Source organism: Cinclus cinclus, chromosome 11 (genome assembly GCF_963662255.1).
Source record: "Cinclus cinclus chromosome 11, bCinCin1.1, whole genome shotgun sequence".
Classification (NCBI taxonomy): domain Eukaryota; kingdom Metazoa; phylum Chordata; class Aves; order Passeriformes; family Cinclidae; genus Cinclus; species Cinclus cinclus.
This window is the reverse complement of record NC_085056.1, coordinates 6,972,135-7,035,003: the sequence shown is the minus strand read 5'-3', so window position 1 is coordinate 7,035,003 and position 62,869 is coordinate 6,972,135. Positions and strand designations below refer to the sequence as shown.

At 53.5% G+C, this 62,869-nt stretch overlaps 7 protein-coding genes and 2 non-coding genes across 12 annotated transcripts in view; 5 read left to right on the top strand and 4 right to left on the bottom strand.

Annotated features, from left to right (window-relative positions):
* Positions 1-1,689, top strand: part of LOC134048360 (C-signal-like) — a 2,207-nt gene extending 518 nt beyond the window's left edge. The window contains exons 2-6 of one of the 2 annotated variants that reach the window (XM_062500089.1): positions 1-36; positions 242-429; positions 744-902; positions 1,259-1,367; positions 1,574-1,689. The exon at positions 1-36 is cut by the window's left edge and continues 16 nt beyond it. In XM_062500089.1, the coding sequence (XP_062356073.1) occupies positions 1-36; positions 242-429; positions 744-902; positions 1,259-1,367; positions 1,574-1,689 (608 nt within the window). Of the gene's footprint in view, positions 37-241; positions 430-743; positions 903-1,258; positions 1,379-1,573 lie in introns of both variants that reach the window. The other variant, XM_062500088.1, reaches the window with a different exon arrangement.
* A 1,601-nt stretch (positions 1,690-3,290) lies between these two features.
* Positions 3,291-3,362, top strand: TRNAH-GUG (transfer RNA histidin (anticodon GUG)). Its single transcript has one exon. It is a non-coding gene; the product is annotated as a tRNA-His (tRNA).
* A 1,955-nt stretch (positions 3,363-5,317) lies between these two features.
* TRNAK-UUU (transfer RNA lysine (anticodon UUU)) lies at positions 5,318-5,390 on the bottom strand. Its single transcript has one exon. It is a non-coding gene; the product is annotated as a tRNA-Lys (tRNA).
* A 1,501-nt stretch (positions 5,391-6,891) lies between these two features.
* Positions 6,892-12,942, top strand: LCAT (lecithin-cholesterol acyltransferase). The gene is made up of 6 exons (XM_062500173.1): positions 6,892-7,039; positions 9,470-9,626; positions 10,094-10,209; positions 10,557-10,652; positions 10,740-10,964; positions 12,320-12,942. Exons 1-6 carry the CDS (start codon positions 6,892-6,894, stop codon positions 12,940-12,942), a joined length of 1,365 nt encoding a protein of 454 aa, XP_062356157.1.
* A 554-nt stretch (positions 12,943-13,496) lies between these two features.
* LOC134048495 (uncharacterized) lies at positions 13,497-13,907 on the bottom strand. The gene has a single exon (XM_062500272.1). It carries the CDS (start codon positions 13,905-13,907, stop codon positions 13,497-13,499), a length of 411 nt encoding a protein of 136 aa, XP_062356256.1.
* A 536-nt stretch (positions 13,908-14,443) lies between these two features.
* On the top strand, positions 14,444-24,889 carry MATCAP1 (microtubule associated tyrosine carboxypeptidase 1). The gene is made up of 6 exons (XM_062499812.1): positions 14,444-14,842; positions 18,764-18,907; positions 22,829-22,961; positions 23,036-23,341; positions 24,116-24,213; positions 24,704-24,889. The coding sequence occupies exons 1-6, from the start codon at positions 14,450-14,452 to the stop codon at positions 24,866-24,868; spliced, it is 1,239 nt and encodes a 412-aa protein (XP_062355796.1). The 5' UTR covers positions 14,444-14,449; the 3' UTR covers positions 24,869-24,889.
* A 1,539-nt stretch (positions 24,890-26,428) lies between these two features.
* On the bottom strand, positions 26,429-40,121 carry ELMO3 (engulfment and cell motility 3). Of its 2 annotated transcripts, XM_062499810.1 has the most exons (24): positions 40,016-40,121; positions 39,897-39,937; positions 39,696-39,768; positions 39,571-39,621; positions 38,943-39,112; positions 38,033-38,132; positions 37,776-37,927; positions 37,617-37,695; positions 37,187-37,237; positions 36,727-36,849; positions 36,441-36,572; positions 36,070-36,174; positions 35,465-35,573; positions 35,124-35,260; positions 34,868-35,031; positions 34,636-34,748; positions 34,241-34,345; positions 33,829-33,911; positions 33,540-33,620; positions 30,979-31,074; positions 30,834-30,893; positions 30,585-30,721; positions 27,603-27,687; positions 26,429-26,566 (listed from the first exon to the last, which is right to left on the bottom strand). In XM_062499810.1, exons 1-24 carry the CDS (start codon positions 40,091-40,093, stop codon positions 26,429-26,431), a joined length of 2,463 nt encoding a protein of 820 aa, XP_062355794.1. In that variant the 5' UTR covers positions 40,094-40,121. The 2 variants fall into 2 exon arrangements, with proteins under 2 accessions (XP_062355794.1, XP_062355795.1); XM_062499811.1 differs by lacking the exons at positions 26,429-26,566; positions 27,603-27,687; positions 30,585-30,721; positions 30,834-30,893; positions 30,979-31,074 and adding an exon at positions 32,301-33,362.
* A 140-nt stretch (positions 40,122-40,261) lies between these two features.
* Positions 40,262-52,656, bottom strand: E2F4 (E2F transcription factor 4). Its single transcript, XM_062500047.1, has 10 exons — positions 52,480-52,656; positions 50,559-50,668; positions 49,926-50,087; positions 49,389-49,432; positions 46,658-46,719; positions 46,243-46,528; positions 45,696-45,860; positions 44,554-44,601; positions 43,003-43,047; positions 40,262-42,641 (listed from the first exon to the last, which is right to left on the bottom strand). The coding sequence occupies exons 1-10, from the start codon at positions 52,654-52,656 to the stop codon at positions 42,526-42,528; spliced, it is 1,215 nt and encodes a 404-aa protein (XP_062356031.1). The 3' UTR covers positions 40,262-42,525.
* Positions 52,657-53,609: 953 nt separating this feature from the next.
* EXOC3L1 (exocyst complex component 3 like 1) lies at positions 53,610-62,387 on the top strand. 2 transcript variants are annotated; one of them, XM_062499805.1, is made up of 13 exons: positions 53,610-53,788; positions 54,753-54,913; positions 55,876-56,095; positions 56,385-57,045; positions 57,227-57,344; positions 57,521-57,646; positions 57,764-57,864; positions 58,291-58,401; positions 58,512-58,641; positions 59,671-59,793; positions 60,108-60,263; positions 60,579-60,703; positions 61,127-62,387. In XM_062499805.1, exons 1-13 carry the CDS (start codon positions 53,746-53,748, stop codon positions 61,311-61,313), a joined length of 2,262 nt encoding a protein of 753 aa, XP_062355789.1. In that variant the 5' UTR covers positions 53,610-53,745; the 3' UTR covers positions 61,314-62,387. The 2 variants fall into 2 exon arrangements, with proteins under 2 accessions (XP_062355789.1, XP_062355791.1); XM_062499807.1 differs by lacking the exons at positions 60,579-60,703; positions 61,127-62,387 and having other exon boundaries at positions 60,074-60,163.
* Positions 62,388-62,869: the final 482 nt, after the last annotated feature.

The following is a 62,869-nucleotide window of genomic DNA, read 5'->3' as shown; positions in this document are numbered from 1 at the left end:
CCTCCAAGCGCCCCAACATCAGCATCATCCCGCTCGGTATGTGCCCTGAGGTGGGGATCCTTTGCCCCAGCTGCTCTGGCGAGTGCCCAAGCTGGGCACACCCTGGGAGCCCCATCCTGGGAGGGAGCTGTGCCAACGGGCTGGTGCCTGCAGGGCCATTGGGCACTGCAACCTCTGGGGGAACAGAGGGGACTCCACCATGGGGACACAGGCTCTGACCTCCCCTGTGTTGGCTCTGCAGAAGTTGCCAACCCCACCAGCATCAAGGCGGCTGCAGCCAAGGTTGGGGAGCACCTGGGGGGCTCTGGGCTGAACCTCCTCATCAACAACGCTGGAATGGTCAAGCTGAATACACTTGATACTGAGACACTGGAGGACATGAGTGAAGTTTACACCACCAACACAATTGGGCCCCTTCTGATGGGCCAGGTGAGTCCCCAGGACTACAGCGTAGCTCCAGAAGGATCCCTTCCCATGTCCTCAAGCTGGACATTGTAGAGGATGTGAAGGGCCAGTGGGAGGGGCTCCTATCACTGCTCTGGTGCCCTGATGGGCTCTCAGTTGATGAGAAGCTCGTAGAGCCAAGGGCTGGAGCTCAGGAGCTGGAGCCTGGCAGGATGGGGCACTGGGAAGAGGAGTGAAGGTGCCCCGGTGTTGGTGCCAGTGTTGGTCACTGTGGAAGGAGCTTCTCCCCTGCCCTGTGCTGTGTCTGTGTGTGCTCCTGTCCCTCTATCTCTTCATAGGCATTCCTGCCCTTGCTGAAGAAGGCTGCCCAGGGGAGCCCAGGCTCAGGGCTGAGCTGCAGCAAGGCTGCCATAATCAACATGTCCAGCTATGCAGGCTCCATCAAGGATATGTATGTATGGGACTTTGGACAAGTTGTCTCATACCGCTGCAGCAAGGTACTGCCAGATTTTGCAGGGGATGAGACCAAGCATTTTCCCCTCCAAATGATCACACTGCTTTCCAACCTCCCCCTGGGTCTGTGCCCCTCTCTATACTGTGACTGAGCTCCTGTCAGTCCCTGGGTACCCATCACAGCACAGTTATGTGCTTGGCCCTGGGTCCTACCATAGGGACATGATGTGATGGGGCTTCAACTAGTTTGGGCATTCACACAGGGGTAGTGAAGGAGCATCCTGTACCCCAAGAAGTGGCCCCCTCTGCCCTATCCCTGCCCCAGCTGTGGGGTCTGCACATGTCCCCTGGCAGCCTCCCCTTCCCTTCCCACCACCATCCCCTCCCTGTCTCCCCACAGGCTGCTCTGAACATGCTGAGCAAGTGCCAGTCCCTGGCATACAAGGAGCACGGCATCCTCTGCGTCGCTCTCCACCCCGGATGGGTGCAAACTGACATGGGGGGCTCAGGATCATTTAAGGCAAGAGAACTCCTGTCCGTGGTCTGGGAGAACCTAATCTTTAGGAATGTAGAATTTGCTGGGCTGTGTGAGCGCTCCTTGGCAGATACCCTGGAGGCACAGGAGGGAGGGAGATGAGCAACTGGGAATGCTTCTTGCCCAGAACAATTTCAATGCAGACCCTTGAGCACAGAACTGTTTCTCCCTCTGCCCCACAGCCTCCCCTGACAGTGGATGACAGCGTGCAAGGGATGTTGAAGTTGCTGTCCTCCATCTCTGAGAAGGAGACTGGCACCTTCCTGGACTGGGAAGGGAAGGTCATACCCTGGTGAGATGCTGATTCAGTATTCTGACTGTGAGGACCTTTGCTGCTGCACCATGTTGTGTCTGTCCCTTAGTAAATAAGTATTCTCAAACAATAAGTAGCATTGTGTGAGCCTCCTTCCCTTTATCTTCTATTAACTATCACTGAGAGTTCTTCTCAAAGCAGTTATCATTCTTCTGTTATTTCCGCATATCATTGAGCTAGGTTGGTCTGAACATTTGTTCTTGTCTAACTCGGGACCTGGACATCATGATCCTGATAGGAATTTGTCCCTGGACTTGTCCCAGAGCTCTCCCTCAGAATGGAAGAACCACCTTACAGTGACTCAGGCACTCCTTCCAGTGAGTCCTTCCTCGTTTTTCAGTTCAAAGTCCAAGCAGAGCACTGCTCATCGCTAGCTCCTGTACCACATAGGTCAGGAAGACAAAAGCTGACATGACCTTCCTGGCTTGCTTATGCCCTGATGTGTTCCTCCAGCAGAGATCAAGGTAGTTAAAAACACCCATGAAGACCAGAGCCTCAAATGGGAAATCCGTAAGTGCAGTCTTGAGCCCTCTCAGGGATGGGAACTTATTCTGTGTTCCTGTTAAATCCTGTCTATAACTCTTCTTGGCAGCTGTGCTCCCTGTTCTGAGCTGGTGTGTGGAGGCAGGACAGGCTCTTGGTGTTGTGTACATTTCCATGGGGCACATGTGGCACTGGGGGCTCCATGATGAGCAGAGATGCCAACAGGTCCTCTGGGACTCACCATGGGGCTGATGGAGTGGGGTGTGGGACCAAATGGGCACATGGGGACACCAGGGATCCCCCACTGTATATCCTGTGGTGCATGGAGGGATGGGGAGAAGGCAGCAGGGGGTTGGTACCCAGAGGGCTGTGGGCTGCCCTGGGTGTGGAGCAGGGAGCTCTCACCCTCACTGAGTCCTTTCTTCACCACCAGCACTGAGCCCAACCTGCACAAGGCCCAGCAAATGCAACCCTGGAGTCACCAGGTACAATTGTACCAGTACAATGCTGAAGGCATGAAATTGGGGAAGAAACATGGAGGAGGATCATGATCAGGCAGGGAGGTGGCAGTGGGACCCTGGGGATGATGGATGACAGGGGTCAGGGACATTCTGGATTACCCAGACATCCCTGACTATATCCTTCCCACAGCACCACTCAACTCCCCATGGACATCATTGTGCCGTTTGTTGTATCTTTAACTGAATTCCCTCAAATTTGTTGTATCACACATGGTGCTAGAAAGTTAATTAATTCCTCACTTCCTGTATCACTTATATTTAGCTAAAATTGTTATAACCCTAACTTTGCTGTATTATAGGATGATGGCCTCAGTGCATAAGGCCCCTCAACAGCGCTGTACTTTGCAGCAGTCTCATTTCCTGGGTGCCATCCCAGCACTGCCAGTGTTTTGCACAATTTAGGGCCCCATTCCAGATTGCCAAGACTCTGAGCAGCATCATCCACGTCCATTTGTAGCCTCCTTAAATAAACAGGATTTGTTGGGCAGGCCGTGCTGAGTGTCCATGCCAGGGGAGGGGACAGTGCAGTGACTTTCCTCCGTGCATGTGACAGGACCCAGCAGGTGGCAGGATCTCTTGCGCTGTGATCGTATAGTGGTCAGTACTCTGCGTTGTGGCCGCAGCAACCTCGGTTCGAATCCGAGTCACAGCAACTTTTGTCAAGAGCCGGGAGGGAGGCAGCTGTGAGGGGCCTGGTTTGAAAAGATGCCATGCCCTGGGAGGGGGTCACAAGCTTAGATGATGGTCCAAGAGTGACCACACTCATACCAACAGTGATTTCCCAGCCTGTTGTCACTGTGCAGGGTCTCTCCAGTGAGGCTGCTGTGACACTTCTGGGAAAGCACTCCAGTTTCTCCATTTTCCAGGCAAACAAGAATTTAGAAGAGTTTGCCCAGCCTTTCACGTTTCACTTCCTCACAGTTTTGCAGAAAGAGGACCAGAAGACGTTGTGGCTGCCCTGCAGAGTGAGAGGAGGTGGGAAGCACAGCTTGCTCAGCTTCTGGTCCCCATGGCATGAAGGATCTGCCACAGCAGGAGGAAGGAAGATAACCAAATTAAAGTCTGACTGCTGGCACTCCCTGCTCCAGAGGAGCAGGACTTTGGTTGCAGGACCTCCAGGGATGCTTTCACAGCAGAGACAAAACCCACCCAGACCTGAGGTGTGACCCTGACAAACTGTAGGTCTGGGAACTCAAGGGCACCAAGAAGCAGGTGGAGATCCCTGGGTGCACCAGGAGATGCTTCAGCCTGGGGAAGCCTCTTGAACTGTTGCTTTTACCCTTCTGGACCCTTAATGGAGTCACCCTGTTTGCTTGGACTTGGTGCCCTCTCCTGACAGCTGCACAGAACTCACGCTGGTCGGCAGCTTTCAAAAGAGAAGTTATGTAAGGTGTGGCACGGGCTGGTGGTGGGGAAGGCACCACCCAAGCAGAAGGTCTCAAGTCACCGCTGTGAGGGCATCTGAAAGCAGCAGAAGGCTGCAGCACCCAGGCAGATGGGTTCAGGCACCTGCAGGGCTGGTGCTTGGGAAAAGGAGAGGGTGGATTTTTTTTTTCTAGCACAAAATAGATTTATTTTCTTTTGTATCTTATTCAGAGCAAGAAATGAAGAAAAAAAAAAGTCATTGCACATTTACTTTTAGGATTTGCAGTTTATAGGGCACTTACTTGCAGGACTTCATACTCCTCCAACATTCGTTTACTGAAAACACATATCTCTTTACTTAGGGAAAGTTCAAAAAGCATCTTTCCCTTCTTAACGATAATACAGGAGGAAAAGAAGGCAAACATCTGGAGAAGTTTCCCATTAGCAGCAGCAGTGCCTGCCCCACTTTTACCCAGCTGAGCAGCAGAGACACAAGGAAATGCATAACTTCTCATTCCTCTTTTATTTTCTTTTCTCTTTTTTTTTTCCCCCACAGAAAGTCAGTGTGATGTAAGTAAGGCCACTAAACTTACCTGAAAAATAATTCACTATGCTTGAGCAACTGATGTATGTTCAGGTTGAAAAACAAAAGATTTTTACATAGGACAGGAGCTGTTTTTCATCAAAAATTGCTTAATTTTCCGTTAAAAGAGTTTATATTTTGCAAAAATATCCTGAAGTGTCTACAGACCTACAGGACAGTCCAGGGGCAGTGTGATGACCCCATGAGTCACTGCAGCCTCTGCTCTCACATGAACTGTATTCCCTTAAAGTGGTGCAGGATTCTGATGGGAAACTTCCACTCATCACCCTCCCAGTGAAAAAGGGTCTCGTGATGTTCAACTGGAGCCCCCTGTGTTCCCGTGCGTGCCCATGGCCTCAGGCACTGGGTACCACTGAACAGAACCTTCCTTCCCTCCCGGCAGAGGTGTTCCAGTCCCTTCAGTATCTTCCTGTAGAAAAAAAAAAAAAAAAAAACCAAAAAACAGGTGCCAGCAGGAGCCCAAACTTTAAGAACACGGCCTGAAGTCAGTTGGGACACCCGAGAGAGCACGCACTGAGGGAGGGAGCAGTGGAAACACAATCTCCTACTTCTTTGCCTGCAGCAGCTGCCCCCGGCGGGACTGTCCTTGGCAGGAGGAGCTCCCGCTCCTGCCCCTGGGCTCCTAAAGGATAAAGCAGCGCCTGAACAGGGGCTTGAACCCTGGACCCTCAGATTAAAAGTCTGATGCTCTCCCAACTGAGCTATCCAGGCTCACATTCAGGTTTTGGGGGTGCATGTCTTTCACAGCCGGGGGGACCCCGCTTTCCTGCAGTATTACAGGGACAACGTGCGGACCCATTTTGGTATTTCCCATTCCCACGCCACCCAAGGAGGCTGCCAGCGCAGGCCAGACTGAACACCCGGGTTCTGGGAATCTCACTGGGCACTGATCAGGGACAGGGATGCGCCCTGGGAAGACGCCGGTGCCGCAGGGATGCGCAGGCGGGGAGGGGAGCAGGATGCTGCGGGAGCGGCCGTAAAACCCCCGCCGCTCGCAGGGGGAGGCAGGAGGGTCCCGCCGGGGGACAGGAGCAGCAGCGGTGGCCGTGGCCGCTCAGGGCTCCGGGCTCTGCTCTGTGGCTGCAGCAGCCTCGGGTCGAATCCGAGTCCCAGCGGCGCTTCCGCAGGAGCCGCGTTAAAGCAGGAGGGAGGCGGCTGCGGGGAGTGCGGTTGCATAGACCGGGCTTGGATGGACACCTACAGGTGCCACCCCTCATATTCCCTTGTCCTTCCTGACCATTCTTCAGGAAGGGGCTCCTCTTCCCCATGGGGAACCCCACCTGTCAGCCACCCCACCCTCCAGTGCCCTACAGCGTCCTTGTCACACTTTACACTTCCTGGAAGGAAGAGGATATCATTTCTTCTGCAGGAAAATATGATTTTGCCCCATCCCTTGAAGTGTTCAGTGCCACGTTGGATGGGGCTTGGAGCATCCTGGCCTAGTGGGAGGTGTCCCTGCTCATGACAGGGGTTTGAAATTAGATGAATTTTAAGGTCCCTCCCAGCCTAAGCATTCCTTGTCCCTGATGGTCCCCAGTACCTTGTGCAAGCTGAAGGTGTAGGGGCTTCCCCTAGCTGGGACTGTCACAGAGGATGTGTGGATCCTCCCAGTGGATACTGGGAGGATGCTGCAGAGGGCAGAGGCAGTGCCCAGGATGGCACTGGGGAATGTGACACTGCCATGTGGCACAAGGAGCTGCCCAGACGTCTCTTTTCCTGTCCCAACCCCTCCATCTTCTCCCAGATACCTGGGGTCCACCTGGCCACCCTGGCAGCACCAGCATCCCCTGCCAGGGGCAGGAGGAGTGGAGAGGAGCTGCATTCAGCGAGGCAGGGAGTGAGCAGCCCTGGGCAGCCCTGGGGCATTACCCCTAGAGAGCCATGCATGGGCAAGAATGCAGCAGCCACCTCTCCAGAACATGGCAAAGGGACACCGAGGCACTGGGAAGCTGCTCAACATGCAGCACAGCACCCCTGAGCAGAGCTCTCAGGGTGCTAAGAACCTCATGGCACTGCCGGACTGCTTTTGACAGGCCATGGCTTGTCCATAAGGCCAGTCCTTCGTCCCTCCCCGTCCCTCCTCCTCCTCATGGCCAGCCCCTTGCTGCTCTCCCCTCCCCTGCAGCCCGGGTGCCTCTTGGCTGGACCTGCGTAAAAATTATAAAAGGCTGTTTGGCTTGGAGCCGTCCGGAGGATCCCGGCCGAGCCTGCCATGGGGAGCAGCGGCGCCGGGGTTGCTTTGCTGACGTTGTCGCTGCTCCTGCAGCCCACGTCCCAGTTCTGGCTCTTCAACGTCCTCTTTCCACCCACCACCACCCCAGAAGCTCCCCCGACAAACAGCACACCGCCTGTGGTGCTCGGTAAGGTCGCGCCAGTGCGGGCGCCATGTGGGATACGGGTGGGCACTCTGCCATGCAGCCCCCCAAAGCTGACAGCGAGGTTGGGGTCCCACGCCGCTGGTGACTCGGTGGGTTTTGGTTGTGATGGTTCTGGCTGTCTGGGTTGGAGCCACCAAGTGAGGGTGTCACACAGTTCCTCAGTCCCCTCCCATTCACTGGGATAGGGACACAGGGCTGGCCATGCCCAGGTAGTGCTTTTTGGAGCTGAAGGATAGACTGGGCACCCCAGAAAGAAAATTGATTTCTGATATCTCACACCTGGCCCACAGTGTTTTAGGGCTTGTTTGGTTCTGGGGAACTCTGCTGGCAGAGGGACAGGGGCTGCAGCACAACCTCTTCTGCCACTTCCCAAACAGGCTGCCATTGGTGCGGTGGGTGGGTCCACCACCTCTCACTTTACTGATCCTGTGATCCCACCCCATCCTGTGTCTTCTCCCACTCTCTGGAGATGGCTAAGTCGTCCTCTGCTGCTGCAAAAAGGGATCATCTGACATCCCACCCAATGCCAACTCTGATTGGGGGCAAGCCAGCAGGAAAAGGAGCACAGGGAGATTAAAGGAGATGTGGGGGCATCATCTCAGGGAGATAGAAGCAGCCACCACCATCTGTGCTTCATGGCTCTGCCTTCCTTTGCCCCTGTGCCATAACCAGGCACTTGAGCTCAGGTTTTGCCATGAAAACTCTGCTGAGCAGAGTTGGGGTTTTCCTCCTTTTTCTTGACTCATGGTGAGTTTCCCCTTAAAAAAAAGAGAAGAGAAAGAGCAGAAGATCCCTCCCTGTAATGCCAAGGGCTGACCCTGTGAACTCCCTTCCAAGGGGCATCAGGGGGCACAGGCCTCCATGTCCTGGGGTGTTCAGAAGACCTGGGTCACTGTCACCAGGTGCCTCTTTTCAGGATTACCTGTGACAGTCGGAGCATCTCCTTTTGTCCCCGGTGCCAGCCTCGGGCCATGTCCCACGCCCAGTCAGACCTGGATGCCTCTTGTGCCACTTGGCTGCCCCTCGTGCTGCTCGGCATCCGCAAGTAACCCATCCCCCTGGGCCGGGCGTCCCGGAAACCCCCAGTGCCCTTGGGACCACTGATAACCCTTCTGCCCTCACAGAACTCCCTTAATAATTACCTAATGTCCTCTGGAAGGGGAGGCAGAGCTCAGGGTCGTGTGCCAGGGGCAGGGGGGTGCTGGCTGTGCACCTTCGGGAGCTGTCAGAGCAGCTCATGATCCTGCTCCTCTCGCTGACCAGGTAAGTCCCTTCTGCCCACTCCCTACCAGGGCTCTCCTACACGTGTCTGATCCCCAGCCAGGTGCTTTGAAGGCAGGATTAGACCTTCCCTGTACCCCTAGGGACGTGCCACAGGCATGAAGGAGCTGTGAGGCAGGTTGAGGAAGTTAACTGCTACATCTCCTTCCCCTCTTGCGTGGCACGAGGTGATCCACACCAGCCCCAGCCGTGTATTGCAGGCAAATCCTTGGACCAGCTAGGGCCTTGGGATTTGTCACCTGGTGCTCCCATTCCACCGGGTTCACTGTCCCCTGCAGTCATTCACCTCTTGTCCTCACCTTCACAGTCAGTGCTGGCACCAGGACCTTGCTCTTGGCTCCTGCACACAGCTGGGAAATCTCTCCATGGTGTCTGATGCCAGCACAGGCACATCTCTCAGGGTAGCAGCAGGATGGGTGTCCCATCCCAGCCGGGAACCACACTGACGCTCCCAGAGGCAGACCAAAAGCCCTAATAATTGTAGTCCTCCACTGAGAGATGCCAAGGCACACAAACTTGCTTAAAGCTGTGCTGTGTTCACTGCACACACCATTCCCACTGAATTTCCACAGGGTTCAGTTCCACTCTGCACCAAACCACTTCAGAGACCTTGTTCAGCCTGTATGAAGGGTTTAAAGTTCAGGAAACTCTTCCTGGGAGCTTTGCATCCCTGAACTGACTACTACCCCAGGACAAGTTGTCAGCACTGCATAAGGTGTGGGCAGCCCAAGCAGCACCAATTTCTTCCCCCAGGCTGCAGCAAGGAGAGGGGGGTGGAAACTCATGGAGGGAGGGGGAGTAATCTAGGATACTTTGTACTGCCAGGGACTCTTTGCACCAAGAGTGACAGCTCTGGGGGTCACCCCACAGAAATGCAGCTCTCGGGGTTCCCAAGGATGCATTTTAGCACTGTTTTCATTCTCATCCAGCATCTCAGCTCCAAGTACCCTCTCTCCTGTGCAGAGTGGATTGTTCTCCAAGGATGCTGCTCCAGCAGCTGCCCAGCCATCCCCAGGCAACCCCAGGGAAGCACTGCCTGAGGGGTGGGGTAAGCACCAGGTTGGACAGCCCCACAGGGCCAGTGGGATGCAGTTTGTAACTGGTTCTGCTCTCCCTCTCTGGTGCCTCCAGTGCCTGGCTGTCTTGGGAACCAGCTGGAAGCAAAGCTGGACAAGCCAGATGTGGTGAACTGGATGTGCTACCGCAAAACAGAGGATTATTTCACCATCTGGCTCAACCTCAACACCTTCCTGCCAGTGGGAGTTGATTGCTGGATTGATAACACCAGGTACCATCCAAGCCTACCCTGGGAGCTCCCTAGGGAAATGACCTACCCAGGATCTCCCTTCCCTCTCCTCTCCCTAGCCATGATCTAACACACATAGAAAAAAATGGGAGGACCATGGGATTGTTCAGGAACATAAGTGACTGGTTACTGCCCTGAGCATCTGTCCCTTTCCCAAGTCCCTGCCATGTGCTCAAGCCCCGCTGGACCACTCTGAGCACCCACCAGAGATCCTGCCACCCTGCCTGGGGCTGCAGGGTGAGGAGGCTGTGGCAGCTGGTTCCATCAGAGCCTCCTATTCCAGGATGCCAGGAGAAGAGAATGGACACTGGTTGTGCTCCAGTGCACCTCACATCCACACAAGGCTTGGAAACAGCCTGGTCCAAGCTGCTACCCAGTGATCTCCACCCCAGCCCCATGTTCCCCATGGGGACATGGCTCTTCTGCCACCTCATGTCCTGTCCCCACAGGGTGGTGTACAACCGAACCTCTCGGAAAATGTCCAATGCCCCAGGGGTTCACATCCGCGTTCCTGGCTTTGGCAAGACCTATTCTGTGGAATACCTGGATCAGAGCAAGCTGGCAGGTGAGAGGAGGAGACGCCAGGGTGTCTGGGGATCCCACATGCTCCCTGCAAATGGGGACATATCCCCATGTCTCCAGTAGGGATTCGTTCTGCTGAGAGCCCAGGGCTGGGCTGGGACTGAGGGACATTAGCCTGGGGAACACACTCCATTTGAGTGCTGGCAGGGAGCACCCCATCCTTGACGCCAGTACTCAATGGCATGCAGAGAATCACTACATCTGGCTGGAGCTACAGAGCTTACCAGGGAACATTTTGAATATTGAACATTTTGACCATGATCAGGACCAGAATGGAAAAAGCTTGACATAAGAAGACCACAGACCTAACTTGTTTCCCTCTGCCCACAGGCTACCTGCACACCATGGTGCAGAACCTGGTGAACAATGGCTACGTGAGGGACCAGACAGTTCGGGCAGCCCCCTATGACTGGAGGGTTGGACCCCGTAAGTCTGGGGGTTGTGGCCAGGCCCTCTGTGCACAGAGGAAAGCAGGATGACCCTCATGCCATCATGCTCCCCTCTTGTCCACAGAGGAGCAGCCCGAATACTTCCAGAACCTGAAGGCGCTGATCGAGGAGATGCACGATGAGTACCAGAGACCAGTCTTCCTCATTGCACACAGCATGGGCAACCTGCACGTCCTCTACTTCCTGCTGCAGCAGACCCAAGCCTGGAAAGATCACTACATTGGGGGGTTCATTTCCCTAGGTGCTCCCTGGGGAGGCTCCGTCAAGCCCCTGCGTATCCTGGCATCCGGTGGGTGACTCTTTGTGTGCATCCACCTCTTTGTTTTCTTTCCCTCCTGCAGAAATGGAAGGGTGGTGTTGGGCAGGAAAAGGGCACAGTGGTAAAAGAGGTGGGGGACCAGTTCCTGTTTAGGTTATTTGCAGCCCAGAAAACCACAATCACTTGCCTAATGCTGACATTCCAGAATATCTACAAGTCACAAGTCCAAAATGCATGAGGTTAAAAATCATGTGCTTGAAGGTTTTAACATCTGGCCCCTTGCATCACCCTTAAGTCACCTGCTATTATTTTTCTCTGTTGCCACAAGAACCAGAGATGTTTTTAAGGTCATCTGAGGTCATTCCAATGTCTTAGGACTCCAGACATACCAAAAATGCCAAGGCTTGAAGGAAACATGCAAGTTGTTTCCTACTACTGATTGCTCCTGTCCCTGCAGGCTGGTGTGAAGGTGCCAGGGTTGCAGGGAATGTTCAGGGCTGAGTTGGTCTGTGCCACCACACATCCAGGTTTGGCTCCACTCAGGCCCTCTGAGCAGCTAGATATTGGGAGATCAAAAACATGAGAGATGGGGCAACTGAGAGACTTTTTAAAAGATGGTTTATTGCCTCATGGCATCAGTCTCATAGAAGAGTGAGACATTAAAGGTGTTGCATTTAATGCCATAATATCAGAAGCCATCTAATTCTTGGTTGCAATGCCTTATGCTAGTTTCTTAGCCAATCACTTACTTCTACAAAACTTGGTAGCATCATTTTACACCAATCATCTACTGCTTCACTTTTCATGGCTTTGCTGCAATGTGTCATTTTTTAACCAATCATATAACACAAACCTACATTGATACATCTTAAGCTTCTAATTAGCTTTATAACAGGTTCTGTTGTTAAACTTTAAAATCCTTCACTCTCTTACTTAACATATTGGTTACATAATACATATCTCTGTTTGTTTAAAACATATTTCTACTTAAACTACAAGCCTATATTCTTGTTTTATGTCTATTTTACTTTTAATGTTCTAATTCTCCAAGCTTTCTCCAAGGCCTTAGCTTAAACATTGCATTCATCTCTATCTCTGTATGTACACATCCCTGAAAGCTCTCTGTACTTGCAATTCCCACAGCTAGAGATGTGGATAGAAGAGTTCAGAAGGCTGTCCATGATATCTGCAGACAGGGGGGTAAGGAGAGGATGTAAGGTTATGGGCAGGGTAGGGCTAAGGAGGGGAAAGAGCTGAGCTGGAGAAGGCCAGAGGACAGTGGTGAGCCACTGCAGGGAGAGCAGATCCCGGCTGCCCAAAGGCTCCCAAAGTCTGTGAGGGGGCATTGCGGTGCCATTAGTGATGAGCCCTTGTGTGTCCCACAGGTGACGAACAGGGCATCCCACTCATGTCCAACATCAAGCTCCGTGAAGAGCAGCGCATGACCACCACCAGCCCCTGGATGTTCCCCACCACGCTGGCCTGGCCCGAGAGCCACGTTTTCATCTCCACACCCTCCTACAACTACACCTACCGCGACTACCAGCGCTTCTTCACCGACGTCAACCTGGAGGATGGCTGGTACATGTGGGAGGACATGAAGGACTTGTTGAAGGATTTGCCCCCGCCTGGGGTGGACACGTATTGCCTCTATGGCACAGGTTTCCCCACCGCAGAGACTTACATTTATGATGAGCGTTTTCCTTATGAGGACCCTGTGGATATAATTTATGGTGACGGGGATGACAGTGTCAACACACGCAGCTTGGAGCTGTGCAAGCGATGGAGTGACCAGCAAAAGCAGAAGGTCTACGTCCAGGAGCTGCGAGGTGCCCACCACTTCAACATGGTCTTCAGCAACCTGACACTCAGTTATATCAACGAAATCTTGCTGGGGAGCAAAGAGGAGCAGGGGGAGCCAGGGCAAGCAAGATCCATCCCAGAGGCTGGGAAGTTGGGGAAGATCTTACGTGAACACAAGGTCCTAAAGGAGCCTAAAAAGAACTGAAAGGAAGGGGGGCCAGCTTCCCTCCGTGATGGTAGGCACCACACACTGCCATGCAGGGGAGCAAAGGACTTGGAGCTGAGTTTGGAAGGAAAGTGAGTAAGACCAACAGCTCGGGTGGATGGGCTGGCACCCACTTCCACACTGATTGGTTCTTCTTTCGGGAATGGTGATTAATTTTACTTCAGAGGCTTGTCACTTCCCACCAGCGGGTGGATAATTAACCATGCTGCCAGCTCATTAACATCACACTTGTGAATTGCAGTGTACGCAAGCCATTTTTAGGCACTTTAGAGGCTGTGGACCTGTGGTGCCTTAGCTTCTGCTCACTTGTGACAGAGCAACTCACATAACAAGAGCAGGCTCTGACTTACCAGGTGGTCACAGAGGGAGTAGCATGGGGGTAGCACAGTAGGTATGGCTTACAGAGCAGCGAGCTAGGCTCCTTGGGCAAGACCAACTCGTAATCAGCAGACTTACAGAATAATAAACACACTTTGCTTCTGTATGCTGAGCCTGCCTTGTCCTTCAGAGCTGGGTGGTGAAGCCAGCCATAATCAGAAAGTGAGGTGCTTGCTGCCTTGCAGGCACTCCAGGAGACGGGGCTCTGGGAAAAACTGCAAGGCCAATGATGTTGATGGGGTTGGTGATGCGACCAGGGCTGGCAACATGATGCGGGTGACAATGTGCTTGGGGTTGGTGACATAACCAGGGTTGGCAGTGCTACTGGAGCATGATGCAACTGGTGCTGGCAGAGCAACTGGGATGGAACTATAACTGGCCTTGGAAATGCAACTGGGACTGATGACGCAACTGGGGGATGGCGATACAGCTGGGGTTGGTGACACAACCAGGGGTGGCAATGCAACCAAGGCTGGAGATGCAAACAGTGGGGCGATGCAGCTTGAGACTGGCGATGCAGCCAGGGGTGGCAATACAAATGCGGTGACACAGCTGGGGTTGGCCATGCAACCGAGGCAGCAATGCAGCCGGGACCAGCTGTGCAACCGGGACCGGTTGTGTCTCCAGGCCTGGCGATACTGCCGGGGCTGGGGACGCTGCCGGGGCTGGGGATGCTGCCGGGGCTGGGGACGCTGCCGGGGCTGGGGATGCTGCTGGGGCTGGAGACGCTGCCGGGGCTGGCCGTGCTGCCGGGGCCGGGGACGCTGCCGGGGCCGGGGACGCTGCCGGGGCCGGGGACGCTGCCGGGGCCGGGGATGCTGCCGGGGCCGGGGATGCTGCCGGGGCTGGGGATGCTGCCGGGGCCGGCCGTGCCGCCGAGCTCGCCCGACCCCGCAGCGGAGCGCAGCGCTCGGGGCCGGGCGGGGCTCTGCCGCCGCGGGGCGGGGCTCTCCCTCCTCGCTCCCTTCCCATTGGCTGCGGCGCGCCGGGCGCGGCCCTGATTGGCGGGCGGCGGCGCGTGCTCGGGGCGGCGGGGCGGGGCGGGGCGCGGAACCCGCACAGTCCCGGTGCTGCCGCGCTGGAGGCCGCGGGCTCGGGCTCCGGGGCCATGGGCTCGGGCGCGGCCGGCGGGCCGGGCTATGGCGCTCCGCTCTGTCCGTGCCCGTCCCCGCCGCCGCCCCCCGCGCCGCGCTGCTCGCGGGGAACCCGCCGCCTCTCCGAAACCGGGGCCGGGACGCGGCGGAGCGAGGGCGCGGCGGGGCGCGGGGGGCTGCGGGCCGCCGCCTCGCTGCCGCACATCGCGCGGGGCCGCGGGGAGGAGGGCGGCGGGCGGCGCAGCCCCTGCCTGCTCGTGGCGCTGCGGCCGCGGAACGTGGAGGCGGAGCGGGAGCGGTTCTTCCGCGCCAGCTTCGCCTACGACCCGCAGTTCGAGTACGCGGAGCCCGTGCCCGCCGCCGTCCTGGACAAATACGGGGCCGCCTCCGACCGCTTCGTGGCTCAGGTGAGGCGGGGCCGGGGAGGGATGCTCGGCCTGGATGGAGAAGGAGGAGGAGGGACCCCAGCTCTCCCGTGGGCTGCTGCGAGGGTGTGGGATGTATCCTGGTGGGGCTGGCCGGGAAATGGTCCGTGGTCATAGAATTCTGGAAGGGTTTGGGCTAGAAGGGATTTTAAAGACCACACACCCTGCCACGGGCATTGACAGCTTCCATTAGATCGGTTGCTCCAAGCCCTATCCAACCTGACTTTGAACATTTCCCAGGATGGAACAGCCACAGCTTTTCTGGGCAGCCTGTGCCAGTGCCTTGTCACCTTCACATGGAAGAATTTATTCCTAATAAATAGCTTAAAACCACCTTCAGTCAACACCATTTGCCTTTGTTCATGCGAAACCTTGCCTTCTTTCCTTCCCAGTTGCTGCCTGATCCCTCTCCCATTAACACCTTTTGTATCTTGCCTTCAGAACACTCACCCTGTGACTTCTTAAACCTCAGGTTTTAGTAACCTCACCTACCTGCAGGGATAGTCCATGTTCCATGGTGATGTGGGTCATGCTGTTGCTGGGTGATGCCAGGTTGGATGGGGCTTTGAGCAGCCTGGTCTAGTGGTAGGTGTCCCAGCCCATGGAGGAGGACTGGAATGAAGTTATCTTAAATACTGTATTCCCTTTTCACCCAAATCAGTCTGTGTTTCTATGGTCAGACTGGTCCCTGCTTATGCTGGGAGCTGTGCTCCATCAGAGACACCTTGCTGATGTGTTCTGCACTTGTTGCTGTAGAAATAATATCAAAGGAGCTGGAGTACATGGGTTACAGCATGGGAAGTGGTCCTTAGCCTGAATTACCTGATGGTTAAGTCTGCCTTGTTTCCTGGAAGATCCAAAGGTTGTCCAGTGCAGCAGCATCCTTAAGGCATCAGCAGACATGACCAGTAATGGTATTAATTGGTGTAGAATCCACTTAAGGGGTTTGTATTATTTTGCTTAACTGTTTCCATGGCTTATACACTAGCGAAATGTTTCTGAGTTTCTCTCTGGGATTTCATCTCGTGGGAATGGCATTGAGAAAACAGCATTCAACAGGAGAAAAGAGGCAGGAGTGTGCTTTCAGGGTTCCCTGCCCACAAAGAAGCCTTTTGTGGATGCAGTAGAGCTGCTCTGTCCCTTCATCCTATGCTTGGAGCTGGGAGCCTGGCCATGTCCCAAAACCAGTTTGCACTTGGGAGTGAGCATCCTGCCTCTAGGAAGAACATCCTTTCTGCCACGCAAACAAATGAGCAGATAAAATCCTCCTCTTATCCCAAATTCAGACTGGCACACCAGAAATGTTTCTTTGCACCTCTCAGTCAGGAGTTACTTGTTCCAATAACAACCTCACTGATTTATTTTTTGTTTTCTGAATGTTTACTTATTCCCGCATCACTGCCCATGTCTCTGCCTGGGTTATTATCCAGATGATTCAGGTCCTTTCTGTAAACAGCTTTCTAAGCAGTTTGTCATTCCCAGCGTGTGTCCTACCTCTGCCCCAGATAAACTGGTGCCAGTGAGGCTCTTGCAGGGGAGACACTCTGACGCCTGCAAAGACCTCACCAGCTTTCAGCATTTCCCTCCTGTATTTTATTCCGTGAGTCGTGCAGTAAAATGAGTTGCTCAGAGCTCTTTCACCCCTGCTTTTTCCTTTGGTGCAGTTGGCTTGCAGCAGAGTAAAAGATGAATAATTGAGATTATTTTTCTCTGGGCAGTGCTTTGAATGAATGGAATTAAGGTTTGTAACCACTGTGGATCCTGGAAGCTTTTGCAAGAGATATTAAGTGTTGAGTGTTTTTGCCAGTGTTTCTCCAGGTTTTCCAGTGACCCTCCGATGGGACAGCATTCATGGCACTGTTCCTCTGCTCTTACCCTGCAGTAACCTCCTTCCAGTCTCCTTTATTTTGGGAAGCATTTTTTGTTGGCAGCTAACTCTTAGCTATAAACTTTTATTTTCAAAGACCTTCATTAATCATGGAGATTAAATAAATAAGACATCTTGCTAAGTCAACATCCTTGGATGTGAGCAGACAAACCAGCACCACCTCCCTGCTTCCAGCTGCTCTGCATGTGCTTGGCGGTTATTTTATTATCTTAATAGAGAACTTAAATAAGCCCTGGGGGATTCTTCCAGCCCTGTGGAGGCTCATCATCCTGGAGATCACATCCCTGGTTTGCCACGTGAATTTGAGTGGCACCAGCACAGAGCTGGAGGATTTGTTATCCCACTGCATATGGTGGGTGCATGATCCGGGGATGCTCAGAACATTAAACTTGGAATCTCAGGAATTTTGCTCACCAGGATGTGCTCTGATGGTCGGGAAGGAGCTCTCTGCTTTGTCTTCCTCCTGGGCACCAGCTGTGCTGGGTTTCCCTTGGCTCAGTTATTTGGGTCCCCTGGGACAAGAGAGAGCAAGTGGCTGAGCAGAGGTGGGAGGACGAAAGGTTCTTTTTCTGCTGTGCTCAGCTGAAGGCACCTTGCAGTGCTGTAAAAATGAGCCTGATTGTTCAGCAAACAAAGCAAAAACCCCTACCCCAACCCCCCAGAAAACAAAACTGACAAGAGAAAAACTGTGCACAGATTCTCCTGGAAAGACACAGTAAGTGACTTGATAATAAAATCCATCTGTGAAAACTGCCCAGGAAAGGAAAATCAGGACCTTCTGCAGGGACAGTTGGTTGCTCAGCAGATGCAGACCTAAGCCCCTCTTAGGATCATAGAATTGTTTAGGTAGGATAAGACCCTTAAGACCAAGTCCAGCTGTTACTTAAGGACTGACAATCCCCCCACTAAACCATGTCCCCAAGTGCTACATCTACATCTTTTAAAGACCTCCAGGGATGGTGATTCTACCACTGCCCTGGGCAGCCTGTTTCAATGCTTGACAGCCTTTTCCATGAAGAAATTTAGAATTTTTCTCTAATATCTGACCTAAACCTCCCCTGGCACAACTTGAGCCATTTTCTCTTGTCTTATGGGGTGTTAGATGATTGGAGTACCAGTACTGGTGGTAAGCACCCATCTCGTGATCCTGGGTAACATTAGGGACTAGGGAGGGGCAGCAATTGGTCCTGGGCTGGGAATCTGGACAGCAGTCCAGCCAGGTTTGCAGGTGCAATAAAACTGCTGGAAAAAACCCAGAATTGGTTGAAAGTCATCTGCTTTGGAATATGTACTAATGCAATATTAATATAATATATAATATTAATATATATTCCAATGACTGGAGAAAGTAATTGCTTGAAAATGTCTGCAATGGAAGCACACCTTTTGGGGAGGAAATGTGCTAATAAATGTTCATATTTTATAGATGCTCCATAAATGTTAATGTGAATAATGGAGCATGTGATACTTTTATTAGAAAGTTGCTGGGTGTACAGCAGGCTGGTGCTACTGAGACCCTCTTTGAAGCAGCATCATTGCAGAGTGTGATGCACAGCCTCACTGCTGAGCTTGGAATTCAGCCCTGGAGTAAGAAACTGTGGGAGTTTCTTCTTCTGAGGAAGCTCAGAAGCTGGAGATCTTTGTGCAAGCACTGGAGTTTCCAAGGAAAACTGAAAGAAGAAAAGATTGAAAATAATAATGGATTTAATCACGCTGTGGCAATGTAGTTTCACTTCTGCTTTGCCCCATTTCTGCAAGAGATGCCTGCAAGGGTGACAGAAAGCAGAAAGAATATTCTGTGAGTTGTGCTGATTGTGTGACATATCAGTCTTTCCTGGTGGCCACCTCCAGCTAGCTCAGTCTCATTGGTTTCTTAGATTGTGCAAAACCACATCGTATTTTGGAGGCATTAATCGGGGGTTCCATTCACTGGGTTTGCTGCATGTGGGAATTTAGGCTGTATTTGCAAGCAGGGAGGCGTTTGTGCTTATGTTTGCACTTTCTGCATGCCACAGGCCATCAGGATCATTCGTACTGTCCTGGAGAAGTACGGGACCTACGAGAGCTTTGAGGTCGCCACGGGCGGGAGGCTGCTGAGCAAGTGCCAGATCTGGTCCGTGATCCGAAAGTACATGCAGAAGGAAGGCTGTGTGGGAGAGGTAATCAGTGTCCCTGCTTTATCACTCGTAAAACGCAGCAAAATATTTATTTTCTGATAAAAAGGACTCAGATTGAGAAATGTTTTGGTTACAAAGAGGAAACTGCTCTGCTCTGAGTGGTGGTGTCCTTTCACCTCCAGCTTTGCCATACCCTGGCTTTAGGACATGGGCGCTGGTTCACCACAAACTTCCTGTGATGTTTTCCATGTGTATCTCCCTTCTGTGCTTGAGAGAGAGGGAGCAGCTGCTGCTTGTCTGCAGGGCTATGCCAGGAGCGTTTTGCTGTGTGCATGAGGCATCACTTACTGCTGGGAAGTCGTCTCTTGCTGTTGGCAGTGGGAGGGCAGACTTCTCTGACAGCTACCTTAACCCACATGTCTAAAAGCAAAGCCAGGGGAAGAGATTTCCTGCCACCCTGCAGGACATGCAGGTTATGGTGCTTTGAAACTCAAGGCTGGGAAATACCTGGTTAAGATACAACAGTAGCCACGAGGGATGGAGCTACAGGAGAAGTTCAACATCTCCTAATCTAGTTTCTCTGCATCCCCTGCAGCATCCAGCATGGGGCATCCTACAGCTGCCATTGAGCTTTTTTATTCCCTTCTGACAGCAAGGTGTGGGCAAAACACTTCCATCCTCCTGGGTTCAAGGTCTGAGAAGGATTTCTGGACCTGGCTTTGTGTGGGGTGGCTTGCAAGGCTCCCTGGAGCTGTTGGCTGCAGGGCAGAGACTGTGCAGTGCTGGCTGGTGTGGGGGCTTCCTCACCACTGCTTCTTGCCCAGACTCTATTTCCTACCTCTGACTTTTCACCTCTGTCTCCAAAGAGGGTTATTGATGAGCATTTCTCCAAAGCATCACCTTGCCCAGTGGTACCCAGTACATTCCATGCAGGCAAGAGCAGGAATGAGTGGTCCCCTGAGGTCCTTCCTGACCAAGGATATTCCTTTTTTTCCTCAAACACCCTTGGTTTGCCCTGATGCCTCCTGAGGGTGTTCCTAGGATGTGGATTTTGCACCTTGGTCCTCCAAAGCCTTGGCCTGGGACAGAACAGAGTTCTGCAGATGTTTCTCTATAATTCTGCCTTTGAGTGTCCAAAACCTGTCCCAGTACTCAGCCAAGCAGCTGCCAGTCTTACACACCAGCACTTTTAACTTGCTAGTTGAGCTCTCTCTCTCAGGTTTATTAATTGGTTAAATTCAGTTACTCTTTTCTCCATTAATTGTGCCGTGGCTGGGCAGAAAGCCATTGATTTTCGTACATATTGGTGTACAACTGGCTTCCTTCCAACTCTGTGTAATTGTCCCTGTGCTCAGAGCTATTAGGTGTTGGACTCAGTGAACCTTGTGGGTCCCTTCCAGCTCAGGACATTCTGTAATTCAAGGCAATGCAGGGTTCAGTCACTGTTTGCACATCGGTGTGGCTGTTTTATCTGGGACTTTTGATAAGTGCTTTTATGAAAACAATGAAAGCACTGGTTTGTTCCTTTCTATCCAGTGGAAATTTTGCTGGATGTGTTTGGGGTAGGGAAGAGAGAAGGGTTTCACCTGCTGCTCTCTATACAGTGAACTTGGCAGAGCTTGCTCCCTGTACAAGACCAAAACTTGTTGAAACTTCTGCATCACTGATAATCTCACACCCTGTCAGGGAACTGGGTGGTTTCAGGCATGTATCTCCCTCCCTGCACCTGTCTCTCTGATTCCTGACTTTCACCATCTGTGCCCTGTCTGTTCTGCCATGCCCTTTGCTTCCTTGATACGTACTAATCTTGATGGCTTGCTTAAAAGAGAAGAAACTCGTGTGGGGTTAGAATTAGCCCAGAGCACAAGCAGCTGGTGTGTCCCTGCCCATGGGTCCTGGCAGGCAGCGTGGCCAGGCTGGTGGCAGCCTCTGCAGCTGCCCTTTGTCCCCAGCACCGATGGTCAAAGACAGGATCCTGCATTCCAGCATCACAGGCAGCGTGTTCCTGGGTAAGTGTTCATGCTGTCATGAAGTTTGTGCCCTCAAGAGCTGCTTTGTTTGGGTCTGAGCTGCAGATCCTGAAGCTCTTCTGCTCTTCTTCTAACTTAGGACAGACTTGATGCTGCCAGAGGTTTCCATATGGATTTCAGTGGGCTCACAGCTTGCAGGATAGAAACGCCTGGCCCCACTGGTAAGTGCTGCATGGCAGTCCTTGGGGTTGTGATGTCAGCTTAAACAGTGCTAGCTGGTGTCTCTTGGGATCCCATCAGTGGTGTCCCTCTACCTCTGAGCTGCTTGCTTAGTGTCAGAGGTCCTGAGCAGTATCAGGTTGTTGGGGAGAGACAGGAACCCCTACGCCAGTGCCATGGGGACCACCAGAAACCTTCCCTTTGTTCTTTGGGATGAACTCTTTCTCCATCAGTGCGTTCGCAAATACTGAGCAAAACCATGAACCACAAGGATGCACTGGGGCATGCTGCTCAGGATGAGAGATGTCACAGACCTGGAGAGCTGGTGCTGCTGCTCTTTGGCTGGAGTTGCAGCCCTGGTTGTATCTGCAAAGCTGGAGGGTCCCAAAACAAGGCAAGTGGTACTGCTCAGCAGGATGGGTTTTTGTAGCATGAGAAGGGCTGCAGTGGGCAGCATAAGAAGCTGTGGTCTCTGGCACTGTCCAGAGTCCCTTTCCATTGCTCCTGGATGGCTGGTTCTGCACAAGGAGTCAGAGGTGAACTGACAAGTCTCAGTGTTGAAGGGATTCCTTTTCACACTGGTGTATTTGAACCCAGGTAAGTAGTTGCACTGTGAGTATTTTATGCTGTTTGTTTGCCCAGTGGTGGACTCTGTTAGACTGCACTTTTGGCTTTCTTAATAAATAATAATAAATCTGACTTAAAGCTAACCAATTCAGTCTCCTCTCTTTTTTTTAATAAGAAGAATTGTCACGTAGTAACAGAGGCACACGTTTGCATCCTGAAATGTGTCAGTTATGAAATAACAGATGGTTTATAGAGTTTATAGGTATGTTTTGATTGCTATCTTGAGGTTTGCCACTGCCAAACCTCAGATGCAACAGCTTCCATCCTGCTCTGGTGATGCTGCAGCCTTGAGTTACTGCAAATCTGAAGTCAGGTGGTCAGAAAGTGCTGCTGGCTGGCATGTTAATTCTGGTGAGCAACTCTCTTGGCTCCAGCACCTGTGTTAGCCAGGTTTCTCAAAATACCATTTTTTTTGTCTGTAAAGATACTGAATAGTCCTACACATGCAATGCCCATCCCTGTTGTGAATTGTGGCCAGCACACACAGTTCCTCCTGTGAGGGTGGACTGGCATGGAGCCATCCTCACTGCTCATGTCTAGAAGCCTCAAATGGGAGAACCCATGGAGGAGTCCATGAAAATGGAGCCAGAGCCTTGGATCCCTCAGGAGATGTTTCTTGGGGGGGGTGCAGAGCCATTACAAAGCTGGTGCTGTTGGGTGTTCTGAGTGGGGTTGTTTTGATGGCCAAAGGTACTGCCGCATCCCATTGCCAGTGGGGATGCAGAAGGGGGCCCAGGCAGGTTTCCAGAGGATGTTCATCCTGTGTGGCCATAAAAGCATGGGGAGCCTGTGGGAACACGCCAGGGAGGGTGATGCTGGAGCCAGAGAGGTGCTGGAGGAAGCTGCCCAGGAGCTACCTGCTCCCCCCTACAGTGCCTGCTCAGCTTTGTTGGCTGTAAAGAGATTAAAGGAGCTACTTCATCCCTGCATGAGATCATCTCTCTCCTCTCATTATCCCCCCACCCCCAGTGGATCTTGCCGTCTGTAATTCCTTTGAGAAGCTGCAGCACAACCCCGTGATGGCGCAGCAGTCCCAAACGGTGCCATCCGTGGTGTCAGTGGGTTTTTCTGACCATCTGCCACCGTCTCACCATCTGCTGAGAGCCAAGACCCCGCTCATGGCCATTGCCTCCTCCTTCTTCTGCAGGTGGTGGTGCAGCTCACCGATGACCTGCTGTCCCAAGCAGTGATGATGGTGGAGGACAGCCGGCCCACGCTGGCCATCAACCTGGCCGGAGCCCGGCAGCACTGGCTGGAGGGGATGCTGCGCCACGAGATAGGTCAGCTGGGGTGGCTGTGGGCAGGGGCAGAGCGGGGGCTGCTGTGAGCATTCACTCCTGTCCCCTCTCCCCAGGCACCCACTACATCCGGGGGGTCAACAACACCCGCCAGCCCTGGCACAGCTCCGAGGGCCGCAAGCAGTACAGCCTGAAGCCTGCCAACCCCACGGAGGAAGGCTTGGCCAGCCTGCACAGCGTCCTGTTCCGCAAGCAGCCCTTCCTGTGGCGGGCAGCCCTGCTCTACTACACCATCGAGCGGGCCAGCCGCCTCTCCTTCTCTGCCCTCTTCCAGGACCTGGAGCAGTACGTGCAGGATGCTGGTGTCCGGTGGGAGTACTGTGTGCGGGCAAAGCGGGGCCAGACAGACACCTCACAGCCAGGTACCACTTGGGGGGGTGCGAATTGAGTTTTGGGAAGAATTCTATTTGCTTATTTTATATATTTATATATATATATATATATATATATATTTTAAGAAAAAACTGTGTGGTATGCTCTGCTGCTGTGTAGGTTGAGCATCACCAGTCCTGTAGAGTGTGAATTGGCATAGGCAGCTGGAACAGGCACAGATTCATGGCTAGAACACAGAAAATTTATTTGCATTACCTTGCTAACTGGGGGAACCCCAGAGCAACACCCAACACCTGGGCAGAGGAACACAAGATCAGAGGATCACTAGCCTGCTGTTCACAAGCTTATCAAGAGTTACACCCAGGTGCAAGGTCACTTGAGCAATTTACAATCCTCCAGATCAGTGTTTTGCTTTTAACCCTTTTGTTCCAACACAGCCACAGCACCCAGTCCCCACATCCCTCCCTATCCCCAGCACCACTCTCCCTGTCCCATGGGAGCGAAGCAGAAGGCAAAAGAGAGGGAAAACCAACATTACTGTGGATACATTTGGATGCCTGCAGTGGTTTACCCTCAAAAAAAATTACTTGGGAAGAAGTGTGACAGTATCCATGTGGGGTTTGTGGCTCTCGCTGCACCCAGCTCCCTCCCCAGTGCTCATCCCTTGGGACCCAGCAGTCCTGAGCCCTGACACACTCGTGGGCAGTGCCCTCATTCTGGTTATTGTGGTCAGCAAACGTTCAGGCAAGTGGAGGGTGGTGGGAAGGCAGGAGCCCTCTCCCAGGTGTTTTCTGCTATTCCAGGCTGTTTCAGTAAGGACCAGGTGTACCTGGATGGGATTCTCCGCATCCTGCGCCATCGGCAGACCATTGACTTCCCACTGCTGGCTGCACTAGGAAAGGTAAGAGCCAGGGTGAGGATGGGGCACAACCCCATCCCAAAGCTCACACGGGCTCCTTTTATCTCACATGGGCTCCCTCAATCTAATGGCTTCCCAAAAACCAGCCCTTGCCTGGTGGCCTGTCAGCTCTTGGTCTTTGCCTGCACTTAGGGGTCTCTGTGCACCAGGGAAAGACTGTGGTGGGTAGGATGGGACAATACATAATCCTCTGTGGGAGACCTTAGGGAAGAGGCTTAACCCAGCAGGTTAAGCTTTTCTGGCCCTTGGCCACAGCAGTCCTGCTGTCACCTGTCCTTGCAGTGACTGAAAATTACCAAACCACAAATCCTTGCAAATCCCACAGTCCCAGCAGCTCTCCTACTGCCTCCCACAAGCAGCAGGGATGTTTTGACTGACCTTGGGGGGGCTGCAAGGGGGCCAGATGCCCCCCATGGCACCTGCCAGGCTTTGGGATGGAGGGTACTGACCCCATCTCCATGCTTCCTACCAGGTCTCCTATGAAGATGTGAATCGACTAAAGAAATTTGGGGTCCTGGAGAAGGCCCGCATCCCCCATTTCATGCAGGATCTGGAGCGGTACATGAAGCAGCTGGATCATATTGTCACCACCAATGGCCTGAATGAGGAGGAGTTGGAGCAGCTGCTGCCTGACTGAGGGGCACCCCCTGAAGCAGCACCCCAAGGGTGTAACTGGTGCTGTTTATTGGGTATTTATTTGGGCTGGAGCAGAGGGCAGAGCCCGAGGTGGGCACTGTGCATGTACTGCTGTGTAGGGTAGTGCGGCCAAGGGCCCGTGTGGTTGTGTTGATGTGTCCCCTACATCGTCCCTGTGTATTTTGGGGATGGCTGTGCTGCTCCACGTGGCTTTGGGGAGCCAAAGAGAGTTCAGGGAGAACGAGGGCAGAGTTGGGGTGTTGTGCTGGTCCCTGAGTGCAGAAGGCTGTGCTGGGGGAGTTGAAATGGGGGGATTGCTGTAGGGTACCAGGAGCGCTCCCAGCACTGTGGGGCACGTACTTGGGGTCAGCAGACAGGGCTAGGGGCTCTGGGCTGTGCCTGGCAGGGAATAAGGGCTGGACTGCACCCACAGATCACCCCATGGATGCCTTTTCCACTCCCTTCCCCTTCCCTCGTGACCCCACCAGCAGCAGGAAGGACTTTAATCCCCCATTACCAACCTCTGCCCAGCTCTGAACCCCAACTACAGCCACCCTGCCTGGTTTTGAGGACTAGGGGTGGGAATTTGGCTTGGTGTTAGGAAAAAACGTGTAATAAAGATGATGCAATGGAAAATACTTTTGGGCAAAAGGTTGTGGATAGCATCAAAAACCAGGCTGGCAACACTGTGAACACCCACTGTGCCTCTTGCTGGCATAGGCAAAGCTGCATGGTCTGAACTGGTGCATCAGGGGTCATGGATTGTGACAACATACTGGACAGGGACATCACTAAATCAAAGCAGGCAAAAGTAAAAACTGCCCTGAGCTGTTCCTGGTCTCTTAACACATGAGCTCTGGAGCAGATGTGGCACCCCTGGGAGTACCCTCTTAGGAAAAAAACAAAAAAATAAACCCTACATCTTCTTGGCTTACATCCCACTGAGCTCCTGCAAAGGTAGCACAGGCCAATCTGTGCCTCCTAAGAGCCTAGGCTCAATTCCAAAAGCTCCAAGTTCAGCTGCAAGCCCTGCTCGCAGCATCCCCAGCTGCCCTTCACTCCTGATCCTGCAGTGCAGCTGCAGTTTCTCCACAAGGTGCAGAGGCTGTAGCAGGCAGGGCAGCACAAACCAAGCTTGGGAAAGGAGAGCACTTATCTCTGGGGATTCTGCTCCCTTCTGGTCCAGCTCCCCAAGAACATGCTGGCACTTTTCACAGCTCCCCTGCACAAATTCACTGCCAGCACGGTCAATTAAGACTCTGCTCTTTAATGTACTATTTCCTCCAACATCGCACTCCCCAACACCGAACACCATACAGCACTGCTTTAAAAAGATATTTACAGACATCCCAGCATCACCCCCTTGTCAGCCCAAGGAGCAAGGCCTCAGCCCCTGCTAAGGCCAAACCAGGGGAAGTCTCTTGCGGCCTTTCTGGAGGAATGGCAGCAGTGACAGAGGGTAACAGAGCTACTGTGGTGGTTTTGGATTGGTTTTGGTCGCATCCCTGATGAAATAACAGCATGGAGATGGGAGAGGGTGTTGATCTATCCTCAGCCAGGGCTAGAAGCGCTTCATCTGTCGGCGTTCCTGTCGGCGCTGCTTCTTCTCATTGGGCTCCTGAGCAGCAGGTGAGGACTCAGCTGTAAACCAAGGCCCCAGGATGTTCACCCACAGGAGGTAGAGAGCACGCCCTGGAGCCTGCAAAAGACACGTGGCACAAACTCAGTCACTCTGGGGACAGCAATGGCAGGGGGGTGCCAAGGGCAGGAGGGCTGGTTCTTCTGAGGGAGACAAAGCAGCTGGATCAGGCATCTCGGGGTGCACGGAAATCAAAGGCAGTGGTGGGTGTCCAAAATAAATGGCCTGATTTCATTTCATGGCTGAAGAACATATAGAGTGCTCAAACTTCATACACAGAAATCCCAGCATCAGGTCTGAATTACCCAGAGGGATCCAACAGTCCAGACATTCCACCTCTCATTCCTTCGGAAAACACACCCACATTTCTTTGAATTTATGAAAAAAGCAATCCAGATGGTCTCCAGGGGACAGCTGAGTCTAGGCTGCTCTCTGCCAGGCCAGCTAGAGAGGAATTTGTGGGTGAGGACTGAAATGAGTGAACTGGGATAACTTTCCATGCTCCCACAACTGCCTTTTGTACCTTTGTGGGATATCCTCAAAGCAAATATGGGATTTTTACACTAAATGGAGATTTTTTTTCCTCCTTCTGAACAAGCAGTTTTAGCTTGTGAGACACGTGACAAACGTTTCAGGAGCAGAGTTTGGTGTGTTAAGGGGAATGAAAGCCTGTAGCATTTCATCTACCCAGAGGCACAGTGTCCAGCAGATCCCAGTCTTGGTCCATGCTGAATGGCTGAAAAAGCCAAACAAAAAGATACTCTGTTTGTTACAGACACAGAAAGACTCTGCACCAAGACAGCTTTGATCTGCCTCACGTTGCTTGTTGCCCTTTCGTGAGTCCCTCTGGTCCCGTGAAAAGGCAAAGGCCAGCCTGGTTTTTGTGTAGACGACCCAGAGGGATCAGGACTTTTTTGTTTTGTGCAGCCTTATTTTTAAACAAGATCTGACAAGGAGATTAAAAAATACATCAGAAAACAGTTCAGGCCTGAAACAGGACACTGAAATGAAATGGATAAATAATGTCCTCCACCCTGAAGACAGGCAAAGACAACTATACAGAGCAAGATGGAAAACAGCAGGGACTGGGGCTTACCAAGAGCCAGAAGTACCAGACGTAGAGTGAGAAGCAGCTGAGCACTTGGACTATAGCTGTCAGCAGGATCACATCCTTGAGGTGCCTGAGGGAAGAAAAGCAAATCATTAAGCTTTCATTCCAACTCCTGCCAAACAGGGCAGCTCCTCTGCCAGCACAGTCTGCACTGCCTCAGGGGAGCAACCCTGCCCAACCCAGGGACTGTCCCTGCAGCCTGGCTTTGCTACACACAGTTATCTAGAAGAATCAAAGCAGTAAACAAACAAACAAAATAGATGAATTAAAGAGATTATCTCCCTCTGAAAAAAACAACACTGAGAAAGCTGAGGAATTGCTGGGGGGGTGGAAATCAGCAATAAAACTACTCCCTACCCCCACAGCTGAAACAGCAGCCAGCACGGCTGATTTGACGCCTATAATGATATGAAGTGTTAACTCCTCAAGACTGGCTGTGCTGAAGGGAGCCAAGAATCTTCCCCATGCCATTTCACAGGCTGACAGACACACTTGGGGTCACTGAAGGACAAGCACACCACAAGCTGAGCTACAGCAACAGACTGCTCCTCCTCCCCTCCTGCTTATCTGAATCCAGCTCTTCCATGCCAGCCTGAGGCAGGAATAAGCTGCCCACGCCTCAACCACCACCCTCGGGGGGATCTGACACCCAGGAGAGGTAAACAGGTATCAGGTTTTCAACACAAGCCTCAGGGAGTGCCATGAAGGTTTAGAAAAAAAAGCCAACTCTCACTCTGGTTAAATCATCATCTGCTGGAGTAAAAAACCCTTGAGTCACATCCAAGAATGGAGACAAGAAAATAAAGGCTATGGCATAAACAACATCGACTCAAGACATTGCAGAATCCATCATCAACAGCTCTAGCACAAGACACTGAGGGTTCAGCACTACCAGAGGCCACAAAGGGGTGAAGGCAGAGATCCTACCAAACCCAACTCTCCCAAGATGGGCCTTCCTCAACCCCAGAGCAACACAAAGCATCCATTTCAGTGACAGACAGCAGAAGAGAAATGCCATGAAATTCACAGTGTTCCAGAAACAGCTCCAAAGGAACAGCATCAATCAGCTGCAGATGCTCAGCTAAGAGCTGGAAACATCCACTGCTTTCTAAAGTACCTGCTAGCCTTAAGGTGGTCCCCTGATCTCCACAGAGGTAATTTAGAGGTACAGGGTAAGGATGGAAACTTCAGCTCTGAAGATTTTGTTTTTAGAGCTCTGCCTCCCATTTGCATAGCCCATGGCTCAGATAAACATTAATTTATTTTAATGTGTCATAAACCCCACTCCAAATGCTCAGGAAGAAAAACCTCTGTGCCTCAGTAGCAAGGGAAGGACATCTGCATCCAGGACTGCAGCAGTGCTATGGCTGTACCTTTTTGCAGCAGATGCTGGGATCCCTGTGCTACCTCCTGTCAGTCATTTTCCCTGACAGCACCATCACACACACAGAGGGCAATTGTCAGGCACTCTGTCTCAGTGCCTTGTACAACTCCAAGAGGCATCTCCCACAATCAGGACCACACCCCAAACATCAAAGTTCTGTTTTTTTCCCTCTTTGACTATCCCATATTGTTTCACTAAAAAGGTTTTAAAAATATTTTGCAATTCCACTCTAGAGAGCCAAAACAGTGTAAAATGGGAGCAAAATACTTGGCTGGCCAGCAGGGAAATGAAGTCACTATGGGATGAAGAGGGGCTAAGGCACCCAGCTCATAAGTCACACCCTCTCTCCTCCTGGCCACCTTGTCCCTTGTCTGAGTCTTATACCAGACATCTGAGTCATTCCTGCTGCAGGCAGAAAAGGTACCATTCCACCAACCCAAACACAAAATGAGAGCTCATCCTGTGCAGAGACAGAGACAGCAGGTTCTGTTTCCCACTGCCTGCTAACATCCTCAGGCACAAATCAAAATGTAAGTTAATAAAACTATATACATCAATATATGACCCTGACAGCCTCAGAACACCTGATGTAACACAGAGGGCTCAGCTGGAAGTGAGGCCCCACTGTGCTTCTTCAAAAGCCTGGCAGCAAGGGAAAGACAGAGGTAAACCTGGAACTGCAGGCCAAAGACATGGGAGGAAGGAGCCAAGGACCCAAGCACCTCATTGAGCATACACTGAAGATCCCCAGCAGAGGCTGGGCCAGTGGGCAGAGGCTGAGGGCAGGGAAGACAAAGAGCAAAGCCTGATGTGTCCACAACTACCTGGCAGTTTTCTCTAACTAGTTTGAGGCTCACTGTTGGAAAACATTTAAATCTGGAAGGTATTTCTGCTGTACCAGCACTGGTGTCTCCTTATTTTATTTAGCAGCACTTTGCAGAAATTACTGCTGTGTTTCCTGTAATACCGAGGAAAAGACAGTTACAGGGGCACCAAGAACACTGGACAGGCAGAGACTCTGTGCTGTCTGCAGAGGGACATGAAGAATGCACAAGCATGGGGGACAGAAATGGCTGAGGAGGTGACAGGAAGTGGCTGAGACAGAGGCAAGAATTTTTAGTGTGTAGAGCATTTCAAGACATGGCCAGTCTGCAGTCAGGATAGGGTGACTGGCTGCATGTGCCCTTGTGCTCTGTCAAGCATTACCTGCTGTACTGGTTTAAAAAGAAAATACCTATCACTGCGTGCTGGAGCAGTGTTGTAAACTACTCCTGCTGAACTCTTTGTGATCTCTTACCTCTACAGCTCAGCCCTATGGACAGAGACCGTGTCAGGCTGCCACACCCATGTGGTGACTGCTTGACTGGGACACACCAAGCCAAGGGTTCAGGTAATAAGGACAGTTAAGAGTACACTGAGAAAAAATGGCTACAAATTTCCAGCTCCCCTCATGCCCATGCAGGTGGGCAAGCTGAGGAGGGAGCTGAGGCCCAGCCTTCTCCTCGAGAGCCTCTCCTGGCTCTGCGTGCACGCTCAGGCAGCAGGTCCTGCTCACCTGGACTCGTGCGGGTGTGGACACTCACTCTGCCATCCCCTGCTCCATATTCAGGTCAATTCCCCCGTCGGCAAGGCTGCCATCGTCTGTGAAAGACGGCTTTGCCATGGAGTTCATGGATCGGTAGCTGGTGCCGTAGACCACCAAGCTGAAGATAAACGCGACCTGCAACAGGGAAGCCGCTGTCAGCTGCGACGGCCACGACCCCGGGGCCCGGGGGCCATGAACCAGCCCCAGCCCAGGTGCCCCCGCCGGAGCAGAGGTGCTCGGCGCTCACCCACGTCCAGGCGGAGGCGGCGGAGTAGAAGATGACCAGGTTCACCACGGCGTATATGGCCTGAGGAGAGAACACGGCACGGCTTTCCTTATCAGCCCGCTCCCGCCCCGGCCCGGCCCCGCCGGACCCTCCCGGCCGCACTCACGGAGGCTCCCAGGATGATGCGGAGGTAGAAGCGCAGCGTCTCCCGGTTCTCCTCGAAGATCTGCTTCTTACCCTTGGTGCCCGCCTTCCCCTTGGGCTGCGGAGCCAAGAGAGGCGATCAGCGTCTCCCCGGAGTCCCGGGCCCCGCAACCCCGGCCCCGCACTCACCGCCATGGCCGCGCCGCCTCCGCGCTCCGCTTCCCGCGGACGTGACGCGACGGAAGCGGCGGGACAGAGCCCGGGACGGACAGAGCCCGGGGCGAGCGGGACGGAGCCTGGGACGGACAGAGCCCGGGGCGAGCGGGACGGAGCCTGGGACGGACAGAGCCCGGGACAGACAGAGCCCGGGGCGGGCGGGACGGAGCCTGGGACGGACAGAGCCCGGGACAGACAGAGACCGGCGCGAGGGAGACGGAGCGCGGGACAGACAGAGCCCGGGGCGAGCGGGACGGAGCCCGGGACAGACAGAGCCCGGGACAGACAGAGCCCGGGGCGAGCGGGACGGCGCTCGGGACAGACAGAGCCCGGGACAGACAGAGCCCGGGGCGAGCGGGACGGCGCTCGGGACAGACAGAGCCCGGGACGGACAGAGCCCGGGACGGACAGAGCCCGGGGCGAGCGGGATGGAGCCTGGGACGGACAGAGCCCGGGACGGACAGAGCCCGGGACAGACAGAGCCCGGGACGGACAGAGCCCGGGACGGACAGAGCCCGGGACGGACAGAGCCCGGGACGGACAGAGCCCGGGGCGAGCGGGATGGAGCCTGGGACGGACAGAGCCCGGGACGGACAGAGCCCGGGACAGACAGCGCCCGGCGCGGGCGGGCCGGGAGGGGACAGCGCTGCCCCGGGGCCCTCCCACAGAATCGCAGAATAGCGAGGCTGGAAAGGATCAGCTGGTCCAACCTCCCTGCTCAAGCAGGGTCCTCCCAGAAGTGATTTTTTTTTATATCTCCAATGAAGGAGATTCCGCACCCTTTCTGGGCAAGCGAACTGTGAAGAACTTCACTGTATAACAACGCAAAGGATCAAAAAGGTTGCCCAGCATGTAACTGGGACCATCCACAGTGCTCCCAATAGCCTTAGCTGTAGGGAACTTGACTCTGAGCCTGCACCTCAACATCAGAAACACGATCTTTCCAGCCATCCTCCCAGCTTCTTCATGCACAGCTCCCACAGTGCTGCCATTCCAGCCTCACCCACTCTGGCCCCTGTGACCCTCAGTCAGACTGAGGCCTTCCCCAAACCTTTGGAAAGGACATGGCTCCGAGCTCTCCACGACTGTTTATTGTCCCAGTACAAAGGAGACAGAGGCATGGTTGGATCCCTACCAGCTGTGGCTGTTCACACAGCACCCTTGAGAGAAGCTGCAGGCACGAGGAGGTGCAGGGCGCTGGGCTGGGGGCTCTGGGGCCAGGGAGGAGGTAGCTTGTCGTGGTGCAGTAGTGCAGCAGCACAGCTGAAGTGTGCAAGTATCCGCCCCAGGTAGGGAAGGCACTGGAATTGGCACGATGGGCAGACCAGGGTCTCCTTACACCAGGCCCAGCTGAACGGTGCTGGGAAAAGGGGACTTGTACCCTAAATACCCCCACTCGGGGACAGTGCAGAGGGCTCAGCACAAACACCTTTCAGTGCAGGAGGAACCTGGCAGGACAGGCGCACCTTGCCCTGGAGATGCCATCTGCTTGACAAACCTAATGGAATGGTGTGTTCTATCCTTTTTCTAACCACTTCGTTGTCCAGAAAGGATCCCCTACACTGATGGTGAAAGTGAGGCAGTGCAGATTCATACCTTTGTAGTGTTACTCTCCCTCCAGCTATCCCAGGGCTGCCTGCACCTTTATTCCAGTCCACATCCTTGCCCTCTCTGCCCAAAGCCTGGCTGCAGTGTGGGGGAATCAGTGCCACCACAGAGGGGTTTGACTGTCTATATTGCATCTCACCTCCTCATGGCAGGGGGGAAGAGCAGCCAGGTCACCCCCTTGAACAGGAGGCTAATGCTTGGTGTCCCCTTGCAGGAGGGCAGGACACAGGCAGGGAAGGGTGGGACACCCAAGCCCCCAACCAGCACCTGGCCTGTACCTTTGGGCCAGAGATGAGGGACAGAGCCTGGAGGGAGGAGTTTGATTTTATGGAAGGGCATAGAGGGTGGGGTCAGGGCACAGGGAGGAACTCACTGCTCTGCATGGCTAAAGTCATAGCAGAAGTTTAAGTTGCTGGGGGGCTTTGGGATGGGAGGAGCTTCATCAGGAATGCTGATGTTCTCCAGGTCCAGGAGCCGCAGCTTGAGCTCCATGGACAGCAGGACATCAAGGTCTGTTTGTGTTCGCTCACTTGTCATCTCCTTGCCCAGAAGCACATTCAGCCCATCTGTCCAGAGGCAGAACTGGGGAAGCAGAGCATGGGCATCTCTGGCACCAGCTCTGGGCAGCCAGAGAGCCCATCTCTCCCTTGTTGTGGTTTCCATCCCCAGGGATACACACAGCTCACTCCCCTGACTGCTGTCCCCTGGCAGAGACATCTTGGGCACTGTGTGCCCCCCCAGCAGGCCCCTGGAGCTCACCTCATACCGGGTGGGGGCAATGAAGTTGAGGCAGTATTCTTCCACATCATGCACGATGGAGAAGGCCAGCTCCAGGACATCCTGCAGGGACAGTACAGGGGGTAGCTGGCTTCTCATCTGGACTCCTCCCAGCCCTGGTGGGGTTCAGAGCAGGAGCTGCACCCAGCCTCCTCCTTTGCGTTCCACAAGACCCAAGAGGTCTCTGTCCATGAAACCACGCAACCTACCACCATCCACCCACTCCCAAAATCCATTCCCAGCTGAACAGGATAGGGTGAGAGGTGCTGACCTTGTTCTGCTTCCCAGAGCTCTTCTCCTTTGTGTGTGGACACTCCTTCCCCACCAGCAGCATCTTCATGTCTGCCACAGGAACTGGGGCAAGTGGAGGAGCTATGAGCTCCCTCTTCCAAGAGCTCTCCCCTTCCTTCAGGTCCCCCATTTGTAGAGCCCAAATGTGAGGACTCACAGCCATCCACAGCTTGGGGTGGGGGTGTCAAACCACTCTGCAGCACTGTTTGGAAAGCCAGTCTGCCCCAGCCTGAATTCCCACAGTTCCCAGTCCCATAGTACCAGCAGACACTGGGACAGCCATGCAACAGCCAAGCAGAGGGGTAATTCCCACTTAAAGGCAGCCTTAACCTGGAGGTTATCAGAGGGCTCCCCTCCCTCCTTCCCACCCTCTCTTTCTCTCCATCACCTACTTTTCTCTGGCAGGCTCTCGATGGGGGGAGACTGTACCCCCTCCTCCACGTCCCCATAGTGCAGCATCTTGTGGTTGGGGGACAGGCGGCAGTACCACAGTTTGTCTACAGCAGAAGAGCCATGAGAAATTCTCAGCCTCCCCTTGCAGAGATGCCCTTCCCAAGGGGGATGGAGCTGCTCCCTTATCAGCTGTCCCCTTATCTGCCCCCTTAACCCCTTTATCAGCACTCCCCATTTCTCCCAGCCCATGGGTTTAGCCAATACCAGCTGTCCAGGGAGTTGGGCATTCTGCTCCCACAGATTAATTGGGACTTCCTTCGTGGCAGGGGACATGGGAATAAGCCCCTGTCCGCCTGCCACGTTCCCCACCCTGGAGCAGGGTTCTGGCACCCACCCTGCCTACGGCGGCTGCTGATCTTGCGGAAGAGGGTTCCCTCACAGAGGTGCAGCAGGCGCTGCTGTCGGATCAGCTCCAAGAGCTCCGGCTTCAGCTTCTCCCGCAGTTCTCTGGGGTGAAAGCCAGCAGAAGACAAGCACAGCTATATCAGCAGGTCTTCACTGACCTCCCAGCCCGATAGCATTGCCCCTGCCTCAGGCCCCCCACTCCCTGCCCACAGCCCACTCACAGCACAGGCACAGCTAGCGTCTCCTCCTGGTGCAGCCGCTCCGTCTGCCGCAGCTTCAAGATCTCGCTGTAGTTCAGTGCATTCACTCTGGTCTTGAATAGCTCCAGGGATGTGGGCTTGAGGGACAGGGTCCTGGTGATCTGCTCCCGCACCACCTGCATCACCTGCCAGGCCGGGGACATCAACTCCGGTTTGGCGACACTCCCCAAATCCCTGAATTTGTACTCCCATTCAGGAAAGAAGCATCCCCCCTCACCTTGTCAAAGTCCTCCTGGGTTGCTCTCATCTCCTTCCAGGTCTTGTTCACCAGCTGGATGCAGATGCAGAATAGCTCTTCAAAGAAATGATCCTGCCCGAAGAACATAGGGTAAAAGGCCTGAGCCGTCTCCGAGCCTGTGGTGAGAAGGACAGATGAAGCCAGACTTCCCAGTTTTTCCAGGGGATTCCAGGGAAACCTGGGTAGTTCCCAGCTCCACATCCCCTTCCCATGCTGTCAGCCATGCCAGAGCCTAGTGGCCACATGGATGCAGTCCCCTGCTCTGGCAGCTTGTCCCCAAGCAGCAGGGCAGGGAGAAGGATAAGCTTGGGCACACGTACATGGCTCTCCAATGTGCAGGATCTCACAGAGGATCAGGGTGAGCTGAATGCTGCTTCGAGCAAAGGGACATTCGTGTTTGTCTTCCCGGCTGCTGTTCTCGAGGATAAACTGGAGAAGAGGGCCATGACCTCATGTTACATGGACTTGGAGGGCTGCCCCAACAGCAGGTGTCAGACATGTCACACTCCTGCATTCCTAGTCAAGCTGTCCCCCCAGCAGGTGAAGCCATCCCTAACACAAGGGACTCCCTCCTCCCAAAATCCAGCCCCAGCCTCCTCCTTCCTTGTGGCAGTGTGGCAGTTGGTCACAGGCATTGCAGGTTGCAGCACTGCTCATGCCCTGCTAGTTCCGCCCAAACTGCCTCAGTTTCCTCAAGGCCTGGAAACCAAGCTGTGAGCAATCCCCTAAAAATTATGGGGACCCTTCAGAGGCACTGGCCTCAAATGGCTTCTCCTGCCCACAGGAGGGACTCATCTCCATCTGAAACAGCAAGAGTAGGACACTTGCCTGGGTATGGCCAAGGACAGATCACAAGGAGAGAAAAAGAAGGTGGAGCGCCACCAGCACTTCACCAGGGAGTTCCCTGGGAGAGCACAGCACTTACCCTGCTGTAGGCACTAGGGGTGCTCCTGGAGAAATACACCATGTTGTCCAGGGCAAGGAGTCCTGGTGGGGCACGACGGAGATCCTCTGCTGGGTTGCTGTTGTTCTAGGAGGACACAAAGGGTGCAATTTAGCAGTTGCTGCTTTGTTCTTCAAGCAGCTGTGTCTTCCCAACACAGCCATGGGGTTTGCCTTTCAGTCCCAGAAGCTCAACAGCACTCGCTGTCCAGGAATGCCTTGGGAGCAGAAGGCAGGTACTGCATGGTGGTCCATCAGCATCAACAGGGACATCAGGCTAAGGGGAGCCATCAGAAGGTGCCACCAAGGCCATGTGGTGGAGCCAGTGTGGGAGGGGATGCAGGGGGAACTCACCAGGAAGCCCAGCTTGCGGAATTCCTTGGCACACAGGGACCGCCGGCGCTCAGTGCTGAAGGTGCCAGCAGGCACCTCACTCTCAGACTCAAAAGCAGTTTGGCGCAGGGACTGGAGGAGATCTCGCTGTTCCTGGAGGGAGAGCAGAGAGGAGGGGATGCCAGTGAGCCCTACAGAAGCAGGTTCTCCCAGGGCAAACCCAAATGTGTTGGGTTCACCCAAATGTGAACTACTTGCACAGGTGGAAGAGACCAGGTCCAGACTTGGAAGGAGAGTACTCCCAGACCTGTGAGTAGGGATCCATGGACAATTTCATGCGATGCTCGCACAGGTTGAGGCTGACAGACTGCATCACATACAGATAATGGGCCATCTCATCCCCCAGTGGCTCGGAGCTGTGGATAATGTTCTACAAGAGATCATGAGACAGAAGGTTCCCCCATGCTGCTGCTTCCCGTCCAAGCACAGGACCCAACAGCCAAATCCCAGCAGGTCCTGCTGCTCAAAGGGGTGTTGGGAAGTGGGAAACTCCCCTTGAGGTTGGGCAAGATCTGAACTGCAGGCAGATGGGGGTGCAGACCTAGGGACGTGGGTGCCAGCAGAGCAGCACCCATAGGCGTTCTCAAGGAAGGGGTATGGGGCACACAGGCAACCCAGCCACACACAGTCACCAAGGGTTGGCGCTCAGGGGACAGGGCCTAGGGAGAAAGGATAGAGAAGACCCTTGCACAACCCCAGCTCCTCACCTTGTGGATAAACTGCCTGATGTTCTTCTCCCTCAGGTAGTCCATCATGTCCTAGGAAAAGAAAACTCTGTGAGACATTCACCAGCTCAGCACACTGCCATTTCCCCCCCAAAAAAGGAGGGGGCAAAGTGAGGACATCCACTTCAAACACCTCTGGGCACTTTTTGCAGCCCTGTCATCCCAAAGAGTACAAACCCCACAGCGGAGGACCCAGCTGCCCAAGGTCCCATCACAGGGGGGCACACCCTGAGAGCTCAGATGTGGCAGGGGCTGGGTCATCACAATCACTGTGCCACCACCAACTGTGATACTTCTGTCATTTGAGACAAAATATCCTGACAGCTGAAGGCTCTCAGCAGAGGACCCCTGTGACAGAGGCCCTGTGGTGCCAGACTCTGCAATGCCACCACCCTGCCACGATGGCCCTCACCCGCCGCTCAGCATCGGTCGCACTCAGCAGCAGCGCAATGAGCAGAGCCATCGCCTTCAGCTGCAGCTGGGCATTTGTCCTGTGGAGGAAGAGCAGGAGGATGTGAGAGTTGCCAGCTCTGAGGCTGGGGGTGAATGGTGCTCTGGCCTCTCCACTTACGCCTGCAGGTAGGTGAGAAGACGGTCCAACGTCACTTCTTTACTGACCACCTCAAAGAGGAGGCGACTGGTAGGCACCATATTCTCCAAGACAGACAAGGAGAGCTGCTGGATAGATGCATCCACTGCATTCATGTTGACATAACTCACTATCTATGAGACACAAAACCATCTGTCAATAGCAGGTTGATCCTGAGGCACAAGGATAACAAGGAATCCCACAGGCACAAACTTGTGGACATTGTAGAAAACTCTTACCTTCTTGATGAAGACTGTACTAAGATTTTCCCAGGAAACAAAATCATGCTCCATCAGCTCTGTAAAGGCTTTGAGGGTGTGAGCCAGCATTTCCCCTGTACTGGAGGGACAGATGAACAAATACATTGAGGATGGCTCCAGATACCCTACTCCCATCCTACAGTGGTGTCTCTGCAGTTGAACATCAGTGGGCATGTTAGAAACAGGTAGAGAAGAGAGCAGTGAGCAGGAGAAAGGAATGAGACTGTTGGGTAAGAAAACAGACTCTCACCTAGTCGTCCCAGGAACTTGACTTCCCCAGGAAGTCAAGGCAGGGGAAGTTCAGTAGTTGGAAAGATCTATCACCATGGTACAAAGATCACTGCAGACAAGCCCTCAGGAAAGTTGAATCACCCCATATCCCTCCCTCTACTTCCAAGAAACATGTGCGGCATTGCCTGGTTCCATATTCTCTGTGTGACAGGAGCTCAGAGGAGCTGCACCATCACATCCTGAAGGAGTCACACAGGCAGTGGTATTTGGCAACCAGGGTTTTGTCAAGCTCCCTGCAGATCTCTTGCAGCTAAAATCTCAGGGCAGAGGGATCATTCAGAGTGGCAGAAATGAGGAGCAGCACTGGAGGCCAAGATGATCACAGGAGGTTTCCTGGTAGCAAACCCCATGAGGCTACAGATAACCCAGCCAGAGAGGGATGGAAGATTCAAGTCTGGGCACATTCACATAGAGTCAGGACTGCATATCTGTGGGGACCTTCCCCTGGCTGCCAGCATGCAGGGACACAACCACAGTACAGGCACTAACAAGTCAGGTACACAGAGTCCACTCCAACACCCAGCTTGGAACTCATGCAGCATTGCCAAGGGAGATGAAAAGTCAAGGACTGCAGGGAAAGTCCTGTCCTGATACTCACTCATTCCCTTCTTCCACAATAGAGTAGATTTGCTTCAAGCCATTCCTGCTGATGAACTCTTGAGCAAAGGTAATGTCCTGGGAGAGGCTTGCAAGCTTCTTCAGTGAGTCAGTCTTCACATCCACATTCTTGCTCTGGATCCCGACATACAACCGCTCTGCTTCTTGGTCCTACCAAGAAGGAAAGAATCAAGCCAAAGGGTGAGAAGCATGAAGGTGGCTATAAGAGCTGAAGTGCAAGTTTTAGAAGGAGTCTCAGGCTAGAGCAGCTCCAGTAAGTAGCTGGATTAAGAAACAGAGCCACCAAAGCAAAGACCGGGTGGAGCTTAGGATGGAGGTCAAACTGGCATGACACCAAGAGCACTTGATGAGCTGGCCCCCGCATTCAAAGCATTTCAAGATGTTTTAGTTTCTCTTCAGACTCCCCCAAGCTCTGCCGAGGGAAAACGAAGGCTGAGACACATCTCCTGCCTGTGTTATTTCTGCTGGGCCTGAGGCACAGCAAAGAGCCATCATGAGCTCAAGTCACAGAGGCAGTCAGAGGCAGAGGGCTCAGAGCACCCCAGTGCAGGGGCACAGGGCACCAGGGCACGCAGCAGAGGAGGAGACAGGGGGGCAGAGGAATGTACCGGGGAGGTGGTCAGCCGTAAAATGCTCCCGTTCTTAATGTCCCTGCGGTTCTGTAAGGGGAAAAAGAGCCGGTGAGCCGGTGGGCGCTGCAGCGGCGGGGCCGGGGGGCCGGGGGGTGTCTCACCGACTCGGTGATGTAGGTCTGCCGCCCGTCCGCGTACTGCAGGGCATAGCGCTCGGAGTTGGGCAGGCTCCACCTGTGGCCACGGGCGGCCGGTCACAGCCCCGTTCGGCTGGTGCCGGCAGCCACCGAGTCGCCGCAGCCCGGTCATGGGCTGTCACGACCTGTCACGGCGCGGTGGCAGGCAGCGAGTGCGATACTCACGCATCACAGACGTCCTTGAGCACTGAGGCGAGCGGCTTGGTCTAAGAGAGGGAAGCCGGCCGTGAGCTGGGCTGGGGGGGGGGGGGGCCGTGGAGGGGTACGGGGGTGCCGGGCAGTACCTGCTGGAGCTCGATGAGCTGCGGGATGGCTCCCACCATCTGGATAGCGATCTTCACCACGTCCTTGGGCGGCGGCATGGCTCCCGCGGCGGCCCCGCACCGCCGGCAGTTCCGGGTTGTGCCGCCGCCGCCGCCTCCCCTCACGAAGGGCCCGGCAGCCGCACCGAGGCCTGGTGCCACCACCCCAGCCCCGGGCAGGCCCGGCCCCCTCACCTGAGCTGACGCGGGTGTGGCAGGACCCACCTCCGGCAGCAGGACAGGGCCTCCTGCCGGGAAACGGCCCAGGGAACCCCAGGGAACCCCATACCTTGGGCTAGGGCAGAGAGGAGGCACAGGCTGGGGCAAGGTGAGAAACTCTGGAAAGTTTTTGTTTATTCATGTCAGAGAACACTCTGTACAAATATGACAGGCAAATTTTCTTTCCTTGCAAAAAAAAAAAAAAAAAGTATAAAAATAATCTTTATATATGAATCAAAAGTTCTTTTGCAACTGTAAATTTTTCTCTAGGTATCCTTTTCGGGAGGTCATCTAACTGGTGAACACTGGGAAGGAGGGCAAGGGCCAGGCAGTACATGAAGAGCTTGAGCTGCACCAAAGCCATGGAGCCTTGTTAACACACAGGACCAAGGGATCCCGGTCAGCTTCCATGTGGAGGGGGGAAGGTTCAGGGACTGGCTGCATGCAGGCTGGCAGTTCATTCCCCAGAGGGGTCTCACACCTTAGCTGTCTTGCCAGCAGCAGCTGCCTGCTGCCAAACTACTGTCCCATTGCTCCTCCCGAGTTCTTTATGCTTTTCCCAAAGAGGCTGCTAGTGCTTTGTTACTGCAGAAATGAACAGTCCTTGTGGAGGAGTCCCATACAGAGTAAGAGGGCCTGAGGAGCTACTCCAGGACACAGGTCCTAAGAACATACTCTTCTCACCTCTGCAGACTCTTCATACTTTACATCCCTTAGTGCTGGTGCTGCATCTGGTTGTGTGGGTCAACAGGCAGTGAGTAGCTATGCAGAGAAATTAAACATCAGCTGCTTAAGTGGATGGCTGGAAGTTCCCTCTCTGCAGCAGCCAGCCATGGCCTGGCCTGGCTCTCTGTTCAGCAGTTTGCAGAGCAGGAAAGGCAGGACAGCTGCTTCCACTGTGGTGGCAGGAAGATGTGCAAAATTAAAGACACTCACAGGATCTGACCAAAACCCAAAGCTGGAGCTTGCAAAATACAAAGCAAATCCATCAGGACATTTTTACTCCAACTAAACTGCACAAGGTCCCAGCCTGGTACCAGCTGATGATCCTAAAGAACCCAACAGCAGACTTTCTGTTACAAAGCAATGAAGAAAATCTTGCAGAAAAATGATGCAGAGAAAGCATCGCAGTAGGTAAAGACCTGCCACAGGATCAGGATCTGGAAGTATGGGTATGGGCACTAAGGGAGCAAATTCAAATACACAGAAAACCTGATCCTGAGAGAAAAAGGGGTTAAAAAAGCTCACTATTTTGACAACACCTACATAACCTGTCACAGCAAAATACTACTGAATTTTAATTGCTTGGTCACCTTTCAGACAGTTGCAGGTTCAAGTGCAATGGTTGGAAAAACCCAGCTCTTTGCAAATATGAGCAGGCAGGCTCTGATGTCCCTGGAGTACCTTACAGGCACCAGCTGGAGCAGTCTTATCCTTTCAAACGTCTCTTCAGTCAGGCAAAACCAAAAATTAAAAACAAAACCATACTGGCACCTCTGCTTTAGCCCTGTAGAAACAGCACAGCTGCTGAACGAGGAGTTGGAGCCCCTGGAGTTGTGCATCAGCAGACTGGTGAAAGCAGATCCAACATTCCTGCTGATGCACCAACAGGGAAAGGCTCAGTGCTCCTGGGTCCTACAAGGAGGGCTCAGCTCCTAAATCCCACTAGGAGGCACAGCTGGCTACAAAAAAGTGCTTTTTGTAAAACATACTAGCTTGGTCTGAAGTCACTGAAAGAAATAGACACTTTGGTGCCATTTTTTTTCCTCTTGATGCCTTTCGGAAATAAAACTACCCCAATCCAAACCACTTACACAAAGAAATCTAACTGACAACCCCTGGGCTTGTGAACTGACCATGGTATTGGGGCTCCTTGTAGCAGCTGGTACCTAAGAGGTGCAAAGTGCCTCTGGGAGTGCAGGAAAAACCAAGGCATGCAGATTGGAGGAAGCTCAGAGAGGCACGTGGGCAAACTCTGCAGGTGAACTGGGAACACTCAAAACACAGAGCCTTTGAAGTGAGGCCCAGGATCCAGTGGAGAGACGCAGGAGGAAAGCTGCACGTGCATCTTGCACGTGCACCAGAGGAAGAAGCAAACTACAAAGGGAAGCTCCCAGCCTGCAAGTCCACATCTCTTGGTTCTGAGTCCATTTGAGAGCATCTCTGAATTACTCGGCCATGGAGCTCTAGCACAAAAGGAATCCAAAAATAGACACTTTCCAAAGAGTTACAAAACAGTCCGTGTTTGCAGGGCTCACAGCTGCACTGAGAAGTCAGAGGTTGAGGACAGGCACATCAAAGAGGTCACAGACACCTTCACTCTCATCCAGGTTATAGATGTAGTCATGATCTCCAGGTGGAGGGGAGAGGCGGAGCAAGGGAGCAAACACTGGGGAAAGAAAAAGCCAGGGCTGGTTACAAAACTCAGCACTCACCCCCAGCTGAGAGCTGCCAATGGCACTGAGCAGCGCAGCCACCCCACAAGAACAGTCTTTGAGGTTGCTTCAGTCAGCCTCACAGAACTGAAGAGACTCCTGGCTCTTACACCTCTCCCAGGGACTGGCAGAACAGCGAGAGCTGAGTCTGTGTCCAGAGCCCAAAAAAGATGAGGGCAAGTCTGCAGTCATGAGGCTGCCAGACCAAAAAAGATGAGGGCAAGTCTGCAGTCATGAGGCTGCCAGCTGGGTAAAGTCACACAGCATGGTCTTCCTCCCAGGAAGGCCACACCATGACAGGAGACTCAGACTCACCTTCAGATGACATCAGTTCTTCCAGCAGCTCAGAGTTCACACATTCTGAGGAAGAGACAAGCATGGTAGCAAAACAGTCTGCTCTCCTGGTCTGCTCCTGAGTAGTTCCCCACTTTCCCCACCCTTGTTATCCCTTCTCTGGCTAAGGCACAGCATGTGCAGCAGGCAGTGAAAGGGAGCTTGTGCTTAGAAGAGATAAAACCATGTAGTGAAAGTAATTCCAGCACAAAACACTACGGGAGAATTCCAGCTCCCATGGCTTAGACTGCACAGTCTCAAAGCAGCTGCCAGTGCCAGGGCAACATTACTGGGATCACACAGGGATAAGAAACGCTGCATGGAGTGTGCTGCAAGGACCATTCCTCTGAGCTCTGCAGTGCTGCTCTTTTCCAGTCTTGAGTTTTGCCTCTGTAGCTGTTGACTCTATTTTGTCCATTGCTCCTGGATTTTTTATCTTTCCCCTCCAAACCAGGAAGAATACTCCATAAAACCACATACTTTACCGTAGACAGCAAACATCTCCTTTACAGTAGTGTCCACACAGTGGAACAGTAGAGTTACTTTGGTTAGATCTTCTACACGGCTGGGGCTTTGCAGCAGTTTATATCTCACATTGTGAGGTACTTAGACATCATCAGGATTTCATCCACTATCTGCAGCTGAGGTGCTGGGCAAGGAGGAAGGATGTTCTCCAGGCTGACTGTGGAACCCAGGGATAAGAGCACGCAGACTCACACGTCTGTGTTTGTGTCTGAGGGCATTTCTACCCAAAGGCAGAACCTTCACAAAGCATCTGCTAGAGCACAGAACTAGGGGCAGCTGTTGTACATCTCCTGTGACCACCACTGAAGTGCTTAGGTGTACCTGGCCCTGCCTGGCTGTGAGGCTACAGAGTATTCTGCCAGCAGGGCAGAAATAAATGTACTGATAAAAAATTTCCCAATTTAGGTTTATGTCAGACCAAATTCCATCACCTCTTCTGCCATTAGCCCAGAGTCTGTCCCACCATTAGGCAGCAACCCACAGACATTCCTTGGGCAGAGTGAGAACTCCAAACACAAGTAACAGCATCTCCCTCCCCTACTGCTCCAAAATGACCAGTTCCTCCACCACCACCACTGAGAAGTATTTTGAAGAGGGAACACTGTCTCCCCAGACTATTTGTTTGGATTAGCCTTGGGCAGCTAAAGCTGAAACAAGATTTAGCAGGGATTTTTTTTTCCATACTGCTGACAAACTGAAGGAGGAGCACAGGAAGGCTGAACACGGATTAGCGTCGGCATGGGGACAGGAAAGCTCTTGCTGGTGAGCTGCAGGCAAGAGCTAACAGAGGTTGCTGGAAACTTGGAGACAGAAAAATACATACAGAAACCAGTAATTTTAAGAATGCCTAACTACTCTTTAGTAGAGGGCCAGCAGCCACCAATGACCACAAGCACCTTACAAAACCACATCCACAAAATAATCCAAAAGGGAGCAAATCAAACAAGTTGTCCCTTTTCTGTGGATAGATGGGCACAGAAAAAAGCTGTGGTCAGGGAATGAACGTACCTCTCATTGGATCAAACATCTCTGACAGCTCTTTGGGAAGTTCCAGTACTGCAAATACAACAAACCAGATGGTTTGGATCATTACATGAAGAGTCTGAAATGCTTTACAGCAGAATCACCCACAAACCTACTGTGCTCCTTAAGACACCCAAATCATCCGGAAATTCTGTCCCCACACTCCGTGTCAGATATTTCTGCTGCAATGACAAGCAACAAAATTCTTGAGCTCCACTACTTCAAAATAAATTTGTAGGAGTCCTGGGACATGGTCAGAGTCAGCAGCTGTGACTGTAAACCTCAACCAGTACACTGCCTTGATTACCTTGTGAAGGATGAGGACATGCCTTTGGAGAGGCACAGTAATAAGATATATGCACATCCAAGGCCTAATTCCACAGCCAAGATGACTCGAGACAGCTCATGCTTCTCTGAGATGTGCCAGCAGCAGAAGTGAAAAAAGCACTGTGTGAGAGTAAGATTTCTTCTTCTGACCATAACCTGACCTCGAGTGTTTTCTGCAGGGAAGTTAGGCTTCAAAACATTCCATCAGTGTGGCTTACCTAGAGGATGCTTTTCTCTCCTTGGGCCAGCCTGCCATTTCCTAGCATAAAGCTCCAGGATTCTTTTTTTAAAGCACATCAAGGAGCTCCCCAGATATATACTGCAATGTCACTAAGAACACAAGATCACTAAAGACAGATGAAATGTTCCTGAGGGAAGGAGGAAAAGGGAGACAAGATCTCTCCTAGTACGGAAAACTCACTGAGTTACAAAGGTGCTTTCAGTGGTGGCTGAAAATTCTATAGCTTTATGCAGTCTCAAAAATAGGACCTTACTCTACAGAAAGGACTGAAAGGGAATAACCCTACATGTAACAGCAGAGACATGTGTCATGCGGGTGTCCCTTGCAGGTTTTCTAGTACTGATGTCACAGAGAGCAGCAGGACACTAGACAAGACACAGTCACCTTGTCACCATGTTTCCTGACAGCCTCACAGGGAAATGCCTGCCCATCCTTTGCAGACCCTGGCTGACAGCAAAGGCAGAATGGAGTTCATCTCCTTCCTCCAGGCCCAGCAGCCTTTCCCTCACTCCCAGCGGCAGGACTTTGGAGCAACACATGAAACAAGCAGTATACTCACCTCCTGTGGGGTCGGGCTTGATGGGCTCAAAGGAGGTAGAGGTGCTGGGCAGAACAGAGCTGCTGTCCAGTGAGGCTGAGGACTGCAGCAGCTGTGTGTCCAACGCCGCCGGCTGGCCCTCGAAGTCACCACTGCCCTTGGACTCTGCTGCTGGGACATCACACTCTGGAACAGCCACAGACACACCCGGGAATGTCATCTCCCGCCAGCCCCAAGGCGGCTGCACAGGGAGAAGCTTTCCTGCTTTCCTCCAGGTCCATACTTGGATGTATTTCCTGCTGATCAACGAACCTGCATGACCAGCTTCTCCCTTACAGGTGCTCCTATAGGCTGGTACTACCTGCTGAAGCCAAGTGCCTGATCTCTCTAAGCACAGCCAGTCCCACTAACCAAGGCCAAAGGAAGGGCAGCAGCAAAGGCAGTGATGCCCCTCTGCCAGGAGCTCTCAATACTGCACATCCAGCAGTGCCAGCCCAAACAGGCCCAAGGAATGTACCCTTCTCTACCAGCCACCATCCTGTTTATGCCTTCTGTAGCTCCCTCTCACCTGTGGCTCCATTCTTCTGTGTGGGAGTGCCATGGTCCTGAGTGCTGGTGGGTGTTGGTGTGGAGGGCTGGGTGCTGCTGGGGACGGAGGCCTCCTGGAAATGGGTGAGTGGTGGGACTTGTGGTTTTGAGGGTGCAGCTGCCTGGCACTGAATGAGGTCTTCAGGGGGAGGGACAGGGAGTACAACAGGAGGAGAGCTCCAAGTATCTTTGTTTACTAGGAGAACATCAATGGGACCACTTGTACTCTTCAGATGGATCTGATATTTCTTCTGTCCATTTAGGCCCTGAAAAAAATCAAAAGCAAAACACAGACGTACATTAAAAACTATTTACAAATAGCAGATCAGTTTTCCACAGGCAAAACATACACACACACAAAACCCCTGCACTCTGCCCATGAATTTATCACTCACCTCAGGGACAGGAACCTCCAAACGTGTGCCGGACGGGGCTCGAATCACAAGGAGCGTGTCTCCTGTGAAAACAGAACCAGTCAGGGCTCCTGGGCACAAGCTGAAGGGCCCCTCCTCAACCTCCCCCTTCTCCTGCCAATACTCCATGGAAGGAAGACATCTACACCCCAAGCACATCATACAGTTCCTTATGGGCCAACAGCCCAGGACACAAAGAACCTGCAAAGCTGCTACCAATGCAACTCTGAAGTTTTTCAGCAGTGTCCTTATCAAGACTAATCTCTCTTTTCCTCAGAAGAATTGGCTTAAATTCACTCTTCAGAACATTTGAATCCTAAGGCAAGTATCCTTCATTCTGCTATCACAAGCTTTTAGATATGAATTAGAAACAAAAGAGCTGCACTGCCAGCAGAGAAATGGGGCTTAACCAGGCTCAGAGCCAGGCTGCCAACCTCAGGCTGGTGTCCCAATACCTGAAAACCAACATTCCCCAGTCTCTACTGGCCAGAGCTGCTTTAGTTGTACTGGACCCTCCACAGAGCCCAGCACATGCCCTCCACATGCAGCCCAGCACAGGCTGACAGAATCCTTCCTTTCCAAGTTCTGCAGCTGCTTAAGACCTGCACCCTAATAACTCAACAGCTGCTGGGAGCAGCTCCCAGCCCATATCTAGGTTTAGAGAAACATGAACAGAGAAATACCAGAGCTGTGAATATCTGGCATATTTAGATCAAGCAGCTTGCAGCTTTCACTTTGAATATTTAAGCTTTAGTGTGGTTAACATTCACAATTCCCCAGTATTCTGACTAAGCTTCACTTGGTAATTAACACAGAAGATGCTCAGAGTGATGAGAGAGAGTGGACAGCAGAAAAGCACATCCCTTAATTTCAGGCAGGCAATCGAAAGTCAGATCAGCAAAAGGTAAAGGGATTAAAAATAACATGGGATTTGCCAATTGGATGGGACTTCTTTAACAAATCTACACTTAATAAAAATGTAAAAGACATTGAAAATGAATAATAAAGCTCAAAGACACCAGCTCAAGCTGTAAGACCTGTTAGTTTAAAAGACAGGTGCTGGGTTTGTATCTCCTTTGATAAATATGTCCCAAATACTTGTGCAAAACAGCACCCAGTAGGTTTCCACTTCCTTTTTGAATCTGCAAGTGCAAAATGCATCACAGCAACAGGTGGGGAAATTATGTTTCCCAGTTACTAAAACCTGACATATTCTTACTTCTCTTCTTTCTTTTTTTAATTAATCTCTATTTGACAGGAGTCCAAGAGTGGAAATCTTGGATCAAGCAAGTTCAATAGCAGTCAGTTAGAAAAAAAACAGGAGCTAAAACTCAGTCTGCACCACAGTTCAAGAACACAAGAGGTCCACCAAAGAACCTCCGTAAGGCTCAGGTGTTCAGGAGAGGAAAAACAGTCATGTAAGGCATATTCATACAGGAAAACTGGACAGGCAATGGAAAACAATGGATGAAGCCTCCAGTCTAGAGGGAACTGACACCTACCCTCAGTAAGATCTAATCTCAGCATGTTTTGGTGAGGTCTGACCTCAGACACAAACCGGTTTACAAAAACCAGGTGCAAAGAAATGCAAAGCACTCACTCAACCAGCCAAGCAATGAGCTGTCTGCTGGTCTCCAGTAAACTCTTCCAAGCTGTTACAAGTGATCTGGCCCCCAGCACTGTCAAACTGAAAACAGAATCCCTGCCCCCAAAAGTGCACCTTCAACCAGAAGAAACAGTAAAGCCAAGGGGATGGTGATGCAGCCGTTACACCAGCAGGAACTTGATGAACAAGGAAAGCACAAAGGCAGCAACAGCAAACAGAGGAGCTGATGAAGTGCAGGGTGAGAAAAGTACTTGGAGGAGATGAGGAGAGCCAGACACAGGTGAAATTATGCATGGCTGGAGGCAGCCAGGATAAACAGCTTCAATCTCTGCAGCAACCAAGCAGATGCAGGTTGCCAGGTCAGGAGAGGTCAGGCACCCACTGAAGCAGAAAGGAGCTGTGACTCTGCACCACTACAGCTGGGAAGAGTTCATGTACTGAGGCTGCCCCACTGCATGATGGCCACCAGGCATTAATCTGGTCTTACACCTATCATTAGAATTGGCAACAGAAAGAACAAAGACTCCTGTGGGTTTTCTTCCCTTTTGCCCAGAGACAGAACAAGGACTTTTGATACAGCCCCCCTATAACTTTAGGAATGAAGAGAGTGAGGGCAGAGCAAGTGGTGCATTCCCTTCTGTCCTCCACTGTCTCCTTCCTGCATTCTTGTTGGCAGGGCAAATTATGTAGCTAAGGAACCACCTTTAATACTATTTCCCTACTTACACCGTGATTTCTACTGTGCAATAAAATTATTTTCCTGTCATTAGAGCATTGTCCACCCAAGCCCTTAAAATTAAGTGCTTCTAACATAACATACATACACCCACACAGTGAAACCCATCAAGAACATTTCCTTAGGAGTAGCACCTCTATTCCTTTAAGCAAGCACAAGTAAAAGATATGGCCTGTCCCCTCTAATGGAGACAACAAAGCTACAGCTCAGTGGTACACAAACCCAGGATGGCATCAGAACTGACATTTCACTTGATGCTGTTGGGCAGCCCATGGTCTGGTGCCCACCCTTTCTTGGGGAAAAAAGAGCAGGTGGGACAGACTGAAAGGCCTGCAACATCACATCTTTCCAATGGAGCACCATTTCCTCACCTGTGAAACACTTGCAGATATCTTCATGTGTCACATATGCTAATGTTCCCAAGGTTAAGGAGAAAGGCTGTGGCCTCCTGCACAGACAGAGAGCTCAAAGGGCACCTGGTGTTTCCTTCCTGAGCACAAGGAACACCATTCCCAGAAGGATCTCCATGCCACACTCTGAAGTGGTCTGCAGGTGAGGTCTGCAAGCTTCATGCCCGTCAGAACTGACATCCTGAGATAGTTAAACCACAAGAGCTCTGCACTCAAGAAAAGTGTCACCTGTGACTCAGAAAGAAGCACTCCTCTCACTGTGGTAAACATTATTCTGTTTTTTTACTTCCAAAAGCCAGAGGACAAGCTGGATGCAGAGAAAAGCAGGTCTCCAGGCTGGACAGTTACCCTAATTTCAAACCAAGGTGCTGCCTTTTGACCCTTCCAGTGCAGCTTCTCCAGCAGTAACAGGTCAGTGCCCACCAAGCCCTCAGGTCTCTGCTTCCCAGCCCAGCAAGTGAACACGGAGACAGACCCATCAGTTCACACAAAGGATATCGACTGTTCTGCATGTCTTCTGTAACATTTTTGATGCTCTGCTGAACCCACATTTTCTGCTGCTCCAGCTCCTGTTCCCGCTGCTCCAGGTCCTCAATGTCTGCCTTCAGCTCAATCAGTTTGTGAGCTATTTCACGTGTGTTGCAGCCAGGACCCACCCCCCTGGGTAAAGCAAAATTGGGTGAGATCAGCCTCTGGAGACACCCAGACAGCCCCAACCTCTCTGCCAGCCTCTTATTCCCACCTGTGTCACACATCAGTGCCAGACTGCCTGGAAACCCATGTCTGCACCTTCTCTAGATCCCCACCTCCCAGCACAGTAATGTTTGGTGCATCTTTCTACTTCCCACAGTCTAGCAGGACTCTTCCCCACCTCCAGTGTCATGACAGGGATCTTTTGTAGCCCAAGGCAGTGCAAATATTTAGTTTGTTCCAAAATAACACCTTTGCTGTAAGAGAGACACCAAAAGTACTTCAGCTTTCCTAACTGTACCATCAGCACAGCCCAGCTAGGGAGGCAAAAGCATGGACCACTGAGGAACCTCCCTCTGCATAGGGCATTTTAATCCCACTGTCACTTAAACCTGCACTAGAAGGGACCTGTGAACGATTTAGACCATCTCTGCCACTCACTTCCACTGGATACTGTTCTTGGACTTCTTCTCAATCAACCCGATGCCTTCCAGGACATTCGTGATATCATAGATCCGTCGCTTCTGTCGCACAGCCAAGGTATCTGCAGCCTGAAAAAGGTTAAGACACTTAATTCCAAACTCTCAGTCATGTTTAGCTCCTTCCTGCCCATCAGATTAACTCCCGTCCAAGTACTTTGCTCCCCATTTCATACCTCTCCTGTTCCAGCGCTTCAAGTTACACAGCCATGTTCTTGATCTCATATGACTATGAGAAGAAGTCACTCATTCTTTTTTCTCACCCCACAGCCTCCCCACTAAACACAAACCAAATTTCAGCAATCCTGCTTGTAATGGATCCAAAAATCACCATTTTCCAGCAGCAAAGCAGTGCTAGAAAACAGTTTAGCAGCCTAAAAATTCAGTGCTCTCTTGGGGTAGAGCTGGAGATGGGAAGGGGAATGCTGAGAGCTATCTGTGCAACACTTCAGTGAAATCAACATTCATAAGATCTTTTCTAAAGCTGAACTGATGCCACTTGACAAAGAACCAGTATCTTTTCAAGAGATTCCTCTGTTTGAAATACATTATTCCAGGTGGAGAGTAAACATGAGCAACCCTGGGGGTTCCCTGCCTAGCTCACATGACCCTTTTCCCCTCAGGCTTCGGGACTCGAGGATTGGCACTGTTTCCACTACCACACAGCAACCTGGCACCAGCAAGAGTTCATGTGTGCACAGCCAGAACCAACAATGTCAGTGGCAAGGCAAACAGAACAGGTCAGCACAGGAAACATGTCCCTGTCACCTCCAGTGATGGGCCAGGACTTTGGAGACCCTACACCACACAGCTACACAAATCACACTGACCAACATGAATCCATTTAATGGACACTTGAAGAAGAAAGATACTGTCAAATCCAAAGAGAAAACAATTTGGCACAGGCATAGAGCCAGGAAACTCCTCCAGCCCTGCATTACTGGGGTTTTCTGGCACTTGTCTGTCTCACACATGTGCCCACTTAAGAGGTGCTTATACAAACCACAGCAAAGGAACTTCCCCAACAGGGAAGGCCAGAGATTAAGTACTGTACACGACACAGTGTTACTTCCTCTAGGTGAAGACCTTAAAAATACAGAAGCAAGATTCATTCATGGAGCACTTCTCCACTGCCTAAAGGCATCGGGGACAGCCTCTGGCAGGTGACTCTGACGACACTCCCCTTCCTGGTGTGTGCCGGGAGAGTTAAGTGCCCTATGGACAGTTTCTATAGGTACGTGTTTCTGTAGATGTCTGAGGCTTTGCAGGGCCAGATCATTATGGCGCCAGTGATCAAGTGCAGGGCAAGAACACAGAAGAGAACAAGGTGGTCAAATGGGTCTGCAATTGAAGCAGATGTTTGTACATTGTACACCTGCAATGTCTGGCAAGGTCCTGGGGAAAGAAGAGCGCCTGGGACATCCCGATGGGGTGGGCAGAAGGGCTGTGAAGGAGGAGCAGGAGGGGGTGAGAGCGGCCAATGCAGAACACTGTGCACGGCCGGCAGCTCTGCCGCACCCCCGGGGACCCCGCTTGCCGTGCACCTAGAAACAGAGGATCAGTACGGCTGGAAAAGCCCGTCGGGATCATCGATCCCAACCACTAAACCAAGTCCCTAACTACCCTAACCACCACATCCACAAGCCTTTTGACCAGGGACAGTGACTCCACCGCTGCCTTGGGCAGCCCATTTCACCAGTGCCTGACCACTCTTGCCGTGAAGAAATTTTTCCTGGAATCCAATCTAAACCACCTGCTGCACCGGGCTCTGCCATGTCCCCGTTCTCCCCGTCCAAACCTGCTCCGGCCGCCGGAGGACCGGTCCCACCGGAGCCCACCCCCGGAGCGGCGGAGCCCTCGCCCCCCGCCCGCTGCCCCCGCACCAGCTTGAGGTCGAGCACGCCGTCCTTGGCCTCCTGCAGCAGCGACACGAACTTGGTGGTCAGCAGCCCCAGGCTCTTCTCGTGCCGGCTGGGCGCTCCCGCAGCCCCGCTGCCACCCCCGGGAGGCTGTGCCCCGCACTCCGCCATCTGCCCGCCGCCGGCTCCGGGGCCGCGCATCCGCTTCCGGGCCGCGGGGCTCCCCGGGAACCTCCGGGGCGGGGACGGCGACGGGGCGGGGACGGGGGAACTCCCCCCCCCCCCCCCCACCGCCTCCCGGGGGTAGGGAGATGTTCTGCTTTGCTCACGGTGTGTTTGGTCAGCCCCATCGGTTTGGGGGTCACCCGGGGTAAAGCCAAGGCTGCGTTCATCCCCTCGCCGTTCTGCGGTGCCAAAGTCAAACTCCCGCCCTATGGTACCGGAGCCAAACCTCATCCATCTACCCAGCTCTCGCAGCCCGGGTGACAGGGGAGGTTTGCTGCTCCAGCACACCCAGTGCCGGGGGAATCATCCAGTCTGTGCCCGGGGAAGGCAGTTTGTGGCAGGGACACATCTCCAGCTCCACCCGCAGCCAGGGAGGGTCCATCCCCAGCTTCTCCCCTTCGGGTCAAGCTGGCACAGCGCACCCCTTCGTGGTGGATCCAGCCTCGAGTGGGCTCGCTCTGTGGATGGGTTGGGGTCTGACACCGCGCTGTCCTCCCCGAACCAGGGTTGGTGCGAGGGGGCAGCGCTGCGGGCACGGACAGGGCTGAGTGTCCGGAGAACAGGGGGTGCCGGTGAGGGTAGACAGGGTATGATCTCCAGGACGAGAGGAAATGGCCTCAAGCTGAGTCAGGAGAGGGTTACATTGGCTAATAGGGGAAATTTGTTTATTAAGAGGATGGTCAGGCACTGGAAAATGTGGCCCGGGGCAGTGGTGAAGTCGCCATCCGTGGGTATGTTAAAAAGGCGTGTGCATGTTTCACTCAGGAACGTGTTTTAGTGGTGGGCTTGGCAGATAACGGCTGGTACTCGATGATTTTAGAGGATTTTAGGCTTCTCCGACCTAAACGATCCTTTGATTCCGTGATTTCTACTCCTCAGACCTGCGGCCGTCGCGGTGCCTTCCCGTGTCCCCCCTTCCCTCCGCCCCCCGTTCCTGACGTCCTGAGCGCGGCTGCGGGAACACAATGAGGCTCTGAGGAGCGCGGCTGTTCCGGCTGAGGAAACGGCAGCCGGCTTCCTCCGCAGCCCTGCCCTGGCCCCGCAGCTCCGCACAGCCTGGACACCATGGGCATGTCTGCGGAGGACGAGCGCGCCGCCAGCCCCAGAGGTAACGGGGATGATGCGCCCCGGGGAGCCGGCGAGATGGGCAGGGAAGGGATGCTGCTGCTTGCGGCACATTTTGGGGATTCCCCTGCCCTTTGCGTCACCACCCCGTCCTCCCTCAAGCGGTCCAAGGACCTTTTCTCTGTGCCGGGGCTGGTGCCTTGTGTCCTTGCGGGGTGGCAGCCTGGCTGTGCTCCCTGATTGGGATACCTGCGCCGGGGCAGTACTGCTCACCGCACGTTTTAGTCTCAAAGCTGCTGTCCTGCTCCCTAACCTCTTGGTCCCCAAGGCTGCCAGAGCAGAGCAGGAGCCTGGCTTGGCACTGGCTGGCAGTCCCGCGCGGCTGCAGGGAGTGTCTGGGGATAGGATGGGGTGGGGGAATGATGAAACCAGGCACTGGGGACTTGGAATGATGTGTGAGAACTGTGCTGGTTCTCAGCCCTCCTCTGTGGCCAGGAGCTCTTTGACATGGCCTTGGACCCTGTGTCAAGGGGGATGCAGCTGCATGGGTGCTCTGGGGAGACCAGGAGTCTCCAATCCTCACCTCAGCCTGGCTCTCCTTCCTGCGAGAGCTGCCATCACCCTATCCCTCCTGCTGACTCACTGCTGGAGTCTCAACCCTGCTGACAGCTTCCCGAGTGTCATCAGACCCCACTCAGACAACCCAGCATTGCATTTGGGGGAGCAGCTGGGATGTGCGCTCAGCCTGGGGACAATCTGGGCTGGCAGGCTGAGTCACAGCGCTCCGGGGCAGCCTTCTTGCTGCCTCAGCTGCTGTGACAACCCCAGGCCGTGGTAGTGGCATCTTGGGGGACCCTTGTGGATGGACCCTCTTGGTGCCATGCTGCCCAGCTTCCCACGTCCGTCTGTGCTTGGAAGTCGACTGGCGGCGAGCTTCCTGCCTCTGGCCTCAGGGGCCCTTCCTGCCCCACTTGGTTGTGCTCACTGACCCCTGGCTTCTTCCCCAGACGAGGAGTGGCCGGAAGCAGAGAAGGCTGAGAAACTGGCGAGAGGAGCCGCTCTGAAATGGGCTTCAGGGGTGTTTTACCGCCCCGAGAAACTGGAGGGGCTCGGGCATTACCGGAGACGAGAAACGCAGAGGAACAACTCCATCCAGTCCCGGCTGAAGGTGTGTGTTTGCCCATCCCACGGACACTTGCAGCCACACCCCCTCCTCAGGCAGGGATCCCAGCTGGGTCCACTCTTGCCGGACCAGTCTTCTGTATCTCCTCTTTTGATAAAATAATTTTCTTTGATTGGTGCTTAGTGGGCGAAGTGCAATTACTGGGGGGAGAAGACCCCCTTCACCCTCTGCCTTAGCCCCAGGCAGTGTCTGAAGTGTTAAAAAGAGTCTTCTGCGTGTCCGAGAATCCTTCAAAATAAAACACCAAGGGGGTTCAGCACATTCCATGTGCAGGACTCAGCTCACCCCATCACTGCCCCATCCCAGCCCCAGAGGCTGCAGTGCCTCATGGCTGGGAGGAGGCACAGAGCACTAACCTGCCCCTGCCTGTGGATCTCCACAGGGAAAACTCCATCTCTACACATTTGTTAGGGCTGTCCCAGTCCCCCTGCACACCTACCTTCTCACCCACCTTCCCTTTTGCATGACCCAAGGAATTATTAACCTCAGGACTGAATCAGTCTGAGCCCCACAACTTTCTCCTGATAATTTTAGGGATGGTTTCTCCTATCCTGACTCTTGATGAATTGTCTGGGAAGCCTCAGTGAAAGCAACTTGCTGCTGGTGATTCTTGGCACCAGGAGCAGGTTGTTAAATGAGTGGATAGGGCATGGAGATGTGCCACTGCAGGGCTGGAAACGATGGCACTCCATTTGGGAGGAGGCTTTATATGGCCACTGAGGTCCTTCATGCCTTGGGAGCACATGGGGGCCCTGTGACCAGCTGCTCTTTTGCAGAAACAAAGTAATCTTTTAAAACTGAAAGCAACATCTGATTACTGTTTACCCTGGACCTTGTTGTGGCTGGGAGAGTGCCTGCAACACAGATCATGCAGGACTGGGGAAGTGTGGAGTCCTCCTGCCCTCTGGAGCTGCTCCACTGCCCCTCCATCCTTTTCTGTTCCCCAGTCAACTGTCCAGTCCTACCTGGAGGGGGTAAGTGCAGGGCTGGAGCAGCTGCGGTCGGCGGCCCAGGACGTGCAGAGCGTGTGCCAGGACCTGGGGGCTGCACGGTGGGCCCTGCTCGACAGCGCAGACCACTTCCAGGGCCTCCAGCAGATGAGGGAGCTGATGGAGGAGCATGTGCAGCTGGCCTCGGTGGTCCAGGTGCTGCCCCAGATCTTCTCGGGTAAGGCACCGGCCCAGTCCTGGTCAGCTTGGGCTGGAAAGCACTGGGGAAACCTCAGTCCAACCGTGGGCCCTGGGCAAGGCTGTTGGTAATGCCTGAGCAGGTCACTCAGGCTTTGCCAGTTGGGTGAATGGAGATATCCCTGCTTCCCCAGGGCCTGATCCAAAGGTGTTCCCAGAGCCCGATACGTTCCCCCTCACCATCTCATGGATAATCTGCATCTATGTCCCTGCTGCAAACCCTTTCATCTCCATACTCAGTGCTGTCATCTCTCCTCCCTCTCTCACAGTCCACGAGGTTTTCTCCCATATTCTGCAGCTGCTCCATGGGCAGCATCTCTTGGAGGCCCACGTGGAGCTCATGATGGTGGAGCAACTCCGGGATGACATCCTCTCCCAGCTGCACCTCCGTGGGCTCTCCAGTGCCCAGGCAACGGTGCTGTCCTACTTCAGTGGCCTGCAGGACCTCAACGAGAGCCTGGCCAAGCAGCTGTGGGACATTGTGGGCAGCAGCCTGCGGCTGGTGCGTGAGGACCCCGTTCTCTTTGTCACTGCTGTAAGGATCATCGAGCGGGAGGAGAAAATAGATGACACTCTGCTCTTAGAGGCCACCTTCCTGCCCCCTGGCCGCCCAAAGGGCTGGAGGCAGAAGTTCTATCAGGTCCTCCAGGACACCATCACAGGAGCCCGTTTCCATGCTCCCCGCATGGATGCTGAGGGGCCAGGGCTGGCCAAGCACCTGGCAGCACTGCAGATGGACATCGTGTCTGAGCTGCGTGTGGTGAAGGACCTGATGGTTCAGTGTGTCCCAGCTCACTACAACATCCTCAGTGTCTGCACTGCCACCTACCACCAGGCCCTCACCAGCCACATCCAGGAGATCCTGCGGGAGGACCTGGACAAACAGGGACTCTTCCTCCTTCTTGAGTGGGCGCTCCGTGTGTACCACAGGTCAGCACCAACCCCAGCACCAACCAAGCAGGGGATGCTGTGGAGAGCTGGGTTGTTCACCAGCTCATGGGTTGGGAGAGTGTCTCTGGCTGCCAGGGGATGATGGTCAGGAGAGCAGAGGGACAGGTAGGAATTCCTGGAAAACAGGCCTTCCTAGCCCTGCCCCACCTCTGCCCTCCAGCCCAGAGATGATGGGTCATCCTGACCTCCTCCCAGAAGTGGATGTTTCTGCTCTGGATCCCTTGATGTCCTCTGATCTTGTGGATCAGACAGAGAGGAGATATGTGATGAAAGTCAAGGTGAGTGAGTGGGACGGGGACCCAGTGACTCCCACTGAGTCAAGCATCTGCTCTGACAGCAGCTGCAGACCATGAGCCTGGGATGAGACCCAGGACTTGCTGCTGTGCTATCTTGGGTCTCAAGGGAGTCTGTACTTGGCTTCTTGGGCTGCCTGTGGTGGGTGTCCATCCTGCAGGCTAGCGTGTTCGAGTGGATGCAGAGGACCCTGGACGTGGAGTTCAAGGAATGGTTCAAGGAAGAGGAACCTGAGACAGACCATCAGGGCTTCTTCCAGTCAGCCTTGCCTGCCATTGTCATGCAGGTGGGACCCCAAGAACATGGGTACAGATGGGGCACGGCCATGCTGAGACCTCCTAAAAAGGAGTCTGTGGCCCGCAGGCTTTCCCTGAATTACCTCCACTTTCCTCTTCTGCTGCAGATGCTGAATGAGAACATCCAGGTGGCTTCCTTGATCACTGACTCTCTGCAACAGAAGATCTACAACATGGCCTTGGAGGAGCTTGAGGCATTCCTGGGCCGGTCAGTGGAACCACTCACATCCCTGTCCACCCTCACAGACCTTGGGGCCATGGCTAAGCATCACAGGCTGGTGGTGGAGATCTGCTGTAGGGCACCAAATGTTCATCCAGGTCACAGAAGGCTCAGCAGCCTGTCTACTCATGTAGGTAGCCTGTCTCAACCTTTGGAGGCATCACCTCTCAGGTCCTGCTGCCCCAAATACTTGTCTGCTGAGCCCTCTCAAGGGGATCCAGAATGGGTCCCACTGTCCCACCCTGCCCAACAACCTGTCACTCTCCAACCTGGTGTCAGAATCTGAAAGGAACCAAGTGAGCTGGGAGGGTTGTGGGAGGTCCATGTGTCCCCAGGAGCATCCCAGGGCCAGGTGCCTGTGGTGGGACACCTGGGGCTCTGCCTGCCCATCACGGCTGCCTCTGTGTGTTGCAGCCTGCGGGAAGCCCTGGTGCAGTGTGGGAAGGAGCACCAGCAGGACCGGGCCGTTCCCAAGTACTACATCTCCCACCTACTGGCCGTGCTCAACAACAACCTGGCTCTCAGGTAACCTGCACCAGCACCTGGTAGGTCTTGTAGCAACACCCACCCCCATCCTCCCTGGGGCTAGTGTTCCCACTACGCTTCCCAGGCTACCTGTACCTTCTCTCTCCTAGCAATTCTGTCTCCTCCCTGCACCCTGACACTGCCTGCAGAGAAGTCCCTGCATCCCTCCAGGCTGCTCTTGACAGGATGCAGAAAAAAGCCACCCAGCTGCTTCTGGAGGAACTGCTCCTAGACCTGCAGGTATGTTGGTCCAGCACCTGAGGCTGACAGGGCTGCAATAAAGCTGAACCCAGAAAGAACAGCCCTACTGCAACACCCCAGGCTTGAGTTTATTCCTGCCTAGGGTCCCTGCCATGTACTCTGTATCCTGCTATCACCCTGCAGACATCTCTGCCAGCCTGTCCCCCAGACCATGATAAACCAACCAATGTCTGCTGCCAACAGCACCACCCTGTATCACTGGGGCAGATGGCTTATGGCCCCCAAATCAGTAACGGACAGAGACCAGGAGCCACAGCCCCCCAAGCTGCCTGATGCTCCTTCTTCTGGCTGTTCCATGGCAGAAAACCAGCTCGATAGCAGCAAAGTCTGTGTGGAGGATACGAATCCATGTGCAACTGCATAAGTAGTTTCCTGCTAGTGTAGTCAAATTTAGCTTTCCTGGAGTCTGAACCAAAAACCTGGAATAATTAACAACATTACTATTTAGGGCTTGAATGCCATGAAAACAAAGGAAGTGCCAAAGGGTGAAGAGCTTGCAGACAGCAGTGGCCCCAGCAGAGACAGGAGTGTGTGCCTGTAAGTAGGAAGACAGGCAAGGACAGCAGGGCAGGAGTAGGAAATCAAAAAACATGTTATGTCTACATAAGGGAAGTGGGGAGGAGTGGAAATTAAAAATAGAACCACAGCAGGACAGGCAAAAAGCAAGTATGTGAGGAGCAGCTTGCTGCCCACTCCTCATGTGTGTATCATGACCCAGATAAAGCCCTAAAATGAGGCTCTCTGGGTGTCAGGGAGGGACACTCACAGTGTTTCCATAATTTGCTAACCTTAACCACTCTGCTGTTTTACATCGAGTTTTGACAGCTCAATCTAAAAACATCTGCCTCTGCTGTTTTTACATTGAGTTTTGCCTGGCAGCAGTGGCTTGGGGTCTTTGCAAGGCAAAGTGGCCATGGTGCCAGGGAGCAGCTGTGGGTGCTGTGCTGCCATGAGCTGGCAGCTCTGCGATGATGCAGGGCACAGACACTGCTCCTCTGCTCCCTCCAGCCCCTCTGCCTGCAGCTGCCTTCCCGCAAGTGGCTCTCCGGGTCCCAGCTGGTCGGCAGCATGTGTGAAGTGATTGACAAGTATGCAAAGGAGTTCTCCCGCGTCAGGAAACCCGTGTTCACGGTACCTCCTTCGAACGGCTGCTTGTCTGTGGGACAGGGAGGCTGGGCAGAGAGGGCCGTGCTGGGGTGCAGGGTGCTGGGAGTGCTCGAGAGTCTGTGTCTGAATCTGCAGTCCAAGAGAGCACCACGTGGAGATGTTCAGGGCTTCTCCCAAATCCAGCTGTTTTCTCTGTCCCTTCAGAGGGGCAGGGGGTTCCCAGGAGATTGGTTCCCATGGCTTGGTGTTGTATCAGCCCTTTTTGCATCTGTCTTTCCCTGGGGGATGTGGTCTGGACACCCAGGCAATGCCAGCGCTAACAGCTGTCCCCTGCCCAGCTCCTGCTGGCAGAGAGTGAGCTCCTGGTGGCGAACCAGTACCTGCGGGCACTCCTGCAGAGGAAGATGGTGTGCAAGAGCCGGGAGGAGCGGGGCCAGCTGTGCCACCGCCTGCTGCAGGACGCCACGCAGCTCCGGGAGCTCTTCTGTAGCCTGGTGAGAGGGGCTGGGTATGGTGGGGAGCTGGGGCTTCGCTACGGAAAGGGAGCATCACCTCACCTTCCTGCTCCCGTCCTGCCCACAGCCCACGAACAAGTGGGACTGTTAACACTTGGGTGGTTGTGAGGCCAATATGGGAGGACCTGGCTGGATTAGGGACTCTGGGGACCATCACCCTGCCCAGCAGCCCACGATGGGTGGGACATGTTGAGTGGCTCAGGTCTCCAGGTGGGCACTGAGGACACAGCTGTCTTTTCAGCCACTGCTGTGAGACCTCCTCGGGGTCTCACACCTGGCTGCTTTCCCTCCCAGGGCCTGGACCAGAGCCAGCAGAGCCTGGAGGCTGTTTTTGCCTTGAGGGAGCTGATCTGCCTCAAAGACCCAGCACTACTCAGCCTGGAGGTGCTGGGCTTCATCACCAAGTACCCCGATGTCAGGTAAAGTACTCCCTGCAGGAGGGGGTAGGGACTACCCGGGAGAACCAGTCTTGGGCTGCACCCTGTGAGGTGACACAGCAGAGCAGAAATTTGAGCCTTTACCCCCTTCGCCCCGAGGTTTCCTTTTCCCATGCTCCAGATTTGGGGGGGTTCTTGAAAAGTCCCAAAGGCAAAGGGGTAAAGAAAACAGCAGTTCTGCTATGGTGTTTGCACGTCTGTATTTGGTGGCCAAACAAACTGTAAAAAGTGACAAAACACCAAATTGGAAAAGTCCAAACCGAATTCAAAAGGTTTGGGGGAATTGTTTCCAAGAACATGCTTCTTAGTACTAGATTTCCCCTGGCCTTGGCTTGGCTTCTCTGGCTTGGGGGAGGTTTGCAGGACACGAGCAGTGCCCGGGCTCACCCCTGTCTCTCTGCCCAGCGATGAGCACATCTCCACCTTGCTGGATATCCGCGGGGACGTCTCCAAGGAAGTGCGGCACGTGGTTCTGGAAATGATGGCTCAGCACCCCCAGGTCCTGCCCGAGGGCTACCGGCCCATCTTCAGCACCATCCTGGTCCCTGTGCAGGAGCTGCCCTTCTGCCTTCGCAAGGGCAAGTGTGCCTGACCCTGCCTGGCACTGGTGCCCCGCTGGTCCCAGGCAGGGGCCATGGGGGGCAGCTCTGCGGCTGTGTGTGGTGAAAACGGAGGTGACATGTGGCATCCCCTACACACAGCACCTTGTCCTGTGTTTGGGACAGTCTGGATAAAGGCCATGCTCCTTTGGTCTTGCCCCCTGAGAAGACTATCCCCTGCAAGAACCAGTCCTGGGATACCTGGACTTAGGGAAATTCAACCTGTAGCTATTTTGTTGGCCTGCTGGGACAATGACTGAGGGCTGCTCAGGCTCAGCCCCATTGCCTGCAGGAGAAAGAAGAGTTGCAGAATGGACCGGAATCTGCAGCTGGGGCAAATTCACATTTCCACGGGGCTTCAGGGATGTTTGGTTTTCCCCAGTTCTCCAGACAGTCCCCTGAGCCAGTGTGTCCCAGCCATGGAGACTGTTACCATTCCAACTCTGAGGCAGACTGGAGCCTTGCTGGGACCAGGCTGGCAGGAGGGTTTCAGCCATGGGAAGTTCCTCTGGGCTCAGCCCTGGTTTTGGGTGTTGCTGCTCCACCAGGCTGGGCCCTTCATGGCCAGTGGGGAGCAGTTGAGCCAGCTCATCATGGCTCATGGATGCTGAGGAGAAGAGCACAAGGTGGTCTCCACACCCTGGACAGTGCCATTAGCCCTACCCCTGCTGGCACAAAGGGACAGCTCTGAGTTCCTGTTGACCTGCCAAACTCCTGGCTCTGGCTCATTTGCCAGCATCTGAGGCAGGACTGGAGTTGGAGACTCTCAAGCTGCATGGAGAGCATGGTTGTGATTGGTGTGTTGTCCTGCTCCAAGGTTCCTCCATGATGGGCATTACCACCCTGAGTACTGGTTCTCCCTCCATCCTCTACTGCTGCCCAGCCCTTGGCATCTCCTCCCAGGTGCCATATGAAGATCAGGAGCAGTCTGTGTCTCTGCCTACACCCTTGTGCCCAGCCCCTGCAGTGCCCTGGGAGACCTCCATGCTCTGCCATGCTTCTCACCCTGGGACTGGCCACATCCCACTGTCCTTGCATGGGACCACTGCTGGAAATAAAGGCCTAAGCTCTGCACTTGCTCCCCAGTGTCCAGGCTCTGCTCCCTGGGGTGTCAGGGCAGGGATCAGGATATATGGGTGGCACAGAGAGGGAGGGTTCCATCCCCATGTTCAGCATCACCACAGACCTGGCTCCCTGCACCCTGTGCCAGCCCAGTAGATCATGCAGGACACAGGGAATGATGCTGACACTACATACCCCGTTGTCCAGGACAGAGGGGCCCGAGTGCTCCCCAGCCCTGGGTCAAGTAGCTGCAGATGCTCAGTGAAGGGCTCAACCTCAAGCTTGGGGAGGTGCCCACTGTCCTCCCTGGGGCTCATGGTGTCCTTGCCCAACTGGCCACAGCTCCCACCTGCCTGGGAAGGTATCTACCCTCCCCACCTGTCCCTGCTGGCTCTGGGACTTGTTTACCTGCAACATGGATATGAGTGGCCCTGAGCCCTGGGAACATCCAGCTGGGACCAGATCTGGCCCAGGCCCAGAGTTCATG

What these genes read in the sequence shown, in the direction of transcription:
- LCAT (XM_062500173.1), top strand. Translation starts at nt 6,892, where the DNA reads ATGGGGAGCAGCGGCGCCGGGGTTGCTTTGCTGACGTTGTCGCTGCTC. An exon ending in TGCTGGATTGATAACACCAG is followed by an intron (nt 9,627 to 10,093) that starts GTACCATCCAAG and finishes CTGTCCCCACAG; the next exon opens with GGTGGTGTACAACCGAACCT. An exon ending in CCTGCGTATCCTGGCATCCG is followed by an intron (nt 10,965 to 12,319) that starts GTGGGTGACTCT and finishes TGTGTCCCACAG; the next exon opens with GTGACGAACAGGGCATCCCA.
- LOC134048495 (XM_062500272.1), bottom strand. Translation starts at nt 13,907, where the DNA reads ATGGCCAACCCCAGCTGTGTCACCGCATTTGTATTGCCACCCCTGGCT.
- MATCAP1 (XM_062499812.1), top strand. Translation starts at nt 14,450, where the DNA reads ATGGGCTCGGGCGCGGCCGGCGGGCCGGGCTATGGCGCTCCGCTCTGT. An exon ending in AGGAAGGCTGTGTGGGAGAG is followed by an intron (nt 18,908 to 22,828) that starts GTAATCAGTGTC and finishes CTTCTTCTGCAG; the next exon opens with GTGGTGGTGCAGCTCACCGA. An exon ending in GATGCTGCGCCACGAGATAG is followed by an intron (nt 22,962 to 23,035) that starts GTCAGCTGGGGT and finishes CCCTCTCCCCAG; the next exon opens with GCACCCACTACATCCGGGGG.
- ELMO3 (XM_062499810.1), bottom strand. Translation starts at nt 40,093, where the DNA reads ATGCCGCCGCCCAAGGACGTGGTGAAGATCGCTATCCAGATGGTGGGA. An exon ending in CCATGGATCCCTACTCACAG is followed by an intron (nt 36,573 to 36,726) that starts GTCTGGGAGTAC and finishes CTCTCCCTCCAG; the next exon opens with GAACAGCGAGATCTCCTCCA. An exon ending in CCTGCACATTGGAGAGCCAT is followed by an intron (nt 35,261 to 35,464) that starts GTACGTGTGCCC and finishes TTCTCACCACAG; the next exon opens with GCTCGGAGACGGCTCAGGCC.
- E2F4 (XM_062500047.1), bottom strand. Translation starts at nt 52,656, where the DNA reads ATGCGCGGCCCCGGAGCCGGCGGCGGGCAGATGGCGGAGTGCGGGGCA. An exon ending in AAGAACAGTATCCAGTGGAA is followed by an intron (nt 50,088 to 50,558) that starts GTGAGTGGCAGA and finishes TGCTTTACCCAG; the next exon opens with GGGGGTGGGTCCTGGCTGCA. An exon ending in ACAGAAGAATGGAGCCACAG is followed by an intron (nt 45,861 to 46,242) that starts GTGAGAGGGAGC and finishes TGGCTGTTCCAG; the next exon opens with AGTGTGATGTCCCAGCAGCA.
- EXOC3L1 (XM_062499805.1), top strand. Translation starts at nt 53,746, where the DNA reads ATGGGCATGTCTGCGGAGGACGAGCGCGCCGCCAGCCCCAGAG. An exon ending in GATATGTGATGAAAGTCAAG is followed by an intron (nt 57,345 to 57,520) that starts GTGAGTGAGTGG and finishes TCCATCCTGCAG; the next exon opens with GCTAGCGTGTTCGAGTGGAT. An exon ending in AACAACAACCTGGCTCTCAG is followed by an intron (nt 58,402 to 58,511) that starts GTAACCTGCACC and finishes TCTCTCTCCTAG; the next exon opens with CAATTCTGTCTCCTCCCTGC.